This window comes from Adiantum capillus-veneris, chromosome 2 (assembly GCF_014529385.1).
Source record: "Adiantum capillus-veneris isolate H3 chromosome 2, ASM1452938v2, whole genome shotgun sequence".
Lineage (NCBI taxonomy): Eukaryota > Viridiplantae > Streptophyta > Polypodiopsida > Polypodiales > Pteridaceae > Adiantum > Adiantum capillus-veneris.
In genome coordinates, this window is record NC_140932.1 from 84,289,289 (window position 1) to 84,361,377 (window position 72,089).

At 43.4% G+C, this 72,089-nt stretch overlaps 1 protein-coding gene across 2 annotated transcripts; it reads right to left on the bottom strand.

Moving 5' to 3' along the window:
• Nucleotides 1-308: 308 nt before the first annotated feature.
• LOC147463098 (structural molecules protein) lies at nucleotides 309-48,872 on the bottom strand. 2 transcript variants are annotated; one of them, XM_086487336.1, is made up of 3 exons: nucleotides 48,523-48,863; nucleotides 47,949-48,175; nucleotides 309-1,028 (listed from the first exon to the last, which is right to left on the bottom strand). In XM_086487336.1, the coding sequence occupies exons 1-3, from the start codon at nucleotides 48,744-48,746 to the stop codon at nucleotides 1,021-1,023; spliced, it is 459 nt and encodes a 152-aa protein (XP_086343462.1). In that variant the 5' UTR covers nucleotides 48,747-48,863; the 3' UTR covers nucleotides 309-1,020. The 2 variants fall into 2 exon arrangements, with proteins under 2 accessions (XP_086343462.1, XP_086343469.1); XM_086487343.1 differs by lacking the exon at nucleotides 309-1,028 and having other exon boundaries at nucleotides 47,923-48,175; nucleotides 48,523-48,565; nucleotides 48,642-48,872.
• Nucleotides 48,873-72,089: the final 23,217 nt, after the last annotated feature.

The window sequence follows — 72,089 nt, forward strand, 5'->3', positions numbered from 1 at the left end:
CCCTTGAGATTGTAAGTTATTATCCCTATACATACATACATACATTTATCTATCCATCCATCCATCTATTTCCTTAAGACTTAAAAGTCTCATTACATGACTAATGAGCATCCTTACCTTCACCATCTGCTACCTCTAAAGAACAATGCCCAACTATGGTTGTAAAACTTGGCATGCACGCTTGCACCGTATAATTTTTCTTTTCTATTCAAAAGATGAAGAACATTACATCAATTGGTTGCTTAGTTCCAAATTGATAAGAAATGGGCTACGATGATTCAACATTAAACTAGTTCTCAGCAGCTTAATGGGTTCCAAAACCTCGATTATACAACCATTGCAGAAGAAGTATACAAGTTTGCAGAAAGGCCTGTGTAGACAATTGTTACAAATGGAACTCCTCTACATGTGATCAAAAGATTAATAACTCAAAGGCTTGATTTAAAAGTTGAAAAACTGTCTTGTTGCTCCACACTATATCGAGCCGACTACAAAAAGTAGGTACCCAATTTAACTGCATTTTACGTCATCTGTTACAGTTATACCGAGCCATTACCTTCCTCTTGTCACTCGTACCTGCAGTACTTCCACTTCTAGGTCTTCCTCCCATAATAGAGATGAATATGTCTTACAATGACAGGTAATAAAACCTCATCAAGCTGTTCAAGAGATAAAACATGGTTACGACAAGGCTAATGGCAGCCCAAACATTCTTTTCCTTTGTTACGATAATCACAACCGTGTTAGTAACAACCGAACCTCCAATCAGTTTTAACTGATTAGAAAATCCAATAGAGCTTACAATACGACCACCTACTCTTACTCTGCACCTTTCCTTTCTGATCAAAATTCCAACTTTGCACAAAAGGATGGTTGAGCAGTAATGAACAACAAGGGTGTTGCCAGGGTTGAAGACGGTCTTTGGACAAAGCCGCTCCATATTTGCTGCTCTCTGATGCCACGTATGTAACTGATTAACTATGAAAGCCTCAAGAAATGTCATTTGATATGCAATAGCTTTTAGACACCTGCTAAGAATCAACAAAATCAGTCAGCAAGTGATTGCCTATTTCATAAAAACGTGATCTAGTACAAACACCTGCTAAAAAATCACAAACGGAGGAAAAGAACATCATTAATTGACTGGTCAAAATCCTTACTTGCGCTATAGCAAGTTGGAAAAGACTTCAATGGATGAGTCAAACAAGAAAATAACAAGTATGGAGTAGACGTCACAAATGGATTGTGCCACAGGCACATGGGCTCAATTGCCACGTGGACACGCTACTTGAGAATAATTGACCCAGAACCAAACCCATATACCAGGAAAGCCAAGGAATTTTGTTAGCACCTTTGTAAGCATGGTCGCCGAAAGAATCAAGCAAAGAAATTAAAACCCCTCCAAAAACCTCTTGGCATAATTGATTGTATCAGGCCAAATAGGACAACTGGTGCATTAGTTGGCAACGTAGACTAGTCGTGTGTTCTTGGTCACGTACCAGCTGAAATCGCAGCATGATGTGTGCGAGCATGTGCATGTCCCAAGCAATCCTCCGCCTTCTTGCTCCAACACCATCAAGGAATGAAGAGAGGGGAGCAGATGAGAAGACAAACATTGGCACCCTAGGAAGGTGCAAAATGGGGGCACCCCATATAAGGACCAAATCTAGAGCCCAGCTAATAGATGTGCCACCTCATCTAAAAATGGGGCTGAACCGAAATCAGGTCAACTGACTAGTAAAAGGTCCAGGGCAAAAAAAAAGGGCCGGGGCTAAAATGCATATGCACGGCCCATCTGGTCATACAACTATGCCCCTGCCCATTGCAAATGGGTTGTCAAGAAGCACTCCAAAACGTTTTGCGCATAAATGCCCGGTAAAGATCACTAATCTCATCACGATTCGAGGTTGCAATATTCAATGAGTCATGAAAAAGGATCTAATAGAATGGTTCCCTACAGACTAATGAAGTGCAAAGATGGATTGAGACATGGCAGTCCCCGAGAATTGGATTAATTGCGTAGAATCAACATCAGCTGCAGGTGTGGCTATTGTGGATGGCATCATCTGCAATAACGTCCTTTGGATGGATACACATGCTCTTCAAGCAGTTACACAAATGCGATAACTGCACCAGAGAACTCGCCAAGTACTCTAACCCGCTCGTCGGCCCATGCTCTGTCGTGTAGGAACTTAACTCATGCCGAAGCCATCTTCTAATTTGCAATGTGCGGCAGGTCTATCGTCCCCTCCCAAATTCAAAGATTTGCATCTATATACGACGTTAAGCCACCCCCCCCCCCCCCCCCCCCCCCCCCCCCCCACGGCCCCCTCTTTTGTCCCCCAAGGGATCTACGATGGGTCTACTCTATGATTTCTGTACATTCAGGCACCCACTTGCTATCGTACAACTATGCATGCAGCAGCATATCTACAATGTGCATGCATATTGTGGATTTAAGGTAGAGGAGATATGAGACAGATTAGATACAAGGTGGGCTTGATTTTGATAGTTGATACACTGTGCAAGCTGCTCTTCTCAAGGCCGATCCTTTGGTGACCTCTCAACTTCTACTTCCAAGGCCACAAAGACCTTCGGCTTTGTCCCTCTGCTACCCTAAGGCGCCTACTACTCCTCTTGTAGCAGCATTCTAAAAAACGCAAATACACCAGAGACGGGTGGCGTCGGCAGGCGTGGCAAATGGGGGTCTCTTGCCGTCAAGGGGAGCTCGAGCAGGGATTGGACAGTGGCGTCTCAAAACACAACCGTAGCCAAGGGGGGGAGGGCGAAGCCAAGCACATCGCCAGTGTTTCAATACGTTGTGCAGTGTACGCCACATACGGCGTTTTAAAACGCCGTCGCGCAGGAGGACGTTGCTTGTGCCTTTGTCGCCAAGCGATGCCATGAACAACGCTGAAGAGGGAAGCGTGCTAAAACGCTAGCAGTTGCACCTCGTTGGTACTGGCATGACCTCTCAAAACGCAAGCAGAACCGATGACGGGCACCTCCAGAATGTTGCCAAACTACATAAAAAACGCAGAGCATATCAAAACGCCAACAGTAGGGCCAAAAACGCTGCCGAGGTCATCTTCTCGCTTTTTTCTTCACGGGTTCTCTTCTCTAGGCCGCTTTGCTTGCCCAAGGTCAAGTGGCGCACATGTAATGTGCAGCGGAAGTGAATGATGTGTATGGCTCAGGATGAGTGAACAATAAGTGCTCAAGGTTCCTTTTACTTAGAGAAAGGGAGAGCCTTCCTTGACTTAATGAGAGTAAATGTGCAATGAACAAACACGAGAGTGGAATGCAACTGTGAGTGAGTGTGCAAGAGAGTGCTAGAGAGAGAGAAGAGACGACACCAGATGGGGTCCCAAACCCCCCTCCAAGGGCCCCTCTCTATTGCTAGAGAGGTATTTGCTTTAGATTGCACAAAGTCTAATGTCAACAACAACGATGGAGACTGACGATGAGGATGAAGGTGTCGTCGTCGAGTCCAGGATCTGTGATGATGGCGTCGAAGGTGTCGTCAAGATGACGATGACGATGGCGATGTCGACGACGGCGATGGTGTCGATGACGACGGCGTCAAGGCTGAAAACTGAAAACGCTAGATGCTCTGCTGGGGATCTGCTACTGTGGCGGTATTGTGGCATGGATCTGCAACCGCTTTGTCGGGCTAGGGCTGAAATGCAAAAACGCTGGTTGATCTGGCTAAAATCTGAAAACGCTAAGCTGATCTGGGTCTTGACGGAGAAACTTGGGAGTGGGTTCTCGCTAGGCTAAGGGCTGAAAACTGAAAACGTTCGCAGAACTGACTGAATGTGCAAACGCTAGGCTGATCTTGTGAGAAAACGTTGGGGCAAGCTATCTGGTTGCACTCTGCACTTGTGCATTGAGCCTGTCTTTTGTCTTCTGCTTCTACTGAGTGCCCACTAGGTTTCTTTTATAATTTCTTAGCAATTTGCCCTACCTACTTTTCCAACAAAAGTCACTTATTAATAAATAAGTGAAAAATGTGCACTTTGGCAAAAAGGGTTCAATGCTCTAAAAAATGCTCATGCTTGGTACTGTATCATGATACTAATGATACTAATGATCCTAGGTTGTGCAATTGGAGGATATGCAGCTACTCTAAGTGCCTGGACATGCACGCCTTGCGCACAGGCTCACAAAGGTGCCAGAACACTTCCTAGGCTTCCTAAACCCTAGAAGTAGGAACAGCTTGTCCACGTACACATAGGGTTAGATGTGCACGTGAAAACACAGCTTTGATACCATGTCAAAGTCTACGATCCGGAAGCGGAGAGAGAGAGAGAGAGAGAGAGAGAGAGAGAGAGTCTCTTGAACCAACCAACCTTGGCAATGAATTGATTATAATACAATGGGGGCTAAGGGTGCGTATATAGCAACCTCAGTAACTTGCCCTACCCAGACTTTGACAAATAAGTAAAATAAATACCTAAAAGCCAAACTAAATAATGGGATCACACTGGGCAGTTCACTTGAGATGCCAAAACTCCAACAATATTCAGTATGAAGTTGGATGAGATGTGGGCTGCCTATTGAAGATTTAAGGTGATTTGAGTGTGACGGTTCGTGCCTGGTACTTTGCAAATTTTCAGCCTGCCAGTTAGAGACTTTATGCTGCAGAGGGGGTTGATTTTGGACGGATTTCAGCTGGTGTAGTTACCCTTGCTTAGGAGATTGGAGATCCCCTTTCTTCTTTAGGATTCTAGTTCTAAGGCTCTAGACCAAAGAGTTGAAGTGTATTTTGGCAAAAGGGCAGTCACTATCGACAAGAGATCGCTTGTAGGCTTGATACCCGGTTTGTACTTGTCTACGGAGGATTGCTTTGCGACCTTGGAAGTGTATTGACGATGGTAGTGAACAAGAAGAATGTTGCAGAGAGTTCCCAAGATGGGAATGTTGAAGAAGAAGTCTAGATGATGCTTGGGAATATTTGCGGAAGTTTACTCGTAGCAAGGAGTTGCATAAGTTACTTGAGAGGAAGTTTCTGGTGTTTTCGATGTTTCCACACGATCAAAAGTTGGATGCCACCAGCGACCAGGACTAGAAGGTGCTTATTGGAGGTTGTATTGGAGAGCTACGACCTTATCTTGATAGTATGTGATGGGATTGAGCGGGCAAAGTAACACAAGTTGGTGACGTGGCATGCCCAACTGAAAAGAACTGGTCGAGAGGACAAGAAGAACCCAGAAAGTGTGGCTGAGGGGCCTAAACAAAAGGTGTTAGGACCTAACCCTACCAACTTATGGAGCACTAACCAAGAGGCTTAAAACCTAAAAACTCCCAAAGCGAAGGTTGTTGGCTGTTTGTAAATTGTGCTGACATACCAAGTGGTTTCCGCGATTTGGGAGGGCCAGATTTTCGAGTGGGCTTTTGAGAGTAGATGCTTTTGGGCATCCCTTGTATTGTTTGTAAGGACCCTTGGGGCCTCACTCTGAAGAGCATATGGACGTAGAGTCTCGGAGGAGAGGACCCTCCAAGAGTTCCACCTTTGCGAAGCAGTAATGCAGAAATAGCGAAAGGGGCACCGGTCTTTGGGGATAGTGCATCTTGGTTTGGAACTTCGCTGTGCCGTGTTGACTCTCCTTCTCCTCTCAAATCAAGTTCAAAGATTTTGGAGTTTTTATTCGTGTGTTGCTATTGATTTCTCGCTTGGAATGTCCAAGTTTGTTAAAAACCCTCCTTTCATTTTCATCGGGCGGTTTGCCGTAGTGAATTTGTGGTAGCTTTGATACCATGCAAGGTTGTAAGGTACGTAGTATTCGGTACGTGTTCGGTACGTACTGTACGTTGTACCGTATGGATTGGGCCATAAGGTACGTAAAATTCGTAGTATATTTTTTAAAAGCTAAAAATACAAAGAATTTCAAATTTATATACAACCTATCTAGTTTAAAAACACTGCACAATACTTAAACATAGCCACAACTTTCAAAAAACACTTAAAATCACCCCACAAGTTAAGTAACCGCTAGATAACTCTGCAACACAATTAACGCACACTTCAAAGTTGAATACAAAACTTACAATCTTTCGCGAGGTCAGGACTCTAGAGTGCCTCCTTGCAGACTCCAAACACAAAGGGAGGGAGGGAGGGAGGGAGAAAGAACCTTATCGGTGGCGGCAAATCCTTCCTTGGTCTCTGTGCAGACACTGTGCAAAGACTCTATTCTACTCTCTGGTTCTCTGTTGTGATAATAACCAATATAGGATAGGTGGACTTATTAAAGGCCTCGCCCAACCAGTACGACCACGGGGAATAGGCACCGTCGCGAATTTTTTATATTTTTTTTTCAGAGGCTTTTTTTTTTGTGGGTACGTACGGATACCGTACGGACGTACGATGCGGTACGGAACCAGACCGTACGTACGTACGGAAACAACCTTGATACCATGTTGAGACGTAGAGACAGAGGAGATGTAGAGACAACCAAGACACTATGTACGCTCCCATATTACAGGCTTGACACTCCAAGCGAGAAATCAATAGCAACACGCGAATATAAATTGCAGAATCACTGAGTGTGAATCAAGAGAGAGGAAAGTCGACATGGCACGGGGGAGTATCAAGCCAAGACGCACTGGCCCCAAAGATTGGCGCCCCTTTTGGTATTTCTTTATTATTGCTTTGCAAAGGCAGAACTCCATGAGGTTCCTCTTCTCCGAGACTTTGCGTCCAGATGCTCTCGAGAGTGAGGCCCCAAGGGTCCTTATAAACAATACAACGGATGCCCAAAAGGCTAAAAGCATCTGCTCTCAAACGCCCACACAAAACCTGCCAAAAGCTGCCATCGAAAATACAGAAATCCGTATAGTAGTGCCACGTGGTTTCATCGCAATTTACGGAAATCAGCCTGCCAGCTTTCGCTTTGGGAGTTTTTAGGTTTTAGGCCCCTCGGCCGGTGCTCCATAAGTTGGTAGGTTATGTTTTTCTTTAAAAACCCTAACCCCTTCTGTTTAGGCCTCTCAACCACACTTTCTCAAGGGAAACCAACTTTTTATTGGAGCTTTCAAGTGGCTTGGTGGGATTCTTTTGAAGTTTTTTTGGAGTACAAGAATGCAGACATTATCTCCAAATCTTGTACGCACGAAAAGACCCCCCCCCCCCCCTTCTCCCCCTTGCTCGGGCGCCAGCAACTATAATAACCAACACCAACATACGGCTATGGATAGCATATCCACCAACCAGTTAGCAACCTATGCACCAACAAAATTCTCAAGGAAACCATCGATTTGTTTGGCTCGGGATAGCAAAGCCAAAAGCAAATGGATGAGCTTGCTAGAGGACAGAGGCAACGTAAGCTTGACAAGGATGGTAGTACAAGTACTCAGTTAGCTGCCCTAGTACCCACGAGGTCCGACAACCAATGTTATAAATGTGACACGACACTTTGTTTGGCTCGGGAGTTTGAAGCCTAAGGCAAAAGTAGAACTCACAGATAGACAAAGATAAAGGCAAGCTAGACAGATTACGGTAATAAAGATTTGACAAAGGAGATCAGCATGGCACACGTGGTGGCGGCCACTGTGGCCTTGACGTCAGATTTCTAGTCAAAGGGCAGCTGTCGCCACTAGCTTCAACCAAAGAGAGGCTTGTGAGTGTGTTAGGTGCAGCGGAATGAATGTTTGCGCTTTGCTCAAGATGAGAGCTCCAATATGTGCTCAAGGTTCCTTTTCTTCTTATAAAAGGTAGAGCCTTTCGTTCTTAATGAGAGAATGCTATGATCACAAACAAAGTGAATGGACACTGTGCGTACAAGTGAGGCTGAGGGATAGAGAGAGAAGAGAGATACGACACCAGAGACGTTGTAAAACCGTCCTCCGAAGGGCCCACTCTCGTCGGCGAGAGTGGTCTACTTATGATTGCACAATCCGGTACAAATGGTATGCATGTGACTGATGCAAGTCTAAGCTATGTCGAGGATGACGACGATGATAACGAAGTCGACCTAAGGGATGAAATCTGCAATCTTTCTACTGCTGTCCAAAAACGCTATGGGCTGAAATCTGCAAATCTTCTATCTGCTGAATTCTGACTCTATGTTGGTGACGATGTCGATGACGACGATGCGACAACGACGTGCTGAAAACGCAGATGCGCGTTTTCCGGGCTGAAACTGTAAACCTTGCGGAAACTAACCGTGCGGCGAGGAACTGCTGCGGGAAGGTGAGATCTGCGAGGTTCGGGACTTGATCTGCGGGTACTAACTGCTGAAAACTGAAAACGCTGATGTTCCTTGACTTTCCGTCGCGGTGAATCTGCAAAACGCTAGGGTTGGCTGCAGATGCAAAAACGCTAAGGCTGAAAATATGTGCTTTTGTCGCCGTGGCTCTGCAAATGCAAAAACGCTAGGCTGATCTGAGGTGCTACTGTTGTCGGGATCTGCAAAGGCAAAACGCTGGCTGATCTTGTGATGAAAACGCTAGGTGATGCTGGATCTGCAAAATGCTAGGTCTCCTGGGGGGGGGGGGGGGGGTCTGCTGAGAAGTTGCCTGTTGAGCGTGGAGCTCCTGTTGCCTCTTCTGCCATTTAGTGCTAACTTGGGTTTGCTTATATATTTTCTTAGCAAAATTGCCCTACCTACTTTTGTTGGGAAGTCACTTAAATTAATAAGTGAAAAAATGTCAAAAACAGGGAAAATAGACTAAATGCACTGGAAAATTTCCCTAACTGATTCTAATGGATTCTGATGGGAATATTGATGATCATGCTGTGTGCAATCAGAGGAAATGCATCTATACTAAGTGACTGGGCATGCACGGTCTACGAATAGACTCACAAAAGTGCCAGATCACTTCTAAATCTAGATTGATTGGACTGACTGAACCCCGATCATGTTGTAGCTTGTCCACCGACACATAGGGCTGGATGTGTCACGTGACAGAGTGGTAGGGAGGGGCAAACAATGCTCCGTAAAATTAATTTGGACCCTTGTGTTGGAGTTCAAGTTATCGGTGTTTGAACATGTGGGTCAGAGTTCAAAGCACAAGCATCTCGCAGGGACCCAATCAAACATATCTAAAACACTATGGATAAGTGCACCAATCCATTGTTGTTAGTTGGATTATGGACATGATGTGTTTCAAAGTTCATTATCTAGAAAGTATTTTCGAACGTGACGTGTTCATAGTTCACGTCGCACGAAAGGGGATTCTTAGACGTAGTGTGGTCTATAGTTCAATTTTCTAAAAGGCTCAAGATGGCATTCTTCTAAGGTACAAAGTTGAGGGTAGCAAATCCAAGGAAGGAGCTGTTGCTAGGGTGTCCATGGTATCTTCTTCATCGACTTGCTCTCACTATTGATGTCCACTATGAGTTGCGTAGAGGGTGTTGGAGTTTAGGCATCTCAAGTGAACTGCCCAATGTGATCCCATTATTTAGTTTGGCTTTCAAGTATTTATTTTACTTATTTGTCAAAGTCTAGGTAGGGCAATTTACTGAGGTTGGTATATAAGCAACCCTCAACCCCCATTGTATTATAATCAATTCATTGCAAAGGTTGATTGGTTCAAGAGACTCTCTCTCTCTCTCTCTCTCTCTCTCTCTCTCTCTCTCTCTCTCTCTCTCTCTCATGCTTTCTCCCCTTGGTCTCTCCGCTTCCGCATTGTCGACTTTGACAAATATCAGCAACACTCCTTGATCAAAAACCGGCTGAAAAACGCAAGAACACAAGGATTATTAGTGACATAGTGCTACAAAGACAAATCAACCTCCTCTTCATACAAAAAGCTGGTCCAAGGGTGCTCTCCACAACGAAAACGCAGCCGGATCTCTCCAACCTGCTGGCTGAAAAATGCAACCTAGATCTGCCTCTCCTGATGCTCCAGATCCACTAGACATCATCGAGCCTAGCCTCTAATATACCTTCATAAGTTTATATTAGTCTGAACGCACAAATTATAAGAGGGAATAAAACACTCACAAAACTACAAAAGCAAGGGACACAAGAAAACAAGGGGGGGGGAAAAAACTAAATCACTTCATTTGCTACTGAACAAAACTAGAAAAAACAAACCATTATTCACTTAAAAATGTTTTTAAAAAAGGCATACGCAAAATAAGTTGAAGCAGCTTACTTGGCTAAAACTTGACACAAGTACTCAACTTTAAATCCTAGAAATCAAACTCCACACAACTACTTCTAAAGGAACAAATTTTTAAGCCCTGATGTAAGCTAAATACTAGAAATGAATACTACCACAAACCTACGAAGAAGAGGCTGAAAATAACAAAAAAAGTACAAAGATCCAAACTTGACAATATGTGACCTCAACTTTGCTGCTTGCCCAAACAGGAAGAATAAGATTATCACCTTTATCATGCATAGCTTGGAGAACAACTATGGCATCCCTACTCACGTCGTTAGTGCCCAAGAGTAGGTACACATTTGTATAGAGGTCATTCATGCTTTAAACGTACTCTATAAAACTAGCCTCTAATACCATGTCAAAGTGCAGGTTTGTATAGAGGTCGTTCATGCTTTGAATGTACTCTATAGAACCAATGAGCCTGGCCTCTAATGCCTTGTCACACGCCAGAGATAGAGAGAGAAGATGGGAGTGTGGACAAGCCATGTAAGGCAATCTGCTAAGAAGAGAATACAAGGCTTTGCACAACACAATGCCCCCCCCCCCCCCCCCCCCCCCCCCCCCCCCCCAAATATATAGAGAGGTAACAACCACATCTAAATAGCTCATGTCAAATAAATGGGAATATGATGAAAAGTCCAAAACATTAAAAAAATAGAACGCCCAGCACTATGATGCCTAGACCCTAGAAAAGCCTCACAAGGCCAAGCACACAAACAAAAGAGCCCTCACTCACAAGATCTCGACGAAAAAACCAAGGAGATGACTTCCAAAACTTTAATATTAGAACCTTCCTCCCTCCCCTCCCAAAAAAAAAAAAAAAAACAAGAACGCCAATTTTGTGAAAACGCTGCCACCAAGAAAAACTTACACAACCCACCATTCTTGCACACATGGTGAGCACTTATTTGTCAAAATGTTAAATCCCTCCATAAACTCATGGCATATTAAAAGGCCCTCAGAGAGAGAGAGAGAGAGAGAGAGAGAGAGAGAGAGAGAGAGAGTGTATGCAACAAGAGGCTCTATAGCCAACATCATGACCAAGGAAGTAGCCCTCTCTGAGGAGGCACCCAACAAATACAAGCATATGGATGGTGAGTGCTTGAGGCTTGCCTAAATACCTGCATAAAGCAAGGTCTGCCAAGCATCTAGCACATTCCATGAAAATGCAAGAAAAAGGCCCAAGAATAGGGGCCCCCATAATAGGGGTGCACTGGACCGGCCAGCCACAAACTAGCTAGCTAGGACCCAATGCAACCTCTATGCAATGCAAGGATGGCCAGCTTGGGTGCACACTAGCCATACGAGTACACGAAGTACCCAAAGTGAGGTAGCAACGTCGTGTAGCACAGACAGCATTAGATTTTCCTCCACATTCTATATAACTTTTTGTATGTCATTTCAAGCTCAAATTTCAATACACCCCAACTTCATTTTTTGACATATGTGAATGCAAACCTTCAAGTTTTGAAAAAGGTTGGAATAGTGGAGGATGCATGTGCTAGGAGTTAGCTTCCAAAGCAAATAGACCATCATCAGATTTAAGTTAATGCGACTTCATTCGTAAGTAAATGATGATTCTCACACCAGACTTGCTCAATTACACGCTGTCTTCAAGGAGCAACCAATGTTTGCCAGTACTACTTGGCCTTGTGGTGGTGGTGCACAAGAAGGGCAATCTAGAGATAGCGCTTCAGGACCTCCTTTAGGCGGCTTACTTCCACCCAATTGGAGTGTGAGAGTGAGAGCTCATTTGATTCAAATGCACCTTAGATTTCAGTAGAGATCTATTACTTAGTAGATCTCAAGGCTTTTATTTGGTTATGTATAGCAATCTTTGGTGTATTATGTATCATGCCTATATATTCATGGCATGACTATACATCAAACTTTTGGTTCAATTATGCAATATGTTTTTGGTTCTATTATGACACTTTATGCCATGACCTCATATTCATGATATGAATCTAACATATTTTTAGTTTTGAACGACAATATGTTTTGGGTCCTCAAGGCTACTTAGGTTGTTAGGCTGTATTTTAGTAGCTTGACTCATCAGCAATTGTCATTGAGCTTTAACTTTTTAATGAGCAGTAAATTTAAAATCGTGAATCTAAATTGTGAACTTGTAATTGGTAACATGGTTTTAAGTGGCAAATCAGGTTTTTGATTGGTCAATCATGACTATGGACAATAGTACATAGTACGCACAAATATCATTTCTATGCTTTCAAAAGTATAGAGTTCAAGGCATGCAAAGTGTGAGCTTTGTCCTGAAGTGTGAGTCAAGGACATAAGAATGGAATTATCCCACATGTTGTGGTACAAGGCTGTAGAGCTACTTAAAGCTCATTTCATGAATGAAAAAACACAAGCTATTTTGCATTACATCTCCCTTGCTGATGGTGAGCTTGTGATGGCTTAGCAAATACTCAAGATCGTGTTTATGAGTCCAAGTTAATTGATCTTGGAACCTAATTCGCTTGAGTGATAATCTAGCCAACACACACTCACTTGTGTGCACCATGTTTCTCTTTCATCCCATTCCCATCAAGTGGTATCAGAGCTTTAGGTTATGCTAGCTAGGTTTGTCGTTATGCATTAGTGTGTTGATGATTAGCATCTCCATTAGATTGATTAGCATTTCTTAATTATCGTTACAGTCTGTCACAAAACGGGCACCACGTGCCAATAGAAAAGAACAGATTGAACAGACTTTTAGCACTTCAATAACAACTGAACTGAGAGAGAGGGACGACACGCGACAAAGTGGCGGAATTCCACCCCAGAGAGTATTGGCCCCAAACCTTGGCGCCCCTTTCAGTATTTCTTTATATTGCATCAACACAATACAAGCTGGAACTCCAGACTCTACACCTTCTCCAGGAAGCATGCCAAAGAATGAGCCCTTGCCTCATATTTAAAGACCCTTGGCTTGAAACGCAGTTACAGTGAAAAGCCTTCAAAACTCAAAAGCTTCTGGTCTAAAAGCAATGCCAAAAAGCTGCTAGTGCGTTTTGCGGAATTCCGTACAACTGCCACGTCATCAATTAGTGCAAAATGCACATCGTTCGTACAGCTGCCACGTCATCAGTTTTACGTGTGTGTGTGTGTTGCTTTATTTTAATCCCTTTATTTCACTCGGGCCCCATCGGACGGGGTCCCCATAAGTTGGTAGGACTTCTTCTTCTGCTACTTGTTCTTCTTAGGGTTTAGGCCCCTCGGCCAGGCATCTGTAAGTTGGCTCCATTCTTCAAGGCTTTTACACGACAACAATTTGTGACATCTCCCCTTCTTGAAAGAGAGTAATCGTCCGCGATTACAGCATATCTGCAAAACAACTCAAGTTAGCTCAAAAATTTCCGAGGGTCATTCCGAGGGACATTCCAAGGGACAATCACTTTGCTCTTTTTGTCAAGCAATTAACTTCTCCTTTCGGCTCTTTTCATCAAGGAGTTGGCTTCTCCTTTCGTCCAGATCAGAGCTCTTGATATTCCGGCGTAGTAAAATTAGTCATCACACCCAGACCGCATTGATCTTCAATGGGTGTCTTGATGCACTAAAATTACATACCCAAGCAATCTCATCCAATTAGGAATATTTAGTGGTTGGCACATCACAATGCAACACAAATGCTCACATATGCATGTTACAAGACATAGAAACATAAAGCTGCCGATGAACACTCCTCCCGCATAACCTAACAAGGTCCGGGCCGGAAGATATTCAACGACTTCCTCATCACTCCTCCCGCATAACCTAAAAATGTCCGGACCGAGAGATATAGAAGCCTTTTACAACCAAACGCCCCCCAGACCGAAGCCTGCGTCGTTTGGAGGTATTGAGAGTAGCCACTGCTCAGACTTCTTAATACTCTCCCCGCATAACCATCCAGGTCCGGGCCGCGAGTCACAAGAACAATCTTTTTTCAAGCATACAATCAAACGCTCCCTAAGCATCAGCCTGCGTCGTTCGAAGGTTTTCAAACATACAACAAAACGCTCCCCAAGCATCAGTCTACGCCGTTCCGAGTTCAAGCAATACCAAAATAGTATTTTTCACTTCTCCACCGGGGAGTAAAATCACCAATCATTGACACCAATATTTAAAACCAGAGTCAAACAGTTCAAATCAAGACCAAAACAGGTTCAAAACAGATACCGTCCATTTCAAACAAATTAACAGGATCACCAAACAAGTTCTCAAACAAATTTCAAACTTAAAAGCAATCTCCACATCCGTCGAGCTTGAAAAGTCAACTGACTTTCCATCCTGAAACCTGCGCCAAAAATTAGGGTCAGGTTCATTCCATAAGGTAGTAGCCGAGCACAGCATGGTCCATTGGCTCTTGGACAGACAACGTTTTCTTTGGCGGCGATGGTAGTCGCAAGATAACAATCGCATTGGACCTCCAAGGTCATCTGCTCGGGAAGAGACATCTACTGAGAAATGTCGAGAAATTTCAAGTTATAATCTGCTAGGGTTTCCATGGCAAGCATTTCAAGATATGTCACAAACGGGAGCGCATAGCAATATAAAATGTACTCGGATAAATAAAATTTATCACTTAATATTGAAGCCAAAGGATATAGAGAAAAATAGATAGTGAGAGAGAGAGAGAGAGAGAGAGAGAGAGAGTGAGAAGATCGACACAGTACTAGGGACCAGAAGATGGGCTGGTCCCCCCCCGTAATAGTATCTTTATTACTGAGGAGAAGTCTATACAAGCACTGAACCGAACGTATTACCACGTTCGTTCTAGAATAAGACTTGATGGTTCCCGAAAGCCTCAGCTTCCGATTCCTAGGGCAAAACCCTATTCCAAGGAACTTCCGTTCCTTATTCCAAATCCTTGAGAACCAAGGTTCTCGCCTCTCGGTCTCACCTTCCAGACTCGGGGCATGACATCCCTGCAACTCTCTTTTCCAACTCTGTTTCCAGAGTCCTCTTCCCGCTAAACAACTCTGCTTTCCCGGACACGAAGTTCTTACTTGGGAATCCCAACTTCCGGATCACAACTTGAGAGACTACATCTTTCCGATCCATGGATCTACTTCCCAAATTCGGGTACGAAACCCATAGTTACCGGGGAACGCCCCCGTTCCGGCGTTCCGGGGGGCAGTTCCCTTCCCGAACGTTCCGGAACGTCCCGGAATGTCTGACGTTCCGAGTGGCCAATGCAAACCGGAACGGCCGTTCCGGAACGTTCCGAAACGCCCCCGGACCGTTCCGGAATGCCCCTGGAACGGCCAACGGCTACAAACAAACTTGGCAAAAATTGAAAAAATTGAAGTAAATGTTTGGGCTTCTTTTGAAAGTGTGCAAGGCCTCAAGGACTCATAAAATGCACCCCCCTCCCCCTTTCTCTTCACAAGCTAATCCTCAAGGCTCAAGCTCTCTCCCTCTCACTCTCAAGATCTCTCCCTCTCAAGACTCACTCTCTCAAGGCTCAAGGCTTCAAGCCTTCAAGCTCTCTTCCTCTCCCTCCCACTCTCTCAAATCTCTCCCTCTCTCTCTCTCTCTCTCTCTCTCTCTCTCTCTCTCTCATCATCTAGTCATAGCAAGGTTGAATGGTCTTCAAAACAAGTTTTTTGTGAGTATTAGAGTCAAAGCACTCTAATACTCCTTGTATTTAAACACAAGGAGCTAAAAATTGCACTATTTGGGTGTTTTTTATACCTCCCGTTCCGCGACGTTCCCGTTCCGGACCCCTAGCCGTTCCCCCGTTCCGCGGGGATCCCGTTGACGTTCCCGTTCCGCGTTCCGGGTAACTATGACGAAACCCTCGGGCTGATCTCTCTCTAGTTCCTCAGAGCGCTTTTCTCCTGTAGAGGCTCATGCCTTCCTCTACTCCTACTCCCTCGCGAAGAGAAGTACACCTGCAATCAAATACTCAGAGATCATAACATGAAAATCGTTACCTTCAAAGTCTCGACGCTCAAAACGCAACTCGGTTCTTGAAAAGGCAATTCCCCGGAAGAGATCTCTACATAGAAAATCCTCTCTTCCAATCCTACACACAAGAGAGGTGTGTTCTCGGGTTCCTTCTCGTAAATCAGCCCCGTCTACGACGTTTATGGGCTGAAAACAGAGAAAAACAGCAGCTTGTCACAATGGAAACACACTCCGTAGGCACTTCTTCACGAGGGAACTCACGCACTGGGTCTTGGCGACATTGGGTACACTTGGGGCAACCATGGGCATCACCGGCAAACGTCTTCTTTGCAGGTGAACTCTGCAGCAGCATCTCCTTCTTGCAAAAACTGATTCTCTTCCTTTGAGTGAGGGCATGTGATGCTTTTCTAGCTCCTTGCCATGGCACGAATAGCAGAGCATTCGCTGCTCGCGTAGAGATCGCGGCCGTTTTTTCTCCCTTTTTTTTTTTTTTTTTTTGGCGCTGTTCCACCAGAAAAAGAGAGAAAAAAACGATGGCTGATCTCTTGCCTTATTTATCAGATGGCTGCCCACTTATTAAGTGGGCAGCCGGTCACCTTTAAAATGTGGTGGCAGATGCTTTGTCTCGGAAACCGTTTGTTTTGTCTATTTCCGTGATACATCATAGGAGCTTCGAGGATATGGTCGACCAGTATGCCACATACAGATTTTGCAAATATTTTGACACGGATACGGGATGGGGAGACAGTAGCAGAATACTCCATTCGGGAAGGCTACTTGATGAGAAAAACCATGTTGTGAGTGAGGGCATGTGATGCTTTTCTAGCTCCTTGCCATGGCACAAATAGCAGAGCATTCGCTGCTCGCGTAGAGATCGCGGCCGTTTTTTCCCCCCTTTTTTTTTTTTTTTTGGCACTGTTCCACCGGAAAAAGAGAGAAAAAAACAATGGCTGATCTCTTGCCTTATTTATCATATGGCTACCCACTTATTAAGTGGGCGGCCAGTCACCTTTAAAATGTGGTGGCAGATGCTTTGTCTCGGAAACCGTTTGTTCTGTCTATTTCCGCGATACATCATAGGAGCTTCGAGGATATGGTCAACCAGTATGCCACATACAGATTTTGCAGATATTTTCACACGGATACGGGATGGGGAGACAGTAGCAGAATACTCCATTCGGGAAGGCTACTTGATGAGAAAAACCATGTTGTGCGTTACACAGCCGTTGAGGGAAAAGGTTATGACTGAATGCCACTATCCACCTTTTGCGGGTCACCGCGGCATTGCTACCACCATGAAAGGGGTAGAGAGATACTTCTTTTGGCTGAGACTCAAAAAGGATGTGGAAGAGTTTGTGCGCAGTTGCTTAGTATGCCAAAAGGTCAAGTTTGACAGGCATAAAGCACAGGGATTGTTACAGCCTTTACCCATACCCACCCGCCCCTAGGAAAGTATTGCAATGGATTTCATTTTTTATCTCCCGAGAACACAGAATGGTCACGATGATTTTCCGATTACATGGCATGTCTGAGACGATTGTCTCCGACAGAGACCCCAGATTTACGAGTTTGTTTTGGAAGGCCATTTGGGAGAACATTGGCACGCGGTTGCAATTCTCGTCATCGTTCCACTTGCAAACTGAAGGGCAATCTGAGATTGCCAATTCAGTGGTTTCATATTTATTGAAGTCTTGTATCTGGGATCAGAAGACTCAATGGGAAAAGTACCTACCTTTGGTGGAATTTGCCTACAATAACACGATACACTCTTCGACGGGAAAGGCGCCATTTGAGATTGTTGAAGGTGCTGCGAAGGTTCCACCCTTCCTAAGCACGAAAGATAAGATTATGAATATACGCGAGACTTAGATACAGCTTTTGCCAAGGTTCGCGAGACTTTGCAGAAGTCTCAAGAACGACAGAAAAAGGCAGCGGATCGCCATCGTCGCGAATTGAAAGAGGATGATTGGGTGCTCTTACGTTTTGTGAAGGCGCCCCTGAGAAAGAAAAAAAAAAGGAAAGGAGAGGCTTTTTCCAAAGCTTAATAGGCGATACTACGGCCCTTTCCAGATCACTGAAAAGATAAATGATGTCTCCTTCCGACAGAAACTGCCTGATACTTGGAGGATTCACAATGCATTTCATGTGAGTCTCTTGAAACCTTTTAAAGGTGATGTGCATGATGATGGGGAGCTTGATGAGCAACACGAAGTGGAAGAAAACAAGGAGATCCTTGTTCCTGAACAGATTTTGGCACATAAGGATACGAAGAAAGGTAAAGTCCGAAGGCAGTTCTTGGTTAAGTTCAAGAACTATCCTGCATTTGATGCGAAGTGGATGGAGGAGGAGGACCTAGCAGATACTCCTTAGATTGTGAAACTTTACCTCGATGCTTTCGGTTTAGCATAGTCTACTCCAAATGGGACCCAGAATTCAGCTTGGCTGGAGATCTGGTGCAGTGGGATACACAAGAGGGGAGTCACTCCGCTCCTTTGTCAACAGATGCCTTGATTTAGATACTAGAGTCACTGATGTCTCTTTGAGCTTCAGGGATACTGAAAGCTGACAGTATTCTGCTGTATGATTTTATGAAATGGAATTCCTGATTATGATACTGATTTGTTCTTGACTTCTTTTAAGTGCAGGAACTAATAGACGAAATGACTGCAGCATTTTAATCTCATTGATCTCGAATAGACATGGTTGCAATAGGGGTTCGTCAATCGGACATTGATGAGGTCCTGATTGGATCTAGATGCGATTGCTAGCTACATTGCCGATAAATCATGCTCTAAGATCCAAATGAATGTTGAATGTCATGTGATGTCCTGTGATGTCTAGTGATGTCGTGTGATGTGACTGTAATTGGTACATGTGCTAGATGTGTGTTCCTAGTACGTAGGTACTAACAGTCAGTGTCTGCTAAGACGGTTTATGGCCTGTCTGTTTTGCAGGCGTAATCAAGGGCGCTTACAATGCTTTCAAGAGGGGGTTATGTCACAAAGTGATGACGTGGCTATCGAGAGCAAAAACCCTAATCTCTACCAGAAACCCCAAAACTTGCAAACCCTAATTTATGCCAAAAACCCTAATATGCAAAAACCCTAATTTTTGGAAACCCTAACCCTAACTGTTGGTTGAAACTCTAAATGTGGCTAAAACCCTAAAATTGGCGACAGAAATGCCACGTGGCAGTAATACGGATTTCTTGGAATTGTGGCGGATTTGCCGGACGCTGGTTAGCAGCTTTTGAGCGACGCAATGATGTTGCTTTTCTCCACGCAAGTTGTGTGTGTGTGTGTGAGAGAGAGAGAGAGAGAGAGAGAGAGAGAGAGAGAGAGAGAGAGAGAGAGAGAGAGAGAGAGAGAGAGAGATTCTTGCTTTATTTTAAAAGGTGCTCAAGAGAGAGCTTGAGAGAGAGAGAGAGAGAGAGAGAGAGAGAGAGAGAGAGAGAGAGAGAGAGAGAGAGAGAGAGAGAGTGCTTTTGATTTGGAAGCTTTTGGGGCTCTGCGTTTGGGCATCCCTTGTAAAGTTTAAATAAGTGGTTTAGGGCTCACTCTGCAGAGCATCTGGACGCAGAGTCTGAGAGTGAAACCCTAACCGCTCTCTTATACTTTGACATTGATTAATACATAAAGAAATACCGAAAGGGGCGCCAGTCTTTGGGGCCAATATCTCTAGGCACGGAACTCCGCCAACCCAGTGCAAGTCTATTGTGATCTCTGAATTGTTTTGAAGTGGTTATTTGGTGTTGTCGTGATTGATTCTTAACTTGGAGTGTCCAAGTCTGTTACAAAAGTGATAAGACGGTTCTTGGTTAAATTCAAGAACTTTCCTGCATTGGATGCGAAGTGGATGGAGGAGGAGGACCTAGCAGATACTCCTCAGATTGTGAATCTTTACCTTGAAGCATTTGGATTCTTATAGTCTATTCTAAATGGAACCCCGAACTCAGCTTGGGCGGAATCTAGTGCAACGGGTATGCACAACAAGGAAGTTGCTCCGCTCCTTTGTCAACAGATGGCCTCGATTTTTGATATTAAAGTCACTGATGTCTCTTTGAGTTTCAGGGATATTGTGAGCTGACAGTATTCTGCTATACGACTTTATGAAATGGAATTCCCGATAATAAGATATTGATTTGTTCTTGACTTGTTTAAGTATAACAAGCTTGGACACTCCAAGTCAAGAATCTACCACGACAGCACCAAATAACCACTTCAAAACAGTTCACAGTTCACAATTTATTCGACACTGGCCCGGCGGAGTTCCGTGCCTAGAGATATTGGCCCCAAAGACCGGCGCCCCTTTCGGTATTTCTTTTTGTATTAATCTGAGTTCAAAGTACAAGAGTGCGGGCAAGCCCTCACACTCAGACTCTGCGTCCAAATGCTCTGAGCTGTGAGTGGCCTATCCACCTATTTAAAGAGTACAACGGATGCCAAAAGCAAAGCCCCAAAAGCTGAAAATCAAAAGCTCAAAAGCTTTGTAAAAATAAAGCAGAGGGAATTTCTCTCTTCTCAAGTCCTTATGCTTTAATTAAATAAAGCAACTCCTCAAAAGCTCTCAAACTCTCTTGCGTAGAAATCAGTAGCCATAAAAGCACCTGGTCCGTACGCAAATGCCACCTCATCAGCTTCCACGTTTCTCGCCGGATTTTGCGCCGCAAATTGCAGGCTGCCACGTCAACAGGTGTACGGAATTTCCGGGACTGTTTTTCCTGGCAGCTGGGTTGTGTGTGTACTACTACCCATGGCCAAGCCATGCCACGTCATTGATTTGTGACATACCCCCCTCTTGAAAGCGTTGTAATCGCCCTCGATTACGCCTGCAAAAAAGACAGAAGCCATAAACTGGCTTAGCAAACACTAAATGTTAGTACCAACGCACTAGGAACACACATCTAGCACATGTACCAATCGACAGTCACATCACACATCACAGGACATCACATGACATTCAACATTAATTCAGATCTTAGACCATGATTTATCCGCAATGTAGCTAGCAATCACATCTAGATCCAATCAAGAACACATAGATGCCCAATTGACTAACCCTTATTGCAACCATGTCTATTCGAGATCATTTAGACCAAAATGCTGCAATCATTTCGTATATTGGTTCCTGCACTTAAAAACAAGTCAAGAACAAATCAGTTTCATAGTCCGGAATTCCATTTGATAAAGTCATCCAGCAGAATACTGTCAACTCTCAGTATCCCTGAAGCTCAAAGAGACATCAGTGACTCTAGTATTCAAAAATCGAGGAATCTGTTGACAAAGGAGCGGAGTAACTCCCCTCTTGTGCAAACCCACTGCACCAGATCTCCGGCCAAGCTGAATTCTGGGTTCCATTTGGAATAGACTATGCTAAACCAAAAGCTTCAAGGTAAAGATTCACATTCCGAGGAATATCTGCTAGGTCTTCCTCCTCCATTCGCTTCGCATCCATTGCGAAGTAGGTCTTGAATTTAACCAAGAACCGTCACTTCACTTTACCTTCTTTCTTTCTTTCTGTGCCAATTTCTGTTCTGGAACGAATTTTCGTCCAATTTGGGTTGCACCTCTGGCTTCCCATCATCGGGCACATCGCCTTCAAAAGGCTTTTAGAGACTCGCATGAAAAACATTGTGAATCCTCCAAGTATTCTGGCAGCTTCAATCCAAAGGAGATATCGTTTATCTTTTCGTTAAATCTGAAAAGGTCCACACTATCTGACGCTAAGCTTTCAAAGAAGCCGCTCCTTTCCCATTTTTCTTTCTCGGGCGTGCCTTCCCATAATGTAAGAGCACCCAATCATTCTCTTGCAATTTCAAACCGCGACAATGGCGATCTGCTGCCTTTTTCTGTCTTTCTTGAAATTTCTGCAAAGCCTTCCGGACCAAGTCCCTCGTGAGCTGGTCGGCTTCAAAGAAAAATCTTATCTTTCGTGCTAAGGAAGGTTGGAACCTTCGTAGCAAATTCAAGAATCTCAAATGGCACCTTCCCCATCAAAGAGTTAATCGTGTTTCTGTAGGCATATTCCACCAAAGGTAAAAACCTTTCCCAAGTAGTCTTCTGATCCAACAAAGAAGACTTCAACAAATCCAATACCACTGAATTAGCAATCTCTGATTGCCCGTCAGTCTGCGGGTGGAACGAGAACTGCAACCACGTGCCTATGTTCTCCCAAGTAGCCGTCCAAAACAAACTCGTGAACCTGGGGTCCTGTCGGAGACAATCGTCTCAGGCATGCCATGTAATCTGAAGACCTAGGCAATAAACAGTCGTGCCCACGCTGTGTTCTCGAGAGATGAAATCCATTGCAATACTTCGGGTGGGTATGGGTAAAAGCTGTAACAATCCCTGTGCTTTATGCCTGTCAAACTTGACCTTTTGGCATACCAAGCAACTGCGCACAAACTCGTCCACATCCTTCTTGAATCTCGGCCAAAAGAAGTATCTCTCTACCCCTTTCAAGGTGGTAGCAATGCCGTTGTGACCCGTAAAAGGCGGACAGTGGCATTCCGTTAGAATCTTTTCCTTTAATGGCTGTGTAACGCACAACATGGTTTTCTTCATCAAGTAGCCATCCCGAATGGAATAGTCCGCTACTATCTCCCCTTTCTGTATTCAACTGGATACATCTGCAAAATCTGTTTTGTGACGTACTGACCGACCATATCCTCGAAGTTCCTATGATGTATCGTGGAAAAAGCCAGAACCAACGGTTTTTGGGACAAAGTATTTGCCACCAATTTCTTTGGTCCCTGCACATGGACAATCCGGAAGTAAATCGTGACAAGATGTTTGCCCACCGCATCTGCTTTTTTCCGATAGCTGCTTCTATGACAAGAAGTAGCGTAAACTCGCATCATCTGTGAAAACCGTAAAATCGGCTCCGAGTAGGTAATGTCGCCACTAAATAAGAGCATGGATAGCCGCCTAAAGCTCTCTCTCACAAATTTGAGCTGTCAATTCCGGCCTTGAGAATAATCGGCCGTCGTAGGCAATGACATTGGCCTTCTTGCATTAAGACCGCATCCAGACTACGACCACAAGTATCACAATATACTTCAAACGACTTCTGCAAGTCTGGCAAAGTCAAAACTGGTCCCGTAGTCAATTTCTCTTTCAAACTCTAAAAGGCAGTCACCTTTGAGGGTCCCCACGAGAAAGGGACTCCTTTCTGTGTCAAGATATGCAAAGGGGAAGCAACCTCTGCAAACTTTCGAATGAACCGCCTGTAGTACGAACACAATCCCAAGAAGCTTCCAACTTCCTAGATATTCTTCAAATCGGGCCAATCACAGCCCGGAAAGTCAATGCCTTTCTTCTCCTTTTTGTCGTGCTTTTTAGCTTTGTTCTGCGCGTCAAAAAGCTGAGCAATTCGTGCATCAACCACCTCTTCTAATTCCTTCTCTGTATATTTCTTGTGAGCAGAAGGTTTCTTGAGAGCGAGTTTTGGGGGTGGTGTTGTGGTTTTCTGCCACTGCACATGCACCTCCTGGAAAGAAGTCTCGCTCATATATTTTGCAAATTTTGGGTCCTTCACAAAATTGAGCATCATCTTTGTTGCATCGCCGATCAATTGACGACGCTCCGCCTGGGTAGGCCGAGGCGGGCCATACTCCTTGCCGGAATCTTTGTTGTGATCCCTTCCCGCATCTCCGGATGCAGAGGGAGTCGAATGATCTTTGTCTGAAGCCATAGGTACCGCGGAAAAAAAATTTGGGATTGGATTTCCCCTAGAAGAAAAGTCGGCCGTGCTCTGATACCACTGTAACAAGCTTGGACACTCCAAGTCAAGAATCTACCACGACAGCACCAAATAACCACTTCAAAACAGTTTACAGTTCACAATTTATTCGACACTGGCCCGGCGGAGTTCCGTGCCTAGAGATACTAGCCCCAAAGACTGGCGCCCCTTTCGGTATCTCTTTTTGTATTAATCTGAGTTCAAAGTACAAGAGTGCGGGCAGGCGCTCACACTCAGACTTTGCGTCCAAATGCTCTTGAGTTGTGAGTGGCCTATCCACCTATTTAAAGAGTACAAGGGATGCCAAAAGCAGAGCCCCAAAAGCTGAAAATCAAAAGCTCAAAAGCTTTGTAAAAATAAAGCAGAGGGAATTTCTCTCTTCTCAAGTCCTTATGCTTTAATTAAATAAAGCAACTCCTCAAAAGCTCTCAAACTCTTGCGTAGAAATCAGCAGCCGTAAAAGACACTGGTCCGTACGCAAATGCCACCTCATCAACTTTCACGTTTCCCGTCGGATTCTATGCCGCAGATTGCGGGCTGCCACGTCAGCAGATGTACGGAATTTTCGGAACTGTTTTTCCTGGCAGCTGGGGTGCGTGTGTATTGCTGCCCATGGCCAAGCCACGCCACGTCACTGATTTGTGACATTAAGTGAAGGAACCGATGGACGAAATGACTGCAGCATTTTGGTCTGAATGATCTCGATAGACATGGTTGCAATAAGGATTAGTCAATCGAGCATCTATGAGTCCTGAGTGGATCTAGATGCGATTGCTAAATACGTTGCCGATAAATCATGGTCGAGATCCGAATGAATGTTGAATGTGATTTGTCATGTGATGTCCTGTGATGTCAAGTGATGTCGTGTGACGTGACTATCAATTGGTACATGTGCTAGATGTGTGTTCCTAGTGCGTCAGTACTAACAGTCAGTGTCTGCTAAGACAGTTTATGGCTTCTATCTGTTTTGCAGGCGTAATCGAGGGCGATTACAATGCTTTCAAGAGGGGGGTATGTCACAAACTGGTGACGTGGCTATCCATGGTACACACACAACTGCTAGTGTCGATTGAAAAACTGGTTGTGGCTGCAGATCTTACGCAAAATGCTGACGTGGCATGGTTGTACGACAGCCCCCGTGTTTTGTGTCGCGTTTTACTGGCAACTGAAACCGGCCTGTAGGATCCAAAAAGGGCGGTAGACCTTAGACTTAAACCTTATTTGCTTTCACCCATTTAATTTGTCGCCCACTTTACCTGTACTTTCAAGACACAACAAAGGGGAAAGGGATAAAGGTTGCTAGACTGCACCTGTATGAGAAGACCGACACCAGATTGGCCCCTAATTAGGCGCCCCTCTCGGTATTTCTTTATTCTTTAAAAGAGCGAATAAAAGTTGTGGTTCCCTACAAGCTGCCCCGCATAATCTTGGCTGAATTTCAACTGTTCTTGCCCGATTTTGGCAACATAACTGTACTAGGACCCTTCACAGTTAGTATCCCCATGCATTGGATGACTTTCCCGACGCATATGGACACTTTGCAAAACCTGGCGAGAATCTGCAGCACGCTCTCTGTTTTCTGCCCCGAAAATGCGCCAGATCACCTGTACAGCGGTCCCCTCGCGTCCCCGAACCTCCCGAGGGTATTAGGGTCCGTTTAGGACCAAAAACCCTAAACCTGCAAAAATACACAGCATGCTACATGTAATTCACTGTTTCGGGCTCCGTTTTGCGTGCCGGTCACATCCGTAGCAAGTTCTCGAGCTCCCGCACCTGTAGGGCTACTTGCCCTTTGAATCGGACGAGATTTCGCACGTGAAATCTCTCCAAAGAAATCTCTCCAAATCACCTGTACCTGCGGGGGATTAGCCGCTAGCTAATCCAGAACCTGTGCAAGAGGCTCTTGCCTCGGCAATCGCACATGAACCCACACAACTGTACATTGGTCAATTGAAAAGCCCACTAGAGGGGCATAACATACTGCCATAGGGGAGAGAGAGAGCAGTGCGTAGTGTGCAAGGCATCACTCCTGGCACCGCACTGTACATAAGAGGGAAAGGAAGCACTCCATAGCTCTCAACCTGTGACAGACTGAAAATGAGCCCTCTCTTCTCTAAAATCTAAAATCAGCGCCACTTCTTCATGCATGAGGAAAGTGCACAGAAATGTGCCACTTGGCACATTTACAGGCCATTTCCCGTTTCGGGGTTGCCGCCTAAAAATCTCCCGACCGGTTGTCCAGTTGACTTCACGGCAAAGTAATAAAATGTTCCCCTTGTCATTACGGAGGTAATGACGTGAACACATTTTCAGGTCCAAAATAGCAGTTCCCTAAATTTTAGGAGATGCTGCCATTGTATCTTTCTAGGTCATCTGACCCTCTTTGTACACTGCAGCCACACCGAGAACTGAAATGTAACCTCTGTAGCAAAGGATTCCACTTTGGCTAGTCAATGACCCCACTTTGGCTAACCATAGTCCTTGTCTAACCTTAGTGTTCTCTTGCCCTCAGGCCTGGACTCCCTCTGAACAGTTTCACACTAGCTATGCAATGCAATGCAAGGCAGTTTGATTTCCAGCGGGGTGTTTCCAAAAAGTGAAAATAAATAAATAATAAGAAAGAAATCAACAAAAAGGATAGCTAGTAGTCACATGCTGGTGACAGCAACTGTACGGCAGCTCTTTCTTACGCAAAAAGCATTGGCAGCTTTTGGGCTACGCAATTTAGCGAGAGAGAGAGAGAGAGGAAACTTTATTAAACTGCTTTATTTTTACTCAATAAGGCTTGAGAGTGAAGCTTTTGATTTTGAAGCTTTTGGGGCTCTTGCTTTTGGCATCCCTTGTAAACCTTTATAAGCGTGGCTTGGCCTCTCACTTCTCAAAGCATCTGGACACAGAGTCTGAGAGTGAGACCCAACCACTCAGTGTACTTTGTGCAACAGATTAATGCAAAAAGAAATACCGAAAGGGGTGCCAGTCTCTGGGGCCAATATCTCTAGGCACGGAACTCCGCCGGGCCGTGTCGAATCAATTGTGAACTATGAACTGTTTTGAAGTGAATTCTTGTCGTGTCGCGGTAGAATCTTGACTTGGAGTGTCCAAGTCTATTACAAATTCCTTGCCATGTCATCCTCGATTTCACCTGCAAAACCAAGTAAAATTTCAAGCAAATGGTTCATCTCGTTGCAAAAGAGTCGATGCCCCGTTCCATGCTTCCAAATGCTTTCATATGCATGTTCCTCACTCCTAGTAGTTATCTGCACACAGATAACAAGAGCTTTCAAAAACATTAATTCACACATGCTGAAATTTTCTGCAAAAGCCCTAATTTTCCAAAGTTGTTGGATATAAGATCTGTTCGTGTCAATGCGTGCTTGTTGAGAGGATCAACTTTGCCTTCTATTGTATGTCCAAATTCTCAACCACAGAAGAGATTTTTAAAGGTCTTCTAGCAAACTTCCTTGCCGAGAAATTGTCGTATTCTTCATTCTGTTCTTCAATTCCCGTGTCAGATTTCAACTTTTCTTTGCCTTCCCACCAAGAGATGTCATCTCTATCAAATTCTCCACGAGAACCAATGTGTAATCTAGGATTCTTTATGGCTTATGCCCTATAAGACAAAGCGATGAAGATGGGAGCGCGCCCGATGCGCGATGAACTAAGGCTGGGAGTGGCTAATAAGTCAAGGGTCGGGACACAAAGATTCTTCAATACCAATTTCTAAAGTGCCCAAATGCTCTGTCTGCTCTTTGGTAGGACCGGTATGCTTTGAGAAAAGCACACGCCTGAAGCTCTGATACCACTGTCACGGACTTGGGCACCCCAAGTCCAGAATCCAATACAACACACGAGAAAAGTCACTTAAAACACTTCACAACTTTAAAAATCTAAGTCGACACGTCCCGACGGAGTTTCGTGCCAAGAGAGATTGGCCCCAAAGATTGACGCCCCTTTCGAAGTTTCTTTATTATATTGATGCTTGAGCAAAGTACAACACCCGAAGGGGTCCTCTGCTCTCAGACTCTGCGTCCAAATGCTCTGAAAAGTGAGGCCCCTTGGACTTATTCATTCTTACAAGGGTTGCCCCAAGAGTTATTCAACTCAAAAGCAGTCAATCCAAAAAGCATCTAGTGTAAAACCTGCCCCAAAACGCAGTTTGAACAATTTGCGAAAATCTCTACAGGCTTCCACGTATACTGTCAGTGCAAATCACAGAAGTCCGTATTGTCTCCCATGTCAGCATGCCGTACAGTCTGTCAGTACTTTCTACAACATCAGCATGTCATACAGTCTGCCACATCATCTGTTTTTTTTTTTTTGGTGTGTGTATGTATGTGTGTGTGTGTGTGTCCGGGCAGTATTGCCACAACATCATCATTTTGTGACACCTTTTACTTGGTGAGAGATGTGCAAAACTAGAAAGAGAAGAGAGAATGATACTGTGGATAAGTATTCTGTGAGTGAGAGAGAGAGAGAGAGAGAGAGAGAGAGAGAGAGAGAGAAAACTAACACTAGATGGGGTTCCAAACCCCCCACCAAGGCCCCCCTCTCTATCGCTAGAGAGGTATTTGCTTTAGATTGCACAAATGTTGATACAATGGTCCTAGATGTTGAGATGTTGAGGGGATCTTGCGGTAGATGCTTGGATTTGCAAGGCTAAGGGGATGAAAATGCAAAACGCTAGGGATGCTTAATGGGATCTGCAAGCTCGATGAGGCTATGGGCTGATTTGCTATGGTTGACGTCGAGGATGTGCTGAAAACTGAAAAACGCTTGCGATCTAGGGACTGAATCTGAAAGCTGATCTGTTGTTGGGCTGAAAACTGAAAACGTTGATACTGACAGCTGGATTTATGACGGTACAACGAGTTTATGGCTGAAAACTGAAAACGTTGGTGCTCATGGGGTGTTGTAGGCTGATCTGGTGCAAAATGCCAGAGATGCTGAGGTAATGCGGGTACTTGGTGTTGTTACAGAGGGTACTAACTTATGCTTGAGAAGTGACCCCTACGGTCACTTGTATATGAAATCAAAGCTGGGTTAGGCAATACCACTAAAAACCCACGATTTCTTAAAAAGTCACTTATTAATAAACTCACTTATAAGAGGTGCTTCACATGCAAATAAATACCTAGGCTAGATACTAATGCAACTATATAGGAACACTCCCCATGCCTACACCTAGCAAACATTGGCTATGTTCATGTGCAATCACGTGCACATCTAACCCTTTGTGCATGTGGACAAGCTATAACTCCTACTTCTAGGGTTTAGGACACGGTAAGAAGAAAATCAAATTACCCACGATCAAAGAAGTGAAGTTGCAACAATCACACGAGCCTTTGTGGGCACAAGCTATAAACTTAGTAGCTTAAGTGGAGGATCTCGAAGAGGAGAAAATCTTACTAGCTAATTCTTCCATTGAGCCTGTATTTGTTATAGAGATTATAACATTGTTGAATTTGCAAACAAAAAACTCAAAACTATTTCAGATCAAATTTTGCCAAGATGTCACGTGACACATCCAACCCTAAGTGTCCGTGGACAAGCTACAGCATGATCAGGGTTCAGTCAGTCTAGATTAGAAGTGATCTGGCACTTTTGTGAGTCTATTCGTAGACCGTGCATGCCTAGTCACTAAGCATAGATGCATATCCTCTGGTTGCACACAGCATGATCATCAGAAATCCCATCAGAATCCATTAGAATCAGTTAGGGGATTTTTCCAGTGCATTTAGCCTATTTTCCCTATTTTTGACATTTTTCACTTAATATTTTTAAGTGACTTCCCAACAAAAGTAGGTAGGGCAATTTTGCTAAGTTTGTATATAAGCAAACCCAAGTTAGCACTTTCTGGCAGAAGAGGCAGCAGGAGCTTCCCGCTCAACAAGCATCTTCTCAGCAAGAACCCCGCAGTATCCCCATAAGCCTAGCGTTTTCATCATCGCCAAACACTTCCCTCACTTGGCATTTCCAGCCTTGCTTGATCGCCACAGACAGTCAGCCCTAGAGTTTTGGTCTTCACCAACACCACCCCCTTGCCTTGCGTTTCCAGTTTCCCTTGATCGCCAGCAGTCCTCAAGAACCTAGCGTTTTTCACTAACACTAGAAGGCAGATCAGCATTTCCATTTTCAGCCAGAATTGAAGCCTTTACAGCAGCGTTTTCAGCATTCCCCACAGTAGCAGATTCAGCCCTAGAAGCATTGCAGAAGATCTCCATTTTCAGCCCTCGAAAACGCAGCCAAAACAGTCATTTTCAGCCACCAAAACAGCCCCAAAATTCAACAGTTAGAAGACCATAGATTTCAGCCCTAAAGTCGTCGTCGTCATCACCGTCGTCGTCACCAACATAGTCCCAGGTTGCATCAGTCCATTGCATCGTCATTGTACCACTTTGTGCAATCAATAAGTAGACCACTCTCGCCGACGAGAGTGGGGCCTTCCGAGGAGGGTTTTACAACGTCTCTGGTGTCGTAGCTCTCTTCTCTCTATCTCTCAGTCTCACACACTTGCACGCACAGAGTCCGTTCACTTTGTTTGTGATCATAGCATTCTCTCATTAAGAACGGAAGGCTTTACCTTCCATAAGAACAAAAGGAACCTTGAGCACAGTTCAGAGCACTCACCTTGAGCAAAGCGCAAATAATCATTCCGCTACACCTAACATTGGTATCAGAGCTTTGGCAGTGTTCTGTATCACTCAAGGAAAGAACCACAAGAATTTTTTTGCTTCTTGAGGTCGCACAAACCCAAGTTCGCTTGGCCGTGTCGATTCCTAATCGTGTTTTGTTGAAGAGTGACAGGAATCCCAAGAAAGAAGGGCTTATCCAGCCTCCCCTTGTGTCTCTTTTCACTCATTGAGAGCGGACCGTGCACTTAGCGGCCGGCCAATCGACGTGAGGTGGGAAAAAGCAACCTTGGTGTGAGCGCAAGGCCGCCAAGGGGTGCGCCCACAGAAAAGAGTAGAACTCGGGTGAAGAGAAGATCCTTCTCAAACGCGATTTGCAAGCGAAAGAAAACCTCAAGAACCTCAAGATCCTCAAGAACCCAAGAACCTCAAGACCCTCAAGAACCCAAGTTCCTCGTGAACTTAAGAACCAAAGATCATAGTGCATGGTGGTCACCCGAAGCGGAATGGATACTTCGCATACAGGTGATGAGCATAAGAGAGACGGCGAAGATTTTTCCCCACCATGAGATTTTTTCGACGCTCCCCCTGCGCCATCTACGCCACGAGTTGTACTAACTCCTATGGAAATGATGGTCAAGTCGATGTTTGACATGATGGCACAACAACAAGAAACGAATTGAGTTGCATTGGCACAACTCGCAAGCAAAGAAGAACAACAAGAAGCTAAGGACCGTGAGCGCGACGAAAGAAACGCAAGACTTGCCGCTCAACAAGAAGACAATCGCCTTGCTTTAGAACGCGAGCGCAATGAACGCAAAGAAAGAAAACAACAAAGAAAGGCGAAAGAGACAGCAAAACGCGGTCTTTGAGGCCGAGCGCGCAGCTCAAAGAGTGGCTTTGGAGATCGAGCGTGAGGCTCAACGAGAAATACGCACTCAAGAATTGCTTCGACAAGTACTTGCCTCCAAATCCGAACCACCCAAAGATCGTGGGAGTTCATCAAGTGGCGCAAGCCACGATGCGGATTCCAACCATCCAGTCACAGAGAAGTTGACCTTCAATAAGTATGATGGTAAGATGGATGCTACGGTTATTCATTCTTGGTTGCATCAATTTAATGCTTATTTTGCGACAACTAAGAAGACAGGAAATAGCAAAGTTTTGACGGCAGCTATGTACCTTGCCGGTGATGCCATCAATTGGTACCACGCATGGCAAGAGGCACAGCTAGCCGCGCACCTGGAGGAAGCCGACGAATTCACGCCCCTTTCCTTCAATTGGGCTGATTTCCAAGACAAGCTCAAGGCGCGGTTTATGCCAACTCAGTACTTGCACGATTGAAGGACGATTGGCGCACTCTCAAGCAAAATGGTATACCAGTCATGTCTTTTTCTAATCGTGTTTTGCAGCTAGGCACTCAATTACGAAAATCGGATGATGAGCGCAAAGAGGCTTTTCTCTTTGGATTGGACGAGTATATCAAGTACGATGTCGAGGTGCTCAATCCAATCAATCTCAACAAGGCGGTAGCGATTGCTCTCGCACAGGAGATGAAGCACAACAAGGGAAAGCCTAAGGAGAACAAGACTTCCACAAATACCTCGCAGACTTCTCAAAACCCTCAGAACGGTAAGAACGGTAAGACTGGTAAGAATGGTAACTCTTCTAACCAATCTTCCAACAGTCTCTCAGAAAAAGCATTCTTCCAATGAATCTAAGGATAAGGCTAACACAATTGCTAAACCTAAGCTTACTCCATATGAAAATGTAGCACAAGGAATTGTAGGAGCATACATCACGTCGGAAGAGCAAAGCACTTATTCTAATGAAGTCGTTGTTTTCATTGTCACATTAAGGGTCACATAAAAAGAACATGTCCTAAGCTTGAATCGAATGAATCTAAAGAATCCACAGAACCCACTTCCTCTGTCAATGCAATTAATGATAACAGAGTGTGTCCCAAGTTTCTCCTGACCCTCCCATTGATGATTCTCTCATTAAATGTTATGGTCGTACGTCAGGGCAACGTTTTGTCATATTGTTTGTCCCAGGTAGTATGCATGATGTGATCAGTCCCTCTCTTGAACCCGCCTCGAAGTTAGTCCGAGATCTCCTATGGAGGTCTCTGGCTTTCGTCCCTGTATGGACGCTGTCATCACGGAGGAGTGCCTTGATGTGTTTTTTGGAATTCAACAAGCTGCCTTCACTAGAAGATTTGTTGTTTCTCCTCTCTCAGAATGTGATATGATTTTGGGCATTAAATGGTTTCGTGAACTTAACGCTCTCATTGATTTTGAGGCTAACACTCTCACTTTACATGCCCAAAGTGATTCTCCCATTATCATTCATGGAGAGAACATTGTTCATTCTCCATCTCTCATTGCTAATATGCAGGACAAGATTGAAAGGATTCCAGAGAAGGAGACTCTCTCTAAGTCTCTTCTTCTCCAAAGCATGACACAAGATTTGCATGATTGTGAAAAGCATGATGATTTGATTGACAATGATCAGCATGATGATTTGGATGATAATGATGAGCATGATGACAAGCATGCTGTTTTGCATGATCAAGATGTGATTTCTCACAAGCATGATGAGTTGCATGAAGATGATGTGATTGTTCAAGGATGATGTGTTAGTGGATTCTTTTTCTAGCGAAGCTAACCTCGTTGCAGATTCGATCAATCACGAAGAACCGATCTTGGCTTTCGAGTCGAGGTCCAAAGAACCCCCACAGGACGATTCGATCGTTCAGGAAGAAGTGATGTTGGCTCTTGAGCCTTGGTCCAAAGAACCCTCACAAGAAGTATTATGTGTTAGCATGATTGATACGCACGCATTGTTCGAGTGTTTCATTCGTGATCGTTTCCTGTATTTTAGTCAACATCTTTATGTGATTCCTTTTCCTAGGCATGACATATTGTATGTTGAGCACGTTTCTCTCATGAATGAGCACGAATGTATGCGGATTGTTCATGAAAAGCTGAAAAGGATGTATGTAAGGAAGTCACATTCCATGACTCTTCCTTGGCATGACACATTTGTAGCAAGAGCACAAGAAAGTATGAGCACCAAGCATAGGCATTTCCATTGTGAATTGCCACAGTTGATTGCTCTAGATCATAAGAGAAAGATTCGATCTCATTGTTTGCGTGTATGTGGTGAACGGTTTGGCATTCCGTCTATTGGTTCATCTACATTGCATGTACAGTCTTTTAGGAAGACAATATTTTTTCCACTCACTTTACATGGAATGGGTATTGTCACGTGACACATCCCAACCCTATGTGTCCGTGGACAAGCTACACCACAACAAGGTTCAATCAGTTCAGTCAAGTCTAGATTAGCAGTGATCTAGCACTTTTGTGAGTCTATTTGTAGACAGTGCATGCCCAGTCACTTAGCATAGATGCATATCCTCCGGTTGCACACAGCATGATCATCGGAATTCCCATGAAAATCCATTAGCATCAATTAGGGGAATTTTCCAATGCATTTAGCCTATTTTCCTATTTATTGGTATTTTCACTTATTATTTTTAAGTGACTTTCCAACAAAAGTAGGTAGGGCAATTTTGCTAAGTTAATATATAAGCAAACCCAAGTTAGCACTTTCTGGCAGAAGAGGCAGCAGGAGCTTCCCGCTCAACAAGCAACTTCTCAGCACTAACCCCTAGCGTTTTGGATCCCATCCTCACCGGGCAAGTTCCCACCCCTAGCGTTTTCTCAGCATCAGGTCGCCATCCAGTTTCCCCCTTCTGGCGCTTGGTTCCCTTGCAGATCAGCCCTTCCTTAGCGTTTTGCTCATCAACGATCTACCCCAAATCAGCGTTTTTTACTAACGCTAGGAACTGCTGCAGATCGGCGTTTTTCTAGCAGATAGCCCAGCGTTTTTGGCAAGGGAAAAACCAGCAGATCAGCGTTTTTGGTTTCAGCCCCTAAGCACCGCAGATACTCGCAGTTTTCAGCCTATGACATAGAAGCAGATACATCCCAAGTTGGTTGCAGATGTTCCCCCATTTTCAGCCATAAAAAAACGCAGCCAAAACAGTCATTTTCAGCCACTGAAACAGTCCCGAACTTCAGCGATTAGAAGACCTCAGATTTCAGCCATCAAGTCGTCGTCGTCACCACCGTCGTCGTCATCGGCATAGTCCCAATGCATCAGTCCATTGCATACGCATTGTACACCTTTGTGCAATCAAAGTAGACCACTCTCGCCAACGAGAGGGGGGCCTTCGGAGGAGGGTTTTACAACCTCTCGGGTGTCGTATCTCTTCTCTCTCCTTCTCTCAGTCTCATTCACTTGCACGCACAATATCCACTCACTTTGTTCGCGATCATAGCACTCTACATAAGACGGAAAGCTCTCTCTTTCCCTAAGAACTAAAAGGAACCTTGAGCAATAAAGATCACTAATCTTGAGAAAATACAACATTCATTCCGCTTCACCTAACATTGGTATCAGAGCTTTGGAAGTGTTCTGTATTACTCAAGGAAAGAACCACAAGAACCACAAGAATTTTTTTTGCTTGTTGCGATCGCACGAACCCAAGTTTACTTGGGCGTGGCGATTCCTAATCGTGTTTTGTTGAAGAGTGACAGGAATCCCAAGAAAGAAGGGCTTGTCCAGCATCCCCTTGTGTCTCTTTTCACTCATTGAGAGCGGACCGTGCACTTAGTGGCCGGCCAATCGACGTGAGGTGGGAAAAAGCAACCTTGGTGTGAGCGCAAGGCCGCCAAGGGGTGCGCCCGCAGAAAAGAGTAGAACTCGGGTGAAGAGAAGATCCTTCTCAACGCAATTTGCAAGCGAAAGAAAACCTCAAGAACCCCAAGACCCTCAAGACGCAAGAACCTCAAGAACCCAAGATTCTCACGAATCAAGGACCTCAAGAACCTCAAGACCCTCAAGAACCCAAGTTCCTCGCGAGCTTAAGACCCCAAGATTATAGTGCATGGTCGTCACCCGAAGCGCAATGGATACTTCGCATACAGGTGATGAGCATGAGAGAGGTGACGAAAACTCGTCCCCACCCGGAGATGATTTCTTCAACCCTCCCCCTTCGCCATCTATGCCACCAAACCCTATGGAGGAAGTGGTCAAGCACATGATAGCCATGATGGATAGACAAGAAGCAAATCGCCTTGCTCTTGCTGCAAAACAAGAAGAAAATCGACTTGCTTTCGAACGCGAGCGCGATGAACGAGAAGCTCAAAGGGAGATTCGTCATCAAGAACAAGGTTGTAAGGAACGTAGTATTCGGTACGTGTTCGGTACGTACTGTACGTTGTACCGTATGGATTGGGCCATAAGGTACATAAAATTCGTAGTATATTTTTTAAAAGCTAAAAATACAAAGAATTTCAAATTTATATATAACCTATCTAAATTAAAAACACTGCACAATACTTAAACATAGCCACAACTTTCAAAAAACACTTCAAATCACCCCACAAGTTAAGTAACCGCTAGATAACTCTGCAATTCAATTAACGCACACTTCAAAGTTGAATACAAAACTTACAATCTTTCGCGAGGTCAGGACTCTAGAGTGCCTCCTTGCAGACTCCAAACACAAAGGGAGGGAGGGAGGGAGGGAGGGAGGGAGAAAGAACCTTATCGGTGGCGGCAAATCCTTCCTTGGTCTTTGTGCAGACATTGTGCAGAGACTCTGTCCTACTCTCTGGTCCTCTGTTGTGATAATAACCAGTATAGGATAGGTGGACTTATTAAAGGCCTCGCCCAACCAGTCCGACCACGGGCAATAGGCACCGTCTGCGAATTTTTTATATTTTTTTTCCGAGGCTTTTTTTTTTGTACGTATGAAATCGTACGGTACGTACGGATACCGTACGGACGTACCGTACGGTACGGAACCAGACCGTACATACATACGGAAACAACCTTGATCAAGAATTCATTTCCCACATCCTAGCTTCGAAGACCGAACCACCCAAAGATCGTGGACATTCGTCAAGTGGCGCAAGCCACGACACAGATTCCAACCATCCAGTTACAGATAAGTTGACTTTCAGTAAGTATGACGGTAAGATGGATGCTACAATTATTCATTCTTGGTTGCATCAATTTAATGCTTATTTTGCGACAACTAAGAAGACAGGAAATAGCAAAGTTTTGACAGCAGCTATGTACCTTGCCGGTGATGCCATTAATTCGTACCACGCATGGCAAGAGGCACAGCCTTGAGGCAGCCGACGATTTCACGCCCCTCTCTTTTAGTTGGGTTGATTTCCAAGACAAGCTCAAGGCGCGGTTTATGCCACCTCAGTACCTCGCACGATTGAAGGACGATTGGCGCGCTCTCAAGCAAAATGGTATGCCGGTTATGTCTTTTTCCAATCGTGTTTAGCAGGTAGGTACCCAATTACGCATGTTGGATGATGAGCGCAAAGAGGCTTTTCTCTTTGGATTGGACGAGTATATCAAGTACGATGTCGAGGTATTCGATCCAATCGATCTCAACAAGGCGGTAGCGATTGCTCTCGCACACGAGATGAAGCACAACAAGGGAAAGCCTAAGGAGAACAAGACTTCGACAAGTACCTCGCAGACTTCTCAGAACGCACAGAACGGTAAGAATGGTAAGAATGATAACTCTTCTAACCAATCTTCCAACAGTCTCTCATCAAAGAATTCTTCCAATGAATCTAAGGGTAAGGCTAACACAATTGCTAAACCTAAGCTTACTCCATATGAAAAGGTAGCACAAGGAATTGTAGGAGGTTATATCACTTCGGAAGAACAAAGCACGTATTCTAAGGAAGGTCGTTGTTTTCATTGTCACATTAAGGGTCACATAAAACGAACATGTCCTAAGCTTGAATCGAATGAATCTAAAGAACCCACAGCACCCACTACATCTGTCAATGCAATGAATGATAACACGGGTGTGCCCAAAGTTTCTCAGGACCCTCTCATTGATGATTCTCTCATTAAATGTTATGGTCGTACGTCGGGGCACCATTTTGTCATATTGTTTGACCCAGGTAGTATGCATGATGTGATCTATCCCTCTCTTGTTGAGAGAGCTCGCCTTGAAGTTAGTCCGAGATCTCCTATCGAGGTCTCTGGCTTTCATCCTGGTATGGACGCTCTCATCACGAAGGAGTGCCTTGATGTGTTGTTTGCAATTCAACAGACTGCCTTCACTACAAGATTTGTTGTTTCTCCTCTCTCAGGATGTGATATGATTTTAGGCATGAAATGGTTTCGTGAAATAAACCCTCTCGTTGATTGGGAGGCTAACACTTTAACTCTCAATGCCAAAAGTGATTCGCCTACTGTCTTTCATGGAGTGGACACTGCTCCTTCTCCATCTCTCATTGCTAATATGCAGGACAAGGTTGAAAGGATTCGAGATAAGGAAACTCTCTCAGTCTCTTTTTCTCCACAGCATGACACACAGAACTTGCATGATTATGAGAAGCATGATGATTTGAATGATAATGATTTACATGATGATTTGGATGAAAAAGACAAGCATGATGAATTGCATGAAGATGATGTGATTGTTCACAAGGATGATGTGTTAGTGGAGGCTTTTCCTAGCGAAGCTAACCTCGTTGTAGATTCGATCAATCACGAAGATCCGATCTTGGCTTTCGAGTCGAGGTCCAAAGAACCCCCACAGGACGATTGGATCATTCAGAAAGAACCCCCTCAAGAAGAACCGATCTTGGCTCTCAAGCCTTGGTCCAAACAGCCTTCACAGGAAGTATTGTGTGTTCGCATGATTGATACGCACGCATTGTTCGAGTGTTTCATTCGTGACGGTTTCCTGTATTTTAGTCAGCATAACGGTTTCTTGTATTTTAGTCAGCATCGTTATGTGATCCCTTTTCCTAGGCATGACATATTGTATGTTGAGCACCTTTCTCTCATGGATGAGCACGAATGTATGCGGAATTTTCATGAAAAGTTGAAAAGTCTGTATGTCAAAAAGTCACATTCTCTGTCTCTTCCTTCGCATGATACAGTTTCCGAAAGCGCACATGGTTGTATGAGCACCAAGCATGGGCATTTCCATTGTGATTTGCCACAGTTGATTGATTTCGATCAAACAAAAAAGATTCGATCGCATTGTTTGCATGTGTTTGATGAACGGGTTGTCACTCCGTCTCTATGTTCATCTACATTGCATACACAGTCTTTAGAGAAGACAAGATTTTTTTCCTTCACTTTACATGGAATAGGTATGTTCATGGTTTTGTGTTGGAAATGGTTTCAGGAATTTTCAGCCATGGAAATTCTTGAAGCAGAAAGAAGCCGGTCTCTAGACGAAGTTGAAGCAAGGAAGGAGCCACAGAAGACTTTGTGTCGCTTTCGGCGCGGCCCAAAGAAGCAAGCGTTGCAGACCTTTATGAAGTTCAAGTACCACATGACCCACACATCAGAGTGGGCCGGCGAAGAGTCCCTTCCAGCATTCCGGATGCTGTTGGCGATCTCCCTCAACGCCAGACAGTTCGGTACCAGTACCTCACTTTGAAAAGGAGGGGATGTCACGTGACACATCCCAACCCTATGTGTCCGTGGACAAGCTACACCACAGCAGGGTTCAGTCAGTTCAGTCAAGTCTAGATTAGCAGTGATCTGGCACTTTTGTGAGTCTATTCGTAGACCGTGCATGCCCAGTCACTTAGTATAGATGCATATCCTCCGGTTGCACACAGCATGATCATTGGAATTCCCATCAGAATCCACTAGCAGTGCATTTAGCCTATTTTCCTATTTATTGGTATTTTCACTTATTATTTTTAAGTGACTTTCCAACAAAAGTAGGTAGGGCAATTTTGCTAAGTTAATATATAAGCAAACCCAAGTTAGCACTTTCTGGCAGAAGAGGCAGCAGGAGCTTCCCGCTCAACAGGCAACTTCTCAACAGTAACCCCCAGCGTTTTGGATCCCATCCTCACCGGGCAAGTTCCCACCCCTAGCGTTTTCTTAGCATCAGGTCGCCATCCAGTTTCCCCCTTCTGGCGCTTGGTTCCCCTGCAGATCAGCCCTTCCTTAGCGTTTTGCTCATCAATGATCTGCCCCAAATCAGCGTTTTTTACTAATGCTAGGAACTGCTGCAGATCAGCGTTTTTCTAGCAGATAGCCCAGCGTTTTTGGCAAGGGAAAAACCAGCAGATCAGCGTTTTTGGTTTCAGCCCCTAAGCACCGCAGATACTCGCAGTTTTCAGCCTATGACATAGAAGCAGATACATCCCAAGTTGGTTGCAGATGTTCCCCCATTTTCAGCCATAAAAAAACGCAGCCAAAACAGTCATTTTCAGCCACTGAAACAGTCCCGAACTTCAGCGATTAGAAGACCTCAGATTTCAGCCATCAAGTCGTCGTCGTCACCACCGTCGTCATCATCGGCATAGTCCCAATGCATCAGTCCATTGCATACGCATTGTACACCTTTGTGCAATCAAAGTAGACCACTCTCGCCAACGAGAGGGGGGCCTTCGGAGGAGGGTTTTACAACCTCTCGGGTGTCGTATCTCTTCTCTCTCCTTCTCTCAGTCTCAGTCACTTGCACGCACAATATCCACTCACTTTGTTCGCGATCATAGCACTCTCCATTAGACAGAAAGCTCTCTCTTTCCCTAAGAACTAAAAGGAACCTTGAGCAATAAAGATCACTAATCTTGAGAAAATACAACATTCATTCCGCTGCACCTAACAGGTATGTTCATGTTTTTGTGTTGGAAGTGGTTTCAGGAATTTTCAGCCATAGAGATTCTTGAAGAGGAAAGAAGCTGGACTCTAGACGAAGTTGAAGCATTGAAGGGGCCACAGAAAACTGTCGCTTTCGGCGCGGCCCAAAGAAGCAAGCGTTGCAGACCTTTATGAAGTTCAAGTACCACACGACCCACACATCAAAGTGGGCCGGCGAAGAGTCCCTTCCAGGCTTCCAGATGCTATTGGCGATCTCCCTCGACGCCATACAGTTCGGTACCAGTACCTCACTTTGAAAAGGAGGGGATGTCACGTGACACATCCAACCTGTGTCTGTAGACAAGCTACAGCATGATCAGGGTTCAGTCAGTCCAGTCAGTCTAGATTAGAAGTGATCTGGCACTTTTGTGAGTCTATTCGTAACAGTGCATGCCCAGTCACTAAGCATAGATGCATATCCTCTCGTTGCACACAGCATGATCATCAGAAATCCCATCAGAATCCATTAGAATCAGTTAGGGGATTTTTCTAGTGCATTTAGCCTATTTTCCCTATTTTTGACATTTTTCACTTAATATTTTTAAGTGACTTCCCAACAAAAGTAGGTAGGGCAATTTTGCTAAGTTTGTATATAAGCAAACCCAAGTTAGCACTTTCTGGCAGAAGAGGCAGCAAGAGCTTCCCGCTCAACAGGCATCTTCTCAGCAAGAACCCCGCAGTATCCCCATAAGCCTAGCGTTTTCTTCATCGCCAGACACTTCCCTCACTTGGCGTTTCCAGTCTTTCTTGATCGCCATAGATAGTCAGCCCTAGCGTTTTGGTCTTCACCAACACCACCCCCTTGCCTGGCGTTTCTAGTTTCCCTTGATTGCCAGCAGTCCTCAAGAACCCAGCGTTTTTCACTAATGCTAGAAGGCAGATCAGCGTTTTCATTTTCAGCCAGAATTGAAGCTTTACATCAGCATTTTCAGCATTCCCCACAGTAGCAGATTCAACCCTTGAAGCATTGCAAAAGATCTCCATTTGCAGCCCTCGAAAACGCAGTCAAAACAGTCATTTTCAGCCATCAAAACAGCCCCGAAATTCAGCAGTTAGAAGACCACAGATTTCAGCCCTAAAGTCGTCGTCGTCACCGACATAGTCCCAGGTTGCATCAGTCCATTGCATCGTCATTGTACCACTTTGTGCAATCAATAAGTAGACCACTCTCGCCGACGAGAGTGGGGCCTTCGGAGGAGGGTTTTACGACGTCTCTGGTGTCGTGGCTCTCTTCTCTCTATCTCTCAGTCTCATACACTTGCACGCACAGTGTCCGTTCACTTTGTTTGTGATCATAGCATTCTCTCATTAAGAACGGAAGGCTCTACCTTCTATAAGAACAAAAGGAACCTTGAGCACAGTTCGGAGCACTCATCTTGAGCAAAGCACAAACAATCATTCCACTGCACCTAACACAAGAACAACGATCAGTGAAGATGAATTGTCAGTTTTGTAAAAGAAGCAGGTAATGGAACAGGAAGAGCAAAAGCACATGCAAGGAGCAAAGGCAATCATTGTAGAAGAACAAAGATATCAAGAGCAGACCTCCATATCTGCCATAAAGAGTTCCAGAACTGAATTTGGGAACTGAAGAAGAACCTAAAATGGATGCAAATCTTTTGAAGGCTCTAAAGAATCTATTGATGGAATTCAAAGATGTGTTTGCTTGAGACTATTCGGATACAAAAGGTATGGATCCTAACTTCTATCAACATAAAATAAATATGAAGCAAGATGCAGTGCCTATTTTTTAGCAAAGGTACATAACGAATCCAAATTATGCAAAGCACGTTAAAAGAGCTACATAAACTATTACAGGTTGGGTTTATCAAGCTTATTCATGAGGCAACGTGACTATCACCAATTGTGATTGTGCCTAAGAAAAGTGATAAATTGGGAGTATATGTGAACGATATGAAGCTGAATGCAACTACTAAAGCAAACCCTTTTCCATTACCATTTATTGATACACTACTAGATTCAGTTGTTCACCATGAAATGTACGATGTCTTGGATAAATTCTTAAGTTATGATGAAATAAAGAAATGAGTGTAAGACTGATCGTCACTACTTCCATAACAGAGGTGAGGAGCCTTTGTGTAAACAGTGATGAGCTTTGGCCTGAAAAGTGGACCTTCATCCTTTTCGAAAACATCAGCAAAGTTATTTGAACCTTTTCTAAACTTTCCTTGAGTGTCGTTGGAAAAAGGGAAAAGCATTTAGAGCATCTCAGAAAATGTTTGGGGAGATACAAAAAATTCAGATGTCACTAAATCCTTACAAGTCATCCACTGCTGTAAAGAAGAGAACTCTTTTAGAGTTTATAATCTTAAGAGGATGGGCTATCCATTGATCCAAAGAAGGTTAAAGCCGTTCACAAGGTTCTAAAGCCAATAAATTTAAAGCACTTGATTAGGTTTACAGGTCAAGTGAAGTGGCATGGCAGACATTTAAGGTATCTTGTTGATGTTGGTGCACCTTTGAGTCATTTAACCAAAAAAGATGTTGAATTTGTTTGGGGACCAACCCAAGAAACAGCATTTCAAAAAAAATACCACAAGGGGCAACTAATTGAGAGGCCGATGCTTTTGGGCATGGATGATCGGCGACAATCACCACTGAGATAGAGAAGCAATGTAGCAGCAAGAGACAAAAGGAGGAGAGCTACCAAGGTGAGAAACCTGCAAAAAGTCAATGTCAAGGTGACTTTGGAATAGGTAGGAGTAAGCCATCCCGAGGAAACAGAAGCTACAAAATTATCTTCCTTCCAAGGAAATACAATATGGGATAGCAATCGGAGGAGATCCTGGCCATGTCCACTTGTGAGAGCAAGCCCACCACAAGGGTCGACAAAATATCCATGACAGATCCTACAAGGACAAGTCAAAGAGACACTGCATACAAGAACTCCCCCCCCAAAAAAAAAGAAGGAAATGGAATGCCAAGAGATAAGGAACAACTGAGAAGATGCATAAAGTAGATTGACATTTGAAATCGAAGAAGCCATAGTCTTAGAGTAGACCAATGTGCAAGTGTGAGCAAACATGATGCAAGTGCAAAGAAGAAGGATGACACCACCAAAGCAAGAATTATCCATGAGGTCTTCACCAAATCAAGGTTGCAGGGGTACATCCAAACTAAAGAGGTAGAAACCACAAGGCCAAGATGAAGCAAAGAAGAAGCTCTACCAAAAGAGGTAAGGCTATAGAGCCAAATATTGTTGGGGTATAGGCGTCTGTGCCTTGCCCGGCCGCCCAGAGTCTGGGCGCCCACTGACTTGTATACCTTATACATAGCATAAGTGTATAGGGGGCTGCTCACTCTTTGAGTCTCCCCACCCACATCGTGTGTGTCTCTCCTTCTCTCTCTCTCACTCTCCGTCTTTGGTGCTCCCCGATCCCCTTCAATTGGTATCAGAGCATAGGTGCGGAGGGAGCGCGTGTGTGCACAGTCACGACGACAGCGGAGAGCCAGTTTCATTCCCGAAATCACGTCCGCGCGCGTGCGCACTTTCAAGAGTGCAAACAGGGTTTCGACTTCGGCATCGGCAAATTCAGCTTTTCGAGAGCGTTTCCACCAGGCGTCCTGGTACTTTACCCCCCTTTCGAAGCCATTCGAGCCATCAGAAACCTCATTCGAGCTACGGTTGAGGAGCTGCATTTTCAGCCCTCTTTTGGCAATTTATGCTGCGTTTTTGAGTCGAAACGAAGGTTTTTGGCATAGCTTTCACACCCGGACTCGGATACATGTGATCCAGGAGTCTACCTTGGGGTTTTGGCACGCTCCGGACGCACTCGTCATATCAGAATTTAAAAATTTTGAACACTGAATTTTCTGCAGCAGCAGTTGTTTATTGTGTGTCGAAGATTCCACACATGGTTTTGCTCTCAGATGTGAGAGTGATATTTGCTGCAAGTTTCCTCACACGTGGGAGGATTCGATGTATGCCTTATGTGGTTTGATGCTCAGGGAGACTAATGTGATTGCATTTTGAGCTCGACAATGTATGCTTTGAGCATGTTTTTTGGCAGTCACAGGTAGAACAAATATTTGTGTACTAGATTTGCAGGTGTTTGCAATGATGTATGCAAAGTGTGGAGATTGGTGCATGCATTTGGAGTGCGGTTTGATGCGCTTTGGTTGCTCATGGTTTTGAGCGTGCAGTTAGTTTGGTTACTGGTTTTGTGGCCGTTTTACTGACGAAACTCTGGCGAAATTTTCCCAGGAGTTTTATGCGCATCATTTATGCGATCTAGGTAGAGATTGCGGGTTGCACTCAGCATTTGCGTGCGGTGTTCTCTGCAGGTGGGAGATTTGTGCGTGTGTATGCATCGATACGGCACAGTGTGGGCTTGGTGATTAGCTCACAGTTTGACAGGCGTACAGTTATCTTGACACACTCACAAGAGTGAATGTTGTGATGTATGCTTGTGTGGCTACGAGCTAGGTAGCCGGATTCGAGCACTAATGGCTTGAGGTTTTTCAGCAGGTTTCAGCTACAGGTTTACAAGTTTACAGGCAGGTTTGAGGTTTTATTTGGGCGCTGAATTTTCAGCCATTGTTTCCTCTTTGCAGGTGTCCATGTATGGCTCAGTTGTAGGCTGATCTGGGACACGTTTGTGACTTGTTTATGCAGCTGTTTAAGAGCTGAATTTTGGGGCTGTTTTGGGGCTGTTTTGCAGCCATATTTGCAGACTTTTGTTGATGCGATTCGAGTCAGTTTAGGGCTGATTTGGTTGACATTTGCTACTCATTGTTGGTTGCTCTTTTGTGAGCATTATGGCTGATTTTTCATTTGACTTCTAGCGTTATGGTCTGACACAGTTTGATGGTGCAGATTTTGTTGCTTGGAAGGAGCATATGCTTGTTGCATTGGCGGATTTGGGGCAGGATAAACCCTTGTGTGGTTTATCGGCGAAGCCCAAGTCTATGCGTGATGATGATTGGCAGGATCTTGATGAGTTAGCAATGTCTACGATTCGTTTGCATCTCATTGAGTCTGTTGACTCGCAGGTCTCGAGGGAGACTACAACTCATGCTTTATGGCAGAGTTTACATGCTATGTACGCGACATCCATGTCTACAGGGGAGTCTAGTCCCACTTCTATGTCCATGGGAGAGATTGGTCCCACACGCAAGTCTCGACGGCATAGAGACTTGACATGTTGGCATTGTGGACATAGAGGGCACATTAGGCGTCGATGTTTCAGGCGTTTGAGACAATGGAGACGACAGATGCGTGATACAGATTTGGGCATGACAGATGCTAGTGAGATCAGTACGGTGGTTACTGAGTATGTTTGTGACAGCGATGTCACATTTACATCTAGCTTGTCTTCAAACGACCTTATGTCTACGGATTGCATATCGGATTGCACATTGTCTTCACATTGGTTACTAGATTCAGATGCTACTTTCCATGTCACGTCGCATCGTGAGTGGTTTAGCACGTTTTCTAGTGGGAGACTTGGTTGTGTGCACATGGCTGATGGTGTTGTGTATGACATTGAAGGTGCAGGAGACGTATGTTTGTCCTTGCCCAGTAGTATGAGATTTACCCTGCGTCATGTGCGTTATGTGCTAGATCTGAGACGGGATTTGATCTCGATTGGTCAGCTTAGAGACTGTGGATGTCAGATTTCGCTACGAGAGCGAGATTTTGTGATGCATTTGGGTTCGCTAGTGATTGCGAGAGGTGCCAGGAGTGGTACAGGTTACCCATTGCATGTGGATCACGGGAGAGACAGTGTTGTCTCTGTGATCACGCAACCAGGTAGACAACGAGAGAGCAGGCGAGTCTCTTTTGCTTGTGGGTTGCAGGGTGCTTTGCATGGAGTGCAGAGTAGTGATCTTGTTGTGCACATAGTTGGGGCACGACTTGAGCAGTCACACAGAGAGGTGACAAAGTCAGACATGCATGCTTTGCTAGTGACTGAGCAAAGCAGAGAGTCAGTTGTGCGAGATACTTCTATGCAGGATAGACAGGTAGAGCGGTCTTGCTCTAGTGAGTCACGACAGGAGGACATTGTACAAGAGTTTATGCATACGGAGTTAGAGCATGAGAGCTCTAGTGAGTCACAGCAGATTGAGTGGTAATGTTTGCAGTGGATGATTGTAGAGGAGACTGAGATGTCAGCGATTATGCAGTCATTCCTTTCTATGCTTGACAGTGAGCATGGGGATATAGTTGTGCAGGATATGTCTTCCAGCACACACCTAGAGCAGCTGGTTTGCTCTGAGGTTGCACGACAGGTTGATGCGTCTTTTGCGGACAGTCAGGAGATGCATGTGGCTGACACGCCTCGTCAGTCAGAGATGCCTATTGCCAGGGATATATATGTTGATGCATGCTCCGTAGAGCTAGCAGGGCCCGCTAGCATTGCATCGGCATTCGGTGGTCTCATGTATGAGATGTTGATCTTGAGACCGGATATCGCAGCTGCAGTGGGAGCATTTGCAATTGGGGTTGTCAGTCGTTTGTTGACTGATGATGGCATAGAGCACGAGGGAGATATGCAGGTATTGCATACATACTTGCAGTACGTGTGCGGTACGTCTGGTGGTGTATGGACTTACACGGGAGCAGGACAACCGGATACACACGATCACAGCCAACTAGTGGGCATCGGTTGAGAGCAGTTTTCTCTCACCTTTTGTAGTCTTTAGACTAGGTTCCCTTGCTTAAAGGCACAGTCGCCTTTAAGTGGGAGGTTGTTGGGGTATAGGCGTCTGTGCCTTGCCCGGCCGCCTAGAGTCTGGGCGCCCACTGACTTGTATACCTTATACATAGCATAAGTGTACAGGGGGCTGCTCACTCTTTGAGTCTCCCCACCCACATCGTGTGTGTCTCTCCTTCTCTCTCTCTCACTCTCCGTCTTTGGTGCTCCCCGATCCCCTTCAAATATGTGTTGAACTACCAGGTCTATCACTGGCTGCAAATCGTGCCGCGATTCACGAGTCATGAAGTGGTAGTCTGCATGGACAGAGCTAACGTGGCAACGCAGATGGTGACATGGCAAGAACACTGGAGTACTATTGGTGTCAATTATGAAAGCGTTGACTTTCTATGCTTTGAGCATCAGTTTTTATATCAGGTGACTTTGAAGCTTTTAGCACATATAAAAATAAATGCGATTTTGAAGTCACTTTGGGGATTTCTTGAAGGAAACAAGAAACAAGAGACTTTGGAAATGGAATTTCTGATCCGATAGGCCCCAAAATGGAGTTACCTTGTGACCGTGCGCTAGGAAACAAGAATAGCCTTCTTCTAAAGGGAAAGTCTTTGCAGGGAAAAAAAGAACAGCCCAAGAGAGCAGATCTTCCAAAGAGAAAATCAGGAGAGCCAAGTTTAAAGAGAGAATATCAACACTCTATAAAGAGAGAATATCATACATGAAGTGGATCTTTCACCTTTTAAAACATTGATGAGAAATCCGTTGTCAGACAACAAGATTAGGAGGCATGAGAGGGAGGGGAAGGAGGGAGGAAAACAATGGCAAAAGGGACAAGAGGCCAAGCAGTTCACTTCTTCAAAACTCTTTAAAACCACAAACATTAAACGGAATGCCAAATAAGGTCATCAAGTGCAAGTTAGCAACTTCACATCAAGTAATATACTCTTAAATTCTAACCAAAGAATGCACCCTCATCAACTCCTGAATGGCAACAACCTAGATAGAAAGCTCCCAATCCTCCCATGGAGGTCAAACATTTACTGAGAGATGAATTAAACATCTTTGTAGAAAGATTCTACCTAATTAACACTGAACGGCAACTACGGCTAGCTTATCACACAAATACACTTACAAACACTTAGTCAGCAAACTGAAATAAAAAGCTTACTTGCTCGGGAGCTTCTTGTGGGTATCTCTCTTAATTCACGTCGTATGCACAGCCATTCACCAACACAGGCCATTACTGCTACACAAATCCCATTCACCAACCACCAGGTGACAGATGATGGTAGGCCACCGTATATAAGACACAAGAATAAATGAACAATGTACACTGTCGCTGTGAAGTCCAAACACTTTCTATTCCTCTCCACAATCAGCAGTAGGAATCCAGCCCTGGTTGCCATAGAAAGTGGACGTTATCATGAATAAAATAGACAAACGTTCTCCCATAAAATGACGACCAATGCAAACATGCCGTGAAAAGACGCATTAAAAAATTGGGATTTTTATACTATATTTGCATAGTTGGTTGTGTCGGAGGGAGGCAAAGTCCTCTGGCATTGTAATGCTGTGATTTGCGTAGATGGATACATCAAATAGAACAAACAGGAAGAAAGATCTGCAGCATTCAAAGGAAAAAACAACTAAAGAGCCTTTGAGACTCCACCAGAGCCACTAAGCTTTTAGAACCCTCGTGTGGAAAAGCAGAAAAAGCCTGAAGACACACAGGGGGGTCATACCCGACAAGAGAATTGAGGAGGAACGCAACGATGGTGCACCAGCCTGTAAAGGAGGAAGTGGTGAGGGTCGAGTAGTCGAAGAAGTAGTGGAGCGTAAACGCTGGGACGTGTATACCCACCAGCAACCACAGCAGCAGGCCCAAGCTGAGGTAGGTGAGACACTGCATGCACACAATCTGCGAGACGATGAGCCATGGATCCCATACCATCGCCCCATAGAACATGACTCCAAATCCACCCTTGCTGAGTTCTGAGTTGTCGCGACAGATTCGATCTCAGACTTGAGACCTTCGATCCTTCAATTGGTTTCTTCCATAAAGCAAAGCGAGTGTCACACCTTCCCTTTCGAAATCCGTTCAAATGGCAATTTTGAAGGATGAACTTAAAATTATGTTGCGGCCCATATGTGTGAGAGTACTAATTACGTGAATTAGTCAATTGATTCTATGAATTAGTCAGCTATGCTAACGTATTTGTGACGATTGGCAAGGCAAGAGCACCTTTGTGTGTGACCGGGAGAGGCCGCTAGCTCAACCTTAAGCTCGTCGGTCCGAATAAGTCTAACATGTTCTTTATGTACGTTGGATTCAAGCTCTTGTAAACAATGTCAAGTCTACTCATCATCTGGGTAGGCTAGTCACATGATGACTCTTTATTAATTATAGACAAATGCTGGTGTTATAAGTAAAGATAGCAATCTAAGGTTACCACCATGGTAATATCGGCATTGACTCCCTTATGATACTGACTTGACATTATGTCCATGGCTTTGCAATGATGGACAAGGGTGTCAATTTCCACATCAACAACAGAGTTGCAATAAGACTCACTCTCTCTCTCTCTCTCTCTCTCTCTCTCTCTCTCTCTCTCTCTCTCTCTCTCTCTCTCTCTCTCTCTCTCATATGATCGTGGTGCTAGTGTTGTAGCATATTAGTCGATCCAAATTTATCATGATGCTAGTGTTGTAGCATATTAGCCAATCTTAATATTTTGTTTTCGATGGGAATTACTCAAGTGGTATGGTATTGTTGTTTATCAAATCAATGACTAGCTAGGTGCATGACCCATCGACAATTGCTTCAAGTGTAGATAGTGCAGTCATATCGGGTGCACAAATTATCATTATTAGAGCATCTACATTTCTATTGTAAATATAGTCTAAGAGTAATTTTTATTTTTACCCAAAGTGGATTGTATTTTGAGTTCAACTCTTCATCTATAAATTAATTACACACAAATGGAAGTAGTGATCTTATGCGCAGGGGGAATTGCCCATTGCTTATGCCTTCTCTCTCGCTCATTGTCTCCACACTTACACCCACTATGCTCGCGCACATACACATATCCTCTCTCTCTCTCTCTCTCTCTCTCTCTCTCTCTCTCTCTCTCTCTCTCTCTCTCTCTCTCTCTCTCTCTCTCTCTCTCTCTCTCTCTCTAAGTTTTTTTTTTTGGTATTTACGGAGGAAGATTGTACCCAATGCTTGTGTCTTTCTTCTCTCTCTCTCTCTCTCTCTCTCTCTCTCTCTCTCTCTCTCTCTCTCTCTCTCTCTCTCTACCTTTGCGTGCATGCACAACACTCCATTTTCAAATGTGCACATGCTCACTTGTTGTCTACTCTCTCTCCCTCTCTCTCATGTTTCGCCATGTATATAATGTTGGAATCTCCAGGTATGTGCAAGTGGTATTTTGTATGTGTTTTTATATGTTTTTGCAAGGCATTGCACCTGTAGTTGTTGCAATGGTATGAGAATTGTGGCTACACCCCTAGGGACACAATAATCTTGGCTATTGAGACCTTGCTTACAAAAATCAAAGCTAAGTCTTTTGTTTCCTCTCTGCTATTAAAATTTTCTACTCAGTGTCAAGTGTGTATGCTCTCTCTCTCATGTGGTTTGATCTCTTCTGGTTGGTGAGGGTAGCGCAGAGTATAGAGTGAGAGTTGGTATGTAGATATTGTGCAATTAAGTGTGTAGAAGATGACATGATTAGGTCTCCCCAATCTCGAAAAACTACAAATCCTTTCAAAACATCTTAAGTGCGTAAGTGAAGGGTGAGTTTAGGAAATTATTAAATATAAATAAGATATCCTTAAGAAGACGAAGAAGCTGAAGAATTTCTTTTTTGATTTTGCAAGAAAAATTCGAAGAGATCTTATATGGATTACAAATCTTGAACTCAAGAATTGAAGGAGTAAAGGGTTGTCCAATTTTTTGGTGAAGATGCAGTCATTAACACAGACACACCCCTATCGTTCATTATGGGTGGGCCCCACCCTACCGTTAACAACCATCTAAGAGGCGCAACATTAGCCACAACATTCCTCCTAGTATTGAAAATCCAAGGATTTTAATATTGTGGGAAGCACCCATTAGGGACCATTCTGCCAACTGACAAAGAGGTGGGTCTATACACTGTAGCAACGAACTATTGCTCTAACAGTCTTTGCAGTCCGATAGGTCAACAACAGTAATAATGGATAAGGCGGCACTAAATAGCAATAGTAACAGAAAAAGAGTGTCATCAAAGTTGTTACGACCTAGTGAGAAGTCGTTTCCAATAGAAATCGTGGATGATAGCAACAATATCAGAAGCACGTCTAAACACTAGCATAAATGGCACTGATTATCAGGCTTAGCCATTGATGGACATCAACCTTGATTATTCAACAGTAATAGAAATGACATGTGTGTTGCAAACCAGCCAGAATTAGGACCGAACATGGCACTCTCATATTAGCAACCCTTATCAGCACATCAAAGGCTAGCAGAAACCATGGGCTATATATATATGTGTGAGTGTGTGTATGTGTGTGTGTGTATACTTGGCTTCTTAGCCCATTTTCAAGAACCACTCCCCCCCCCCCCCCAAAAAAAAAGGTACAAAATACATAAGAGAATATAGATCTTTTAGACCATGACTCTAAGACCACAAAGAGTCTGCCTACTCTCCACCCAACCTTTGCCCTTTATAGGCACCCTTGAGCTGCGTTTAGACCAGCCCATGGCCTTTGGCCCTTTGCTTGACATTACTCCCCCCTTGGAGAAGCGTTTTCCTTCAAAACAAAAGTATAAAGTTTCTTCTTAAGAACACTAATGTTTTCCAAAGTGGCACCTCCTCAAATTTTTCTTTCCACTTGATGAATTCTTGGTGACATACATGATGATGCATACATAGGTCATGATAGTCAAGAATATGCTCAGGTTTATGCGATTGAGTTGGAGGTTCAATGTAATCAACCGAAATCTTCTCGTCAATAACATTGTCGTCTTATGTAAGCGTTTATGTAAACGACTTACATGAAATATCGGATGAATGTGAGAGTGCACAAGTAATGAGAGTTTGTAGGCCATATCAACAACTCACTTGAGTATCTTAAAAGGCCCACTATCCTTGGAGATACTTTAGGTTTTGGCCCAATCTTCAAACTTTGTGAATGCTATGGCACACGCAAGAATACCTCTTCCCCTTCTGTGAAGATAACTTGCAGGCGTTTCTCATCATCATACTTTTTATACCAATCATGTGCTTGCCAAACATTTTGATGAGCAAATCTTAGCATTTCCATGTGGTCTTGGAGAAAACCCTTAACTTGATGAAGCTTTTCATTCGCCAACCCCACTTTATGTCATGCCAAGGGCATAGCGCGGTGGTCAAGGACCAGGCCCAAGGGGCTGGTAGCAAGTGTGGATAGGGAATGAGGCCCAGGGGGCTATTTAAAGGGAGGTTAATTCTAGGCAGTCCCACCAAAGGGCATTTCACTAGTATCAAAGCAAGGTCTTTTTTGGGCATGAAGGCGTGGAGCCACTCTTGCATTGCATATTCATGCAAAGGAGGAAGGGGAAGGCCGCTTGCTAAGGGAAGCAAGGAGGAATCACGTACAGACTCGCTTGACAGGTGACAGGTCCGGAGGACGGGGAAGGTCCACGTGCAACAACCCTAGGTCGGAGGGAGGGAGAAGGTCGAGCGTCGCCAAACTGCTTACAGGTGAGCTCAATCATCAGAGCTCGAGGCGGAGAGAAGTGCTTCTTGACACACGGCCGAGGCCGGGAAGTCAACCAAACTCTCTCTCTCTCTCTCTCTCTCTCTCTCTCTCTCTCTCTCTCTCTCTCTCTCTCTCTCTCTCTCTCTCTCTCTCTCTCTCTCTCTCTCTCTCTCTCTCTCTCTCTCTCTCTCTCTCTCTCTCTCTCTCTCTCTCTCTCTTGCCCGCTGCGAATCTGCGCGCCATAGCTTGTCTTGGAGCTTCTTCTTTTTCACACACAGGTGCCCAAAGGCCTTTGGCCTTAGGCCAAAGACTTTTTTAAAATAAGGGAAGGTGCCCATAGGCAATTTCCCGAACTTCGAGCCCAACCTCGGATACAAAATCGACGAGCATACGGGGGGAAGTACAGCCAGCATGCAATCAGGAAGAAGTACAGCCAGCATACGGGGAGAAGTACATATGAGCATACGGGGAGAAGTACAGCCAGCATACGGGGAGAAGTACATATGAGCATACGGGGAGAAGTACAGCCAGCATACGGGGAGAAGTACATACGAGCAAAGTGTGCAAGTTGCAATCAGGAAGAGCGTTGCAAGGGATGCCTTAATCGGCATGTAAACAAATTCAAAAGGTGAAAAGCTTCGGCATGGCCAACCTTTTACGAAAAGCTGGATGCATGCCGGCATCACAGAGATACATTTTTCTCACAAATTTGTGACCTTCTCCAACGGTGACACAGACCATGGCAGATTATAAGGTTTGAGATTTTATGTTCTTCTAGTTTTCATAGCTATATGTATCATACTGCATTGCAAGAGCAATTAATTATGTTAATCTCGACCATGGTACCCTGCAAGATTACCTACGATAGATATGGCCATGATCAATGCATTACATTCAATTTAGCTGGGCATTATCGTGATTTGGACTAAGGAGCAAGGCTCCAATAGAGATAATCCATACAAGGGCTTTATTGCGCTCTAACGAGGCAAGGTTGTCTTGTCATACAGACAATTCACGCATGGCAGGTACCTTATAAGGAAAAGGTAATCAGCAAGGCCAATCATTAATTTGATTCTAAGAAGCTGGCAGTCAGAAATGGTTACGCTCAATTGATTGTCAGCAAGACACATTCAACGGGATTCATTTGTGCTATCTAGAGGAGGGGGAAAGCAAGGCTTTCAGGAGAACGGCTCCCGTGCATTGGATGCATAATCACTTCTAGGTGTTGTAACTTGCAAGGGAGCAGGCAACATAAGTATACGAAGCAGTGGTAAACACATTGACATCCACAACAATCACATGATGTGACTTTCAATGCCATGGGCACTCGATAGTGTTTTGCAATTGTTGACTCTTGATAGCTAATCTATAGATTCTATCTCTATTAGTATTGGGGAATCTCATGAGTCTCAATTCCCTACGATTCGGCAAGGCCGATTCTCTATAAAATTTTGACAAGGTCGATTCTTCTCTACTTGGACACATGTGTGTCAACAAGCGTACCTGTTTGCTATGAGCATCAGTATCAGTTTCGTCTCATCTTACTGATAGACTTCTAGGAAGAAAGGCTTCACTCTAAGACATACAACATAGCAGTTTCCGACCTTCGGAATATCCTATCAGCATACGAACTTTGGAGTCTTTACAACATGTCTGCCTATTTTCTCACTAGAGATCGATTAAACCAAGCCAAGAAGGCATGTGCGGGACATCTGACATCTCTCAAGTTATTCGCATATATGGCTATGAACCGGATTCGAGCGCCCTACCAGAAACCTGCCCACAAGTGGGCAACAAGATTAGTCAGTTTCAAGTTATGTTTGTTTTTGTTTATGTTTTACTTTTCATTCTGGAAAAGACCTCTCTGTTGTGCAAAGCAAACTGCTTGGGCAGACTCCATAAGAAGCCACTATACAAAGCAAAGTGCTTTGCCTATCTTCATGTGAAGCACGGCTTCTCTTATGTGCCAAGGTATTATCGATTGACTTCAAATCAATGATAATGGCACACATCTTTGGCACTATGTGGATATAAGCTCATAGTTTATGCAACGACGCAGTGTGATGTATCCATGCCAGTGTAATGGTGCAAGGCACGTCTACTAGCGGCTCACATGGTTGAGACTGTCATTGCGTCCAAGGGATTATCATTCCATTTTTTGATATGTATGCATGACATACTAATACGATGGACGTACAACACATTAAAATACACACATGCTGTTGTACGCATCCAAGCACAGACAAGTAGAGAGAGAGCAGAACGACGCAACTGATCTCATGGATCTCAACGTAGCCAAACATGTGGAAGAAAGCAAGAGCAACAAGAAGACATCACTCATGGGATACAAACCAACAAAGAAGAAAGTTGAAGACACAATGATTGAAATCAAAATTGATAACAATTGGGAAGCGGATACAGACCATTACAACAAACAAAAACCCAAAGACAAGAAGCCAGTTTCCATAACTAGAGCCAACAGTCACAAGCATTCCACTAATCTAAAAATTTCATTTTCAATATTCAAAGGAGGTAAAAAGGATGATCCTAATGTTCATATCCAAGCATTTGAGTAGTATGCTAAGCTTAAGGATCTGAAGATGAATTGGGGAAATACTTTTCCTAGAAACCCAAAGAGGCAGTAAGAAAATGGTACTATCATTACCCATTCTGCCACCTCTAGTCCTATAATAAGCTCATTAATGCTTTGAGATTGGAATATTCAAAAAACAAAGGAAATGAGGACATCATGTGTGAGCTAGACAAGATTAAATAGGGCAAGTTGTTGGTTAGAAGTTACGTGGAAAAAATCAGGGAGCTAACCAAACAACTGCAAGCGCCTCCATCAGAGAAGAGAATGAGAGCCTGGTTTCTAAACGGGTTCCAAAGTAAAAAGCCCAAGGAATAGGAGGTTCCAGCACCAACCAAAAAGTTTAACGATTTGGTGCAAAGGGCACTGGAACTAGAGCAACATGCCAAGAAAGAGAAAGGGCATAAGAATAAACATTTCAGTGACAGTGAGTCGACCACCACTGAAGAAACAAAATGCAATACCAGTTCCAATTCATCTAAAAGTGACTCAGATGACAAAGGCAAAGGAAAGAAAAAGGATTGACTAGGAAACTGGAGGAAATGTCAAAACAAATTGCTGAAATTGCCAAGACAAGACCCTCCCATAAAGAAGATGGAAATTTGGTGCTCAAAGTGCAAGTCAAGAGATCATAGGTTTGATGAGTGTTCATAGTATACCTACTATAAAGCCTATGGTCATGTATGGAACAATTATGGCATTATAATCCATCACTTTAAGAAAGGAAAGGATCTATCAATAATCGCGATGACTAACCCTGAGGCAACAAAAGCAAATGGGGTCAATGGGTCCAAAGACGATGAGATCAACATAGGTATTGGTACTAGCAAGGGTAGGCACCAAGGAGGTATTAGCAAGGGCAGGGGCAGAGAAGATTTTGCAAAGCAAATCCTGAACTACTACATGTGTGGAAAGTATGGTCACTTTGCAACCTAGTGCCTAGATGCTGCAAAATCAGAAGTACTTGACCAGAAGGCACTAGAACCAGTGTCAGTCAGGGTAGTCACTAGAAGCAAGGGTGTTATCATTGAGGAGATTCCATATGAAAATAAGGAAAAGCAAACTGCTGAAACGAGAAGCACCAGAGGGTAGTCTGGAAGGTGAAGGGCAAGGAGAAGGTAGTGGTTGAATGGCAAGAACCGCGTGAGCTTGCAACAAAAATCATTGAAAATTTGGCCAAGAAATAACTAGAATAGCCAAAATGTTTTGAGACTCGCACGATTCAAAATCTACCGCCCAGTCTTCAAAGGTGCAGGAGCATTAAAGTGAGAAGGCAATGTTTGGACCAAATGAGTCCATGATTGTTGTGGTACAAAGTCTGGTAAATGAGGTACGGCAAGTCAAATCAGACTTGGCCAAGGCTACAACCATTAATCTAATGAAGGACCAATCAGTGGATCTATTTTAGATTCAACCAGCAACCAGACAAGAGAAGACAATTGAATGGAATTGTGAAGATATTCATGAAGAGAAATCTTTCATTTTAGACCGTAGCTCTAGGAATGAGCAAGATGAAATCTTTGTGAAGGTCTGTGAACGCATCCAAAAGTTGACGGTAGAGATGGATGACATCAGACGCACGTTACCAAAGTTGACAGTAGAGGTGGATGACATCAGATGCACGTTACCAAAGGGCGCGGAGTTTATCAGACAAAAGTGAAAAGTAGAGGCTGAAGCCAAAGCAACGGACCAGGTAGCCATCCGAGACGATGAGGTTCCAGTAATCCAAGTGGATTACAAGCTGAGAAAGCAATGGGAACCATTATCACGAGTCATACTCGATGGAGGATCTGGTGTCAATATTCTGGAAATTTGGCCAAAAACAACTGGAATAGCGAAAATGTTTTGAGACTCGCATGATTCAAAAGCTACCCCCCCAGCCTTCAAAGATGCAGGAGCATTAAAGTGAGAAGGCAACGTTTGGACCAAATGAGTCCATGATTGCTGTTGTACAAAGTCTGGTAAATGAGGTACGTCAAGTCAAATCAGACTTAGCCAAGGCTACAACCACTAATCTAATGAAGGACCAATCAATGGATCCATCTTAGATTCAATGAGCAACTAGACAAGAGAAGACAATTGAATGGAATTGTGAAGATAGTCATGAAGAGAATCTTTCATTTCAGACTGTAGCTCTAGGAATGAGCAAGATGAAATCTCAGTGAAGGTATGTGAATGCATCCAAAAGTTGACGGTAGAGCTGGATGACATCAGATGCATGTTACTAAAGGGTGTAGAGTTTATCAGACAAAAGAGAAAAGCAGAGGCTGAAGCCAAAGCAGTGGACCAGGCAGCCATCCGAGACGATGAGGTTCTAGTAATCCAAGTGGACTATAAGCTGAGAAAGCAATGGGAACCATTATCAAGAGGACCTGGTGTCAATATTCTGGGAGAAATTTTAAGGCAAAAATTGGGAATCACTGAGTTAAAACCAGCACCATCCAGAATCAAGATGGCTGACCACAAGGTGGTCCAGACTACTGGGCTAGTTAAAAACATGCAGATCAAAGTGGGCAAGTAAAAGTTCAAGACCAGCTTTTTGGTATTGGATGTTCAAAGATCATATGGGGTGCTCCTTAGGCAGACCATGGCTTAAAACTGCCATGGCAATACATGACTACGTCAATCAAACACTGACAATTCAAGGAGCCGGCAAAAGAATTCAGATAAATACTGACAACAACAGAACCTGGAAGAAAGCATTAAGATCTAAAGAGCTATGTAAGAAATATGGAACAAAGAAGATGTTTGCTTTAATGAACATTTTTCCACCGACAAAGATAGACCTGAGTGTTGTGCTAATGGATAAGAAGCAGGCCAAGAAACAAAGGAAACAATAACCATACCAATTCATTGACCTGAACTCATGGGAGAGATCAATTTAGTTAGATGGTCGGCCATTAGAACAGTTAGCGCTAGACAAATTTGATCGGCCACCAAAACAACCATCACCAGAAAAATTTGAATTCAAACCAGTAGGGGTCACCAATCAAGCAATTTCTAATGAGGGGAACCCAACAGTTGAGGAAGCAAAGATTCAAAATGGACTAGTGGAATTAGGCAATCTCTTCAACGATTATGCTGACAGTATTCGAACTAAGAAGGAAGATGAATCAATGACCAAACGAAAGGGAGAAGCCCAAATTGGTTACTCCCAAATGATCAAGAAGTTGAAGAACTTAATTTGGCTCAGAAGAGAACCCTTGAATGATTAAAATCAATAAGCATCTAAAATTAGAGATAAAAGAAAAAGCAAAGGCAGTGTTCCAATAATATATAGATGTATTTGCCTGGGAACATACTAACTTGGAAGGAGTGGATCTAGAAGTGTGACAACATAGGATACCACTAAAGCCAGATGCTAGACCAGTCATATTATAGAGGTATAGAATGAACACCAATTATGCCAAGAAAGTCAAGGAGGAGATATACAATCTTCTCAAAGCAGGGTTCATAATAGAAGTAGCAAGTAGTGACTTGTTATTTTCAATAGTGGTAGTTCCAATAACAAAAATAGCAAGTAGTGGCTGGCTATTGTCAATAGCAGTAGTTCTTAAAAACAATGGAAAACTAAGGGTATGTGTGGACTACAGGAAGTTAAATGCCCAGACAATTAAAGATCCTTTTCCACTATCCTTCAAAGATATGTTATTGGATGAGATTGTAGGCCACGAAATGTACAGTTTCATGGATGGATACAGTGGCCACAATCAACTGAAGATTGCACCTGAGGATTCGGCCAAAACTACATTCATCACTAAATGGGGAGCATTTATGTATTTGGTAATGCCATTTAGATTGTGTAATGCTTTAGTGACCTTTCAAAGATGCATGATGGAAATCTTTAGTGAGTTTTTGCATAAGTTTTTGGCCATATTTGTGGATGGCTTTACTATTTTCTCAACGGAAGAAATGAATTTATTACTTTTGGAGATGGTCTTTGAGAGGTGCAAAGAGAAGAGGATTTGTCTGAATCCCTTAAAATCAGTGTTTATGGTCTGGAAGGTAGGACAAATTGTTTCCCCAAAATGGGATTGAAATGGTTGTGACAAAGTTGAGTGTGTTCAATAGGCCAGATCACCAACAGCAGTATCTCAGCTGAGCTCTTTTTTGGGATATATCAATTTTTATTGACGATTCATTCATATGTTTGCAGCAAAAGCCATGCCCTTGTATGAACTGACTTAGAAAGGAAAGAAATTCATATGGACCCCAAATTGCGAGCAAAGCTTTTAGTGCTTAAGTGATCTGATCTGCAAGAGGCCATTCCTTCTCCAACCGAGCTAGGATGTACTTCACCAATTGTAGATTTAGCCTCGGTGAACAAGGTTATTCGAGCAATAAGAGAGAAGCACTAGGAATGGTGTTCAGTGCTACGAAGTTTGTGCATTATCTACTCGGAAAGTTGTTTTCATTTCTATGTGGACCAACAAAAACTTCTTTTTCTCATTTTAACAAAGTGATTATTCAGGGAAGGCTAAATAGATGGATAATGTTCTGATGGAGTTTGAATTCAAAATCTTTTACAAACTAGGTAAAACACATTGTGGTGCTGATTTTCTTTTTAAAAGTACAGAAGGTCATTCTGAAGCATTACTAAGAGATGAACCAGTAGATGTTGAACTTTTTCAAAATACAGCAAGACCTTGGCTCAAACTATTGGTGTTATTCATGATATGCAAACTAGACTTTGACCATTTAGGGCTCCAATAAAGAATTCAGATTAAGATCGATAAAACTAGAAGCTAGAGGAAGGCTTTTAGACTCGAGGAATTGTGTAAGAAGTATGGCACAAAAACGATTGAAAGAATGCTTGCTTTGATGAATATTTTCCCTTTAACAGAGAGTGATCTTAGTGTTCTATTTATGGATAAACAATAAACTGAAAGGAAAAGGCAACAGTATCCAGAGTAGTTTACTGAACTGAACTCTCGAGAACGACCAGTTCAGCTAGATGGGCGTTTTCCAGAACGACCAACATCAGATAAGTTTGATTTCACGCTAGAAAGGGAGGCCAATTTAGAAAACAGTGATGATGGAGATCCAACAGCACTAGCACCAAAAATTCAGAATGATTTAATGGAAATAGGTAATCCTTTCAATGATTATGCTGATGGTATTCACACTAAAAAGGAAGCACAGTCAATGGCCAAATGAAAGGGAGGAGGCCCAAATTGGTTGCTCCCAAATGATCAAGAGGTAGAGGAGTGGAATCTTGACTCAAAAGACAATCCTACAATGATCAAGATCAACAAGCACCTAAAGCCGAAGATAAAATAAAAGACAAAGGCATTGTTCTAGAAATACAAGGATGTATTTGCATAGGAACATACTGACTGAAAGGCATAGATCTAGAAGTGTGCCAACATCGAATACCATCGAAGCCACATGCCAGACAGTTAGGTTGCAAAGGTATAGAATGAACTCTAACTATGCTAAGAAGGTCAAAGAGGGGATTGATAATCTTCTCAAAGTAGGGTTCACGATAGAGGTAGCAAGTAGTGATTGGTTGTTGCCTATAGTGGTAGTCCCTAAGAAGAATGGGAAATTGAGAGTGTGTGTGGACTACAGAAAAATGAATGCCCAAACCATTAAGGATTCTTTTCCATTACCATTCACATATATAATTCTAGATGAGATTGCACACCATGAAATGTATAGCTTTACAGATCGCAATAGTGGCTACAATCAACTAAACATCACACCTGAGGATAGGGCCAAAACTACATTTATCATTGAATGGGGATCATTCATATATTTAGTGATTTCATTTTGGCTTTGTAATGCTCCAACAACTTTTTAGAGGTGTCTGATGAAAATTTTCAGTGAATTTTTGCATAAGTTTCTAGCCAATTCCGTTGATGACTTTACTATCTTCTCCACTAAAGAGATGCACTTATTATTTCTAGAAATGGTTTTCATAAGGTGCAAGGAGAAGAGGATATGCCTGAACTCGTTTAAATATGTATTTATGGTCTTGAAGGGACAACTTCTGGGACATATAGTGTCCAAAAATGGAATTGAAATGGCAAACAATAAGATTAAGTGCATTCAACAAGCTAGAGCGCCAACCACGATGTTTGAGTTAAGTTCGTTTCTCGGATACATAAACTTCTAAACGAGGTTTTTTCATATGTTTGTAGCCGAGGCATTATCTTTATATGAACTAACCAAGAAAGAGAACAAATCTATCTGGATTGAAGAACGTGAACAGAGTTTTTAGTGCTTAAAAGATGAGATCAGCAGGAAGCTCGTACTTTGCCAACGTAACTAGGATATAGTTTTCCATGTACAAGTAGATGCTTATGGCATGGATATGGGCTTTGCAGTCGCAGGTTCAGTACAACTGAACAAGGGTACTCGACTACTGAAAGAGAAGAACTGGGAATGGTATTCAATGCTACCAAGTTCAGACACTATCAACTAGGCAAACTATCTCATTTATATGCCAATAATCAGGCTTTGTTGTTCCCGATCAACAAGGTGATCATACAAGGAAGGTTAATTAGATGGATGATGTTTCTAATGGAGTTTGAATTCAAGATTTTCCACAAGCCAGGGAAAACACACTATGGGACTAATTTCCTTTCCAAAAGTAGAGAAGGTTGTTCAAAAACATCATTAAGAGATGAGCCAATAGATGCTGAGTTATTTCAAAATACTACTAAAGAAGAACCGGATCCAAAATGGCAAGATGTTTATGATTTTCTTCAGCTGGGGAAGTTTCCAAATGACTGGTCCCAGAATAAGAGGAAAGAACTGATCATAAAAAGTCTAACATTTACTATCATTGTTGGAGCACTTTACAAGCTAGGCACTGACGGTGTGCTTCAGAGATGTGTGGCAATGAGAGAAAGAATGCAAGTAATCTTTGAAGCTCATATGAAGATGCTGGAGGACACTTTTCAACATACATTCTTGTATGAAAACATCATATGCAGATATGGATGTCCAGTAGAAATAGTCTCAAATCAGGGCACTCACTTTATTAATGAAACTATTTACATACTGAGGACTGAGATGTTTTCAATAAAGCACCAAAAATCCACATCATATTATCCTAGCTGCAATGGCCAAGAAGAAAGTAGCAATAAAACCATAAAGACTATCCTCACCAAGATAGTTCAAAAGCAATTGCACAAGTGGGGCACTAAGCTTCAGACAACATTATGGCCTTATAGAACTACTTATAAGGTCACTACTGGTATGAGCCCTTTCAGAATGGTGTATGGAATAGAGGTAGTAGTCCCGATGGAATTTTCTATTCCCAGTCTCCGAATGGTAGTTGAGTATGGAATAGATTTTAATCAAAATCTGAAGGAGAGATTGGATGAACTTTTACGGCTTGATGAAATCAAACAGAGGGCCATGCTAGAATAAGAAGTAGTCAAACATAGGAAAAAGCATTGGCATGATAGTAAGATGAAGGTCAGAGAGTTTAAAAAAGGTGATTTAGTGTTGCTTACCATTCCAAGTTGGGACCCAAGAAACCAAATCTGAAGATAGCTTGGTCAGGACCCTATGAGGTAGATTGGGTGTTCTGCAATGGTACAATAAGACTCAGAGATTTGCAGGGTTGTTGTTATACAATGGGGCCAAGATTAAGCTATATTATGCCAGAACATAGGAAATTCTAGTAGAACTAGTACAAGAGGTATCACCTGACTCAGATGATGAACCCTAGGCCAATAGAGTGAGTTCCAAAACCAGTGTAGAATCAACATTGCACCAGTTTTAGCCAACAATCAGACCACATTCACATGAGTCCCAAAACCAATGAACCAATTCAGAACCAGTGGGACAATTTAATCACATCAATTAACGGTCATTGACAAAAAATAAATGCCACAATCAACAAAAGGATGTTGTCAGTATTAATGATTATAATGAACCACTGCATGAGTGACACGTCACAAATAGTGTGCATATTTTTGAGTACACCAAGGAGTGGTGCATTCATGATGTGTATACATATAACTATGCAAAGGGTTTTCCTATCTTCACTTTTCTTGCATCCTCTCGTGCCGCTCACATTGCAGTTTGTAGAAATTTCTTTGAGTTCGCAGTAGAAACCCTCTTTGCTACACACCACTTCCTCAACAGTTGCAGCAACACTACCCAAAACTCCTCGTTGCTCTCTATACAGATCTTTTACCATTACAAGTAAGTCGTCTTCTACACAAACCTGCTCGTCTAAGTCGTGTATGGGCAGATAGAAAACCCTAGAGAAAATGCAAGTAACATTAGACACTATGTCCGCTAAAGCTGAGAGTTTGAAAGCCTCTGCATTAGAAGCACTAGGACTAGTGGCACACAGTAAATCGCAAAGTATGTGTTTCAAGAAAGAGAGCAAGCCACGTTAAGATTATGGAGGTTAGAGGTAGTGGTGGAGATTGCAGCACTACCCTTTGATGTAGGAATCACTCAACAGGTGTTTGCTACGTATCAAATTGACAAGGGCACAACAATTGTGAATGGTAGAACACTGGAGCTGACAACTGGTGAGTTGGCCCAAGAGTTCAAAATCCGAGATGCATCAAAACCCACACCAGCTACGACTAACTAGGTCCGCAAATTTTTGAAGGAGGACGATCATGTCAGGAAGAAGTGCAAGGATGGTGCACAGGGCATTCCAGTAGCCACATTGGAATGTACCTTGGTATATCGCTTCATAACAGAGACCATCGGCTTGAAGAACAACCCTACCTACTTGTCAGAGAAATTGTTTGCAATGTTGTTGGCCAGAGTTCAGAATTCAAAAGCCAACATCAATATAAGTCAGTTCCTGCATACCAGTGTCGTACAATAGACGGTTAAAGCCAAATACAAAAATTTATTCAAAGCATGATATGTATGGCAGTTTTTGTATTAGGAAAACTTGGCTCCAATGCATGTTAATGTTTAGAATATTTGGGATAAGGTGAATAAGGAAAGGGCACCAAATATTGTTGTGTCATCCTCTGAGAACACAAAAACTGAGGATGCTGATGAGACCAGAGGAGAACAAACCAAGGACACTGCAACAAAGCAACCAACAAAAGGAAAAGGAAAAGGGAAAGAATAGATTGGGAGCAAGAGATCCAACAAAAAGCAAAAACAGCAGACCTTTTGAAAGGATTCCAGGCAAGAACTCAAAAGAGAGGGGGTACTGCTGATGCACAAGTTGACACAATGCAAAGCAAGGCCAGTGGGAAACAACAACAACAAGAGAAGCAGACATATGGAAAAGCTGCTAGCATAGAACAAGCTCAGACCACTGCCAGACTTGAGGACGAAAGTCACTAGGCATCGGGCAATGGTTTGGAACTTGCCCAAACCCAGATGCCCATTGCAAAAATTGGACAGGCTGCAGCGTCTGTAAAAGCAATCGCTCAAAGGGAGACTCGTAATAAAAAAGCAAAATTGGTTGGAATTGCCCTATGCATTCCCATTGAAGGTGTATAAAACAAGCCATACTAATCCAGATGTCATTACGCAAGGATGTGTTGCGGCTATACAATCTGGTTGGAACATAATTGTCAACTCTATAGGCCAGATGATGGAAGCATAGACATCATTTCTAGCTCAAAAGTAGATAAATTGAAAGATGAGCTTCAAACAACCAAAGATGAATATGAAAAGATTAAGAAGGAAAAAGTTGGGTGGACACAACAAATTTTGCAGTTAAAGCTTCAACAACAACAACACAACAGGGAAGTAGAGGTCCTCCAGAAAAAGATATACAAATTGACCGATGCAAACAAGGTGATGGGGGAGGAGAAAGGAATTGCTCAGCTAGACACCGACCGATTTTGATGCCATATTGGAAAAATATATTTATCATTCTCTGTTACATATAATGGACAAGGATGGCAATCTGACTTTGAACCTGAGTGATCTAGAGAATGTCATCGAGTCCATTCAGTCTAACTTACAAAAGAAAATTGGTGAGTACACCACAACACTGGTAAATGAGGCGCTCATAAAATATTTGGAGAATTAGAAGAACAAAGATGATGATTATGAAGAGGAGAACAAGGAAGAGGGGACTGAGGACCAACCAAACACAAGAAAGATGATGATGATCAGGATTGAAACACTAACACAGGGTCAACATCAGGCGAATCAGCACCCACTGGGAGCTAAGCTCCAGATCGAGCTAAGGATGGGTGTGTTGGATGACCAACCACCACCTGCTAATGACGCTCAACAATAGAAACCACCCAACCAATAGCAGGGCAACATGTAGTTCATAGTCATTGCAAGGATACTAAGGGCAAGATTGTTGTACTAGAACCCGACTATGAATCTGACCATAATCACTTTACTGTGCTACTCACACTAAGCAAAAGCCTATGAAAGCAAAAGTAGCTCTAGATCCAGAAGTACTTAGATGATGACACAGTCTATTCAGATCGGGAAAGGTTTTAGATGTTGTATGCGGGGGCCAGACGGATGGTGATGGATTGGAAAGCTATTAGTTATCATAATCAAATAGTTTGCAAGCTTCCTCCACATTCGAGCTGTGTCCAAGTGCTGGAAAGGGTCCCATAATGGTGCCTAACTACTCATGACAAAGCAATAAACCCAACCATGAAGGACTTAACTCTTAACGACCTCAAATCTTTGTGTTTACAGGTTGAGATGTCACTAGGCACAAAACCAACCTACCAATGTATGAAGGACATCCGCTTTCAGATAAAAGACATGTTGATAGAGATGCAGAGTGCCAAAGGAAATCTAGATTTGAGCTAGCAGACCAACAATGGTACATCATTATAGTGGATGAACTCAGAGAATGGTACAAGGATGCCACCACTGAATGGCTAGCTTGGAATCAAGTTTTGCATGAAGCTCTAAAAAAGAACCAGGCCAATGAGCTCATTGAGGACCTTCAAAATTTTGAGCTCTAAGGATGGGTCAATGGAAGGTGCAGCTCAAGCGCCTCATCAAAATTACAAACCAACTCCTCCAGTTGATAGTGGAAGTTTCCAAGATCCTTAAGAAGGACCTAGCCAACAAAGTAGCCTTTGAACCTCAGTTCAGAGAAATGACTGAAATCTTGTTCAAAGCCTGCATTGAATGCAATCAGCCATTACCTCAAGGGTGGATGCAAACTGCATCATATTGCCATAAGTTGGCTAGAGCCAGGCTTACCAGGGGAAAACACACTTTATATAATCCTGATACCAAGACTTGGAATCCACTGATGCCCTATGAAGTAGAGATGAATACATTTTGGAAAGAACAACTGGAGTAAGAAGTAAGAAGCTCTATTCAAGTTAATTCAGAAGGACAACACTGCTCCAAGTGCTCCAGAACCTTTCAAGGTTCTTCACAAACCTCCCAAAAAGAAGGCACTCAATAAGAAGAAAGTCAGTTGGATGCATATTGGGTAAAATCAGAGGTCTTCTGAAAATTTTGGTTACATACTAAAATTCAAGAAAGGGGAGGAGAAATGTAGATCGTGGGAACAACCCCTAGCAGGCGGGTGGTGGATGACTGCACTGGAGGCTTTCAGAAGTGATAATCTAGAGACAGTTACGACGATAACTGACACAATACACAGTCAATCGGACACCACTTCGAAGACTATAAATAGGACCCATTACTTCATTTTGGGTACCCACTATCCAATATCCAAGAGCCTATAGTCTAGATTTGATCCTTGAGTCCCTAACCCTAAGCCACATACTTTGTATCTTGAGCCATTGTCTGCTATACTTTGTACTTTCAATAAGCTAGAAGCTCATTCAATATTGACTCCAATTGTATACTTCTCTAATCAAAATAATACAATTCTGGTTCCAGCTGTCAGTTCTAGTGTCTTCATATTTCTAGTTCTACTTTCGTCTTTCGATGTACTGAATTGGTCCGAAGTCTTTAGTTTGAACTAAACTAACTCTAGCTGCCAACCTAGAATAGCTGTCTGAATGCATTCAACTCATTCCATACCACTCTGAGACCACAAGGATTCTGCATGCCTACTCTCCATCTAGCCTTTGCCCTTTAAAGGCACCCTCGAGCTACGTTCAAACCAGCTCGTGACCTTTGGCCCTTGGCTTGACAATGAGAAATGTTTACTATTTTCGATAATCTATTTGACATGAGACCCTTGCTTCCCTTGACCTCCTTTCAAAATTCCTTGGAATTTAACTCTACAAAAATGGTGATCATTCTCTCTATTTTATGCCGCACAAGGCAATCGTTAATTGATTGAATCTGTTGCTTGAGGAGCTACCCCACCCTCCTTTACCTCTTGCAAGCTTGCTAGGAAAAACAAAACGGCACATAGTTGCCAAATAGCAGAATTTCTCTCTTGGCTACCCATATTGACCTTTGTAATGAAGCTTTTCTTATTTTATGTCACCACAACATGCATTCACCCCATCACCTTCTTTACACTTTATGACCTTCCTTGCATAAAAGAGAAGGATATGCATTCTCTCACACACAACGACACGCCACATTCCTTGTGTGTTCAAAGTTTCAACACTCTCATACACATGCACAATTAGAGGGCCAAAATGAACAACCTTAGGATTCCCTCTTTCCCCAATAGACACGTATGCACACACACCTATGTCCTAATCTAGCGACTCAATTTTTTTTGGAACTGAAGCAAAGTTCAACTCTTTTAGAAACATGCAACATCTATATCTTTGGTGATCCAAGTTATGGAATCTACACCACATTCTTGTTAGGTGGAATAATTCATGTTACAAAAGTTAATTCTAGGGCCTCAAGTTTCTAACTTGGAGGAAATAAAATCTAGGAAAGTGTATGTGTGGTAGTGATGTGTGTGAACACATCACTACCACATAAACAAATTCCATATAGGTGCTACCATATATGTGGTAGTGATGTGTGTGAACACACTTAGGACCGTCGAGGCATTTTTTCTCTCACTACAACCTTTTTTCTCCCATGCATTTTATATATGCCTATAATTCTAGGGCTAACTTATCTTTCCATTGTGCACTAAGGAATATACTCTTTGTTGTGTGTCTTGAGCTTCTTCATCATCTCCAAGCTATGTGTGTTGCCTTGCAACTCTAATTCCAACAATTGGTATCAGAGCAAGTTGCGTCCTCCTAGGAGGCATAGTCGTCAACATCGCCAGCACTCGTCGACTCACTTTCTCCAACTTGGGTGAGCTTTGGTGAACGTGAGTAGTAGGTCAACAAATGGTTCGAGAAGGGTCAAAGAGCTTGGTTTGCTCAAATTTATGATGCGAGCTCACTTCAGTTTCCGTTTCCACTACAAGCAGTATTGTGCAGGCAATTTCATCCTTTTGTGCAGAATTTTTGTCAGTGCAATTTTTTGTAGAAGTGTGCGTGAGGGAAAGTTATCAACCTCATTTTCTTTTACAACCTTTAGGGAACTTTCTAAAATTTATTTTTGAGATTTACAAGGATAAAAAGCCTTAACGATGTGAGTTTTATTTTTTGCTCACCCACTTTGATCTCATATCTAGATCCTATATCTATCATGATTTTAATATTTATTTTTTCTATTTTCTATATTTTATTTTTACATATATCTACTATGAGGTCTTCAAAGCCAAGCTGAACACTGTCTTCTTTATTTAATTGATGTTGACCTTTTTATGATGCATACAAACTCGTGGACACTCTTTTCAAAGATCGATATCATGCTTACATACTCCATTGATGTGCACATTCTTGGAGCCATAAGGAAGTTCAATGCAAAGGGGCCCACCTGAAGGTTTTTGTAGGAAGAAAAAACACATGTTTTTGTGGAGTTTTTGGTTTCCACTTCGCATCCAAATTTGAAAATATATTCAACATGAAAGTTGTAGCTCGTGAGTTGAAAAATATGCTCAAATTTTTTTCATAATCTTTGTAGCTACGAACGAGAAGATAATCCAATGTACACATCTTTCACTCATTTATAAAGGAGCTTGCTTGGCCCAAGAAGGTGTCAAAGGCTATTACTGATATGGTCACTTGTGTCAACCACGCCTCTTATCCGATCAAGGGAGTTAGAAAGATTGTGCTAATTGTTGTGAATGGCAGTTCTTTCACACTTGTTGATCACTCTACGTACCATGGATAAAAAAGAACCTTTTGTATGTACCTCCACTTGCTAGACTTGGTCGTGTTGTCAAATTTGTGCATGACATATGTTCATTCATGATCTCAATTTTGGAGATGAATAGTTGCATCTAGCATTTTGTGTCGTGGGCTATACAAGCTCACTTTGTATGACAAGTGTGGGCAGAATTTTGCAAATGCACTTGTGGATTCAAAGAGACTGTTTCAGATGCAAAACTTTGGCATGTATGCTTTGGGCATCTAAATTCTGCTAGTTTGTTGCATTTGTAAAAATATAATATGGTTGCTTCTCTTCCACCTCTTGAAGCACCTTCTAAACATGTTTTTAGGTTGTATTTGTTGGAATTAGGGTTGCAGAGAAACACACACAGCTTGGAGAAGACGAAGGAAGCTCAAGGCACACAATAGAGAGTGTGTTACTTAGTGTGCAATGGAAAAGATAGATAGCCCTAGAGTGATGGGCGTATATACAATGCACGGGGGAAAAAACCTCCTAAAGAGGGAAAAAATGCCCTAGCGGTCCTAGTGTGTTCACACACATCACTACCACATGTATATGGTAACAAATCCCCCCTGGAGTGATGCGGTGAACGAGAGCTGGCACATGAGTAAAGGGAAGTGCCATGCCCTGAGGACAAGATCAGTCCACAAAGGGGAGTAAGCCCAAAGCTTTGCGGAAAGCTTCAAGCTTCTCACGAGACAATGCCTTTGTGAAAAGATCTGCAAGGTTGTCCTGTGTTGGCACATAAGCCAAGCTGATCTCTCCTGCTGAGAGCCTCTCCCTGACATAGTGGTAATGCACCTCAATGTGCTTTGTGCGAGCATGAAAAACTGGGTTCCTCGCAACTGCCAATGCGCTCTGACTGTCAGTGTAGATAGTGTTGGCAGTGTCCTGTCCAACACCCAAATCAACCATAAGGTATCTGAGAAGATCTGCAAGGTTGTCCTGTGTTGGCACATAAGCCAAGCTGATCTCTCCTGCTGAGAGCCTCTCCCTGACATAGTGGTAATGCACCTCAATGTGCTTTGTGCGAGCATGAAAAACTGGGTTCCTCGCAACTGCCAATGCGCTCTGACTGTCAGTGTAGATAGTGTTGGCAGTGTCCTGTCCAACACCCAAATCAGCCATAAGGTGTCTGAGAAGATCTGCAAGGTTGTCCTGTGTTGGCACATAAGCCAAGCTGATCTCTCCTGCTGAGAGCCTCTCCCTGACATAGTGGTAATGCACCTCAATGTGCTTTGTGCGAGCATGAAAAACTGGGTTCCTCGCAACTGCCAATGCGCTCTGACTGTCAGTGTAGATAGTGTTGGCAGTGTCCTGTCCAACACCCAAATCAGCCATAAGGTGTCTGAGCCATACACACTCAACCGTAGCTGTGAAGACTGCCCTGTACTTAGCCTCACAACTCGAAGTGGCCAAAGTAGGTTTCTTCTTGCTCAACCATGATATACATGAACTGCCAAGCATGAAACAAAAACCACTTGTGGACACTCGCGTGTCAAAACAACCAGCCCAATCTGAGTCGGAAAAAGCCTTTAAGTCTGGCGGCAATGATCCCCCCTTGGGATAAAACAAGCCAAGATGTAAAGTGCCACTAAGGTAGCGGAAAGTTCTCTTGACAGCCTGCCAATGCTTAGACCCTGGGCTATGCATAAATTTGCTGACCTGTGAGACTGCAAACTGAATATTCGGCCTCGTGTTGCATACATAAATGAGGCAGCCAACAACAGTTTGGTAAAGAGTGACATCAGCAGGATCACCAGCATCATGTAGACTCAACTTCAAACCTGCTTCCATGGGAGTGGCAATAGGTTTGCAATCCTCAAGTCCAAACTTACATAGCAATGTCTCTATGTAACTTTTCTGACACAAGGCAATACCACCATCACACTGCTTAAACTTTATACCCAAGTAATGATGCAATAGCCCCAAATCTTTCATCTTGAAAGTAGCATTCAAATCAGCCTTAAATTCAACAATATGTCTCTCATTTGGTCCAGTGATCAACAAATCATCGACATAAAGAACCACAATGAGAAGTACATCACCCTCAGGCTTTACATACAATGTGCTTTCTGTTGGACTGTTACGAAATCCTTGTTTGACCAAATGAGTTTCAGATTTCTTATACCAAGCACGAGGAGATTGCTTCAACCCATACAAAGCCTTGTTACATTTGCACACTTTGTCCTCTTGTCCTTTTATGACAAAACCGCGTGAGTTACATAAACTTCTTCAAATATGTCACCATTCAAGAAAGCAGTAACAATGTCTGATTGATGTACATCCCAACCAAAATGAGCTGCCAATGCACATAGAAAACGCACAGTAGTCATACGACAAGTGGGAGCAAAAGTCTCTTCATAATCTATGCCTTTTTGCTGTGCATAACCCTTTGCAACAAGTCGAGCCTTATGGCGATCGATCTCACCATCCGGTTTGCGTTTCAACTTGTAAACCCACTTTGTACCAATGGCCTTTTTGCCAGGAGGAAAATCACATAAAGTCCATGTGTCATTTTCTATAAGTGCATCATATTCTGATTGCATGGCAGCCATCCAATTTTTTGAATTCTGTGCTTCATCAAAAGACAGAGGCTCCTCAACATCATGTAAACTAGAAACAGCCAAAGCATAACAATCTGATGCATAAGATGCATGGCGAGAGCCTAAACGAGTACGACTAGACAAAGGTGCATCCAATTTACTGTCACGCAAAGTGTGCACCAGCCATTTTGGCATACCTCTAGCCTGCTCATTTTCAGCCCTTTCCTCATCAAGTACATCATGTACATCTGCATCAGTAATAGGCTGATCTAAAACATTTTCAGAAACCGCCATAGGCTGTACATTTGCCTCATTGGAACTTACATTCGTATTTCCACCACTGAAAAGAGGCAAAAAAGTGTCATAAATGTCCTGTGAGCTTACATTACTG

Excerpts from the sequence above, each read along its gene's own strand:
- LOC147463098 (XM_086487336.1), bottom strand. The coding sequence starts at position 48,746 with ATGTTCTATGGGGCGATGGTATGGGATCCATGGCTCATCGTCTCGCAG. Across the intron at positions 48,176-48,522 it reads CTCCTCAATTCTCTTGTCGG|GGCTGGATTCCTACTGCTGA; the intron begins GTATGACCCCCC and ends TATGGCAACCAG.